The 72,089-nt window shown below is 34.8% G+C and overlaps 3 protein-coding genes and 1 long non-coding RNA gene across 5 annotated transcripts; 1 reads left to right on the forward strand and 3 right to left on the reverse strand.

The window, feature by feature from the left end:
* Nucleotides 1-691: 691 nt before the first annotated feature.
* LOC128042586 (uncharacterized) lies at nt 692-1,437 on the reverse strand. The gene is made up of 2 exons (XR_008198035.1): nt 1,376-1,437; nt 692-907 (listed from the first exon to the last, which is right to left on the reverse strand). It is a non-coding gene; the product is annotated as an uncharacterized LOC128042586 (long non-coding RNA).
* A 17,843-nt stretch (nt 1,438-19,280) lies between these two features.
* LOC105802648 (eukaryotic translation initiation factor 1A) lies at nt 19,281-20,582 on the reverse strand. Of its 2 annotated transcripts, none has more exons than XM_012634429.2 (2): nt 20,418-20,582; nt 19,281-19,963 (listed from the first exon to the last, which is right to left on the reverse strand). In XM_012634429.2, the coding sequence occupies exon 2, from the start codon at nt 19,944-19,946 to the stop codon at nt 19,518-19,520; it is 429 nt and encodes a 142-aa protein (XP_012489883.1). In that variant the 5' UTR covers nt 19,947-19,963; nt 20,418-20,582; the 3' UTR covers nt 19,281-19,517. The 2 variants fall into 2 exon arrangements, with proteins under 2 accessions (XP_012489883.1, XP_012489873.1); XM_012634419.2 differs by having other exon boundaries at nt 19,281-19,958; nt 20,418-20,567.
* An 11,291-nt stretch (nt 20,583-31,873) lies between these two features.
* Nucleotides 31,874-36,105, forward strand: LOC105802644 (protein-tyrosine-phosphatase IBR5). The gene is made up of 5 exons (XM_012634410.2): nt 31,874-32,365; nt 33,968-34,067; nt 34,518-34,575; nt 34,976-35,082; nt 35,648-36,105. The coding sequence occupies exons 1-5, from the start codon at nt 32,129-32,131 to the stop codon at nt 35,938-35,940; spliced, it is 795 nt and encodes a 264-aa protein (XP_012489864.1). The 5' UTR covers nt 31,874-32,128; the 3' UTR covers nt 35,941-36,105.
* Nucleotides 36,106-36,271: 166 nt separating this feature from the next.
* On the reverse strand, nt 36,272-41,044 carry LOC105802637 (uncharacterized). Its single transcript, XM_012634399.2, has 11 exons — nt 40,890-41,044; nt 40,307-40,555; nt 39,701-39,913; nt 39,184-39,264; nt 39,006-39,092; nt 38,810-38,905; nt 38,615-38,668; nt 37,494-38,485; nt 37,246-37,294; nt 37,089-37,128; nt 36,272-36,696 (listed from the first exon to the last, which is right to left on the reverse strand). Exons 2-11 carry the CDS (start codon nt 40,529-40,531, stop codon nt 36,545-36,547), a joined length of 1,989 nt encoding a protein of 662 aa, XP_012489853.2. The 5' UTR covers nt 40,532-40,555; nt 40,890-41,044; the 3' UTR covers nt 36,272-36,544.
* Between the last annotated feature and the right edge of the window lie 31,045 nt (nt 41,045-72,089).

Genomic DNA, 72,089 nt, shown 5'->3' on the forward strand with positions numbered 1-72,089 from the left:
TACACTTACACCAAAGCATATCATGTCTCGGCACATAACAATCAAGTGATCATAGACACACCTTACTCGTTTGCATCCTTATCAATAATGCATCATAATTTGAGCACATTATTTATGAGTCTCATATACATACCTGTGCCTAGTCATAATACTCACATATCCTACTCTTACTTATCTTGAGCATACTCCTTGAATTTCCCGTTGAACTACTTGTAATATTAGGGGTGTTCGGGATATCTTGTACACCTGGTAGGACGCCAATGCCATATCGTAGATATGGTCTTACATGGGATCACATATCGGTGTCGATGCCATGTCCCAGACATGGTCTTACACTGACTCTCATATCGACTCGATGCCATGTCCCAGACATGGTCTTACACTGACCTCATATTGAGCCGATGCCATGTCCCAGACATGGTCTTACACTGACTCTCATCTCGAGCCGATGCCATGTCCCAGACATGGTCTTACACTGACTCTCATCTCGAGCCGATGCCATGTCCCAGACATGGTCTTACACTGACTCTCCTCTGTCCGTGCCGATGCCATGTCCCAGACATGGTCTTACACTGGCACACTCACTGCCATGGTCCAACCATGGTCTTTTCTGTCAATTCATTACGAGTTGTAGTACGAATGTACTTGACCCTGCATTTCTCACGATTGATCCTTCAATCTAATCTCGTACTTGCATAAAGGCATGATTAGATAACAAATTTATATATAAAATAATACATCATCTCAATTCAAATTTAATTCACATGTCAAACATAATTCACAATTTATAAAAATATAACTATTATTTATACATAACTTACTTTGATGCAACAATATAAAATTTTAGCAATTTAGTCTTTAATCTTTTCTTTTCTCCGATCAAGGTCAATTCCACTTCTTTCTTGATCTATAATAACACAATTGACTTATTTAGTACTCACATTTATCAAAACAGTCCTTGACTCAAACTTTGGCAAAATTACAATTTTGCCCCTAAATTTTGTATATTTCCATTTACGTCCCTAGGCTCGAAAATTTAATTTCACACCTTATTCTTATGTTTTACAACATGCTGAACACTTTTCCCTTCTATGGCAACATCAAATTCTCACTCTAACATACACTTATGAACAATAAATATTTTTACCGATTATGTCAATTTACCCGGTTTTACTTAAAATCACTTAGTAAAAGTTGTTTATCATAAATTCTAGCTTCATATTCTACCATAAAACAGCAAAATAAACACATTTTACCTCTGGGTATTTTTCCAAATATGCACCCTACCGTGAATTAATGGTAGAATAAGCTAAACCGAGCTACGATGATTTCAAAAATGCGAAGAACATTAAAAACGGGGCTAAAATGCACTTACTATGAGCTTGGAAGCTTGAACAAACCCCAGCTATGGCTCCCTGACACATTCGGCAGCCCCCCATGGAGAAGATGATGAAATTTGGCTTATTTTGTCTTTTTAATATGTTTTAATTACTAAATTACCAAAATACCCTTAACTTAAAAATATCTTATTTCACCTATTTCACGTCCATTTTTGTCCATAACATAACCAATGGTCTAATTACCATTTAAGGACCTCCAATTTAAAATTTCATAACAATTAGACACTCCTAACATATAGAACTCAACTTTTGCACTTTTTACAATTTAGTCCTTTTGTTTAAATTGAGTGCCCAAACGTCGAAATTTTTGAACGAAATTTTCAAAAAATTATTATGTGAAATTTTAGACCATAAAAATATAATAAAAATAAAAAATTTTCCTCGTCGAATTTGTGGTCTCGAAACCACTATTTCGACTAGGCCTAAAATCGGGTTGTTACAAGTCGTGCCCATGTGAGAAGCAAACTATCCTAGGGTTTATAGGGGGACATGGCCATGTGGTTCACATGCCCGTGTGGCCCTATCCTAGGCATAGTTTCACCCCGATTCGCTTGTAAAAGAACACACACCTTTTTCCGTAAGACCGAGCAACATCCTTCTCATTCAAATCTAATATGGGGTACCTAAAACAGGTCCTTCAATCACAATTACATAAGGATTAATGGTTGATTTCAAGATAAAAAATATGGTCAAAAGTTTTGATGAAAAATCGAGAAAGATCGTTTAACCGATCGCAAGATTACCATTAGATAGTAATTCTTTAAAGATTCGAGATCTAAACATTGGGATTAAGGCGTACTTATGGATTCTTAATAGGTTTTTGAAGGTTATCGATGATAAATTCAACGCTCAGATAAAGAACGGGTTGAATCGTGAATCGATTCTGATTTGGGATTTCAGAAGATCAATTTCCATGAAAGAATGTAAAATTTTCGTAAAAAGAAAAATAGGGAATAAAAGAAGATGAAGGATTTAAAGAGAAGAAAAAAAAGAGTTCAATTTAGGGGTAAAAAGGAATTGAAAGCAATGTATAATTAGGAAAAGTTATTAAATACTTAGGGTTTCAAAATTAGAGTGATTGATTGGGCAAATAGCCTTTCTTGTCGTCCAAAAAATGAAACGGGAAGAAAGTGATGTGATTTAAACTTACGGATAGGGGGAAATGCAAAGCTTTATCACTTAGGCTACTACCCATTCTTAGTTTATTTCTACCACATTTAATATATACATATATATATATATATACTAGATTGAGTTTGTTCCTTAATTGCTGAAAAATTAAAACAAAAAAAATAGGAAAAGTGAGGCTTGAACCTTGGTTCTTTTAGCAATATACTAATCTCTTAACCATTAAGACTAAGGCTAATTTCTTAATGATTTTATTAATTCTAAGCTTACGAAATTTAGGGTGTTACTGACCTTTTGCAAAAATATTGAAAAAAAATTAAAACAAAAATTTTAGAGTATTTATTTTCTTTAATTTTTTGTTTTAAATCATTATATTATGAAGTGTTTGGAAAGCTACTTAATAATTGGATTTGAGTGTAATTACTTGTAATTATAGAAAAGTGACATGTCTAATAATCATTGTAATTGGTGGGTCCCACTAAATTGGTTGTAATTGGAGCACCCAATTACACTTTCCAAATCTTAAAGGGATGAGAATTTGAGTAATTAAGTGGGTAATTAAACCCAAATCCAATTACCTTATGGTTTTCCAACCACTCATACATGATTTAACATTACAAAATATTTTTATATAAGTTTAAGTTATAAAATTATATTATAAGCAAAAACATGTATGAGTGTTTGGAATGATTATGTCAAAAAATTCTAAAGTGAGATTATAAATCCTAAAAGATATTATTTCAATTCTAAAGTTATGGTAAAAAAATATATTATAGAAATAATTTATGTGTTATAAAAATATAAAAAGTGTTTTAATATGTTTATTGGTAAATTACACCAACAGTCACTCTGATTTCAATTCAGTTACTCAACTTTCGAAAAATAACAAATCAGTCCTTTTAACCATTTTTCGTTATAGACGTAATGAAAAAGTGACATGGCATCCTACTGTGTAAACGACCTCAATTTAAAACCCTAGCTGGGCTAAGCATTAAAAGAAAAAGAAGAAGCAGAGGAGAAGATGAAGATGAAGGTGAAGATGAAGAAGAAAAGAAATGAGGAAAATAAGAGAAAAAATTCTAGAGTGGTTCAACAGCAGCATGAGGTTGTGGAAAAACCATGCTCCTAGGATATCAAAAAATGAGTTCCCACTAAGTTCAATGACTTATAACCGAGTTAACTTATCAAAAGTTGATTTCGAGACATACCCAGATAAAGAATTTGCTTTTAAAACAAGTGCCAATAAGTTAAATGACAATTTCGGTAGAAACCCAGTAAGTTTGTTGTAACTCAAGTCGAGTCTCTTTAAACTCGTAAGTGAGGTAAGCTATTTCAGTAATTTCTTGAATAGATAATTATGAGAAAGGTCTAATATTTCAAAAGAGTTGTAACAGCCCGTTTTCAGTAGTGTCAGAGACAGTGCACTCGGGACCACATTATGACGAGTGAATTATTATTTTAATATTTATTTAATGTCTATGAGATTATATTAAGGTCATTTTAAAATTTTGTTAAGAAATTTTAATGTTAGAATGGTTAATTAAGTAAAAATGACTAAATCATCAAAGCTATAAAAGTTGAATTTTATTAGTTAAAAGGGTTAAATGGCTTTGGAAAGGAAAGTTAATGGACTTGAATGATAAATATACAAATTAAAGAGTTAGTGGATATTTATCGATAGGTTTTAATGAATGTTTTGGTTAATAATGAGGTTAAAATGGTAATTTAGAAACTAAACTTACAACAAAGGAAATTAAAGCATGTATCATCTTTTATTTTTCATCTTTAACCGATTTTAAGGGGAGAAGAGGTCCATTGTTGAGTGTTTGATTCAGCCAAGCTATTTCTTTGCATGGTATATATTTTTCAACTCGCTTCAATGATTTTTATGTTTTTGAGTTCATTTTAGTTTAATCTAGTTAGCTCGAGGGTTATTATACAAAACTATTAATGTGACACCCCAAACCCAACCGGGACGGAATGGTCCAAATTCGAAGCATTACATTAGCCACCTAAGTGACTCTCCGGCTAACAATCACCCAAGACACACCCTGACCTTATAACACCTCAATCTTATCTAATTATTAGTTATTTATTAATGCGGAAGCAAATTATGAGCCAATTTTAAACTTTTCCTAGGTAATTTAACCTCAGGGCATTTTCGTCATTTTATCACCTATGGTAAAACTAACACAATTTTATGTCTAATTGTTTTCCGACCTTCTTTTAGTCAAATTATGCAAGCCTAAAAATTTCAGCTTAATTTGAGTTCATTTACTATGTCTAATTCAAGTTTTACTATTAGGGACTAAATTGCAACAAATGAAAACTATTAGAACCTCTTCTGAATTATACGTTAAGTGCATTTCTATCGAATTTTACCCATTTCGAGACTAATCCTAAAATTTTACGAAGTTTCCTTATCATATAAGACTCTAATTAGACAAATAAATTTTTAGGACTAAATTGTAACTTAAACAAATTAGAATACCAATTTAAAAAGAAAAAAATTCAAACCCCAAAACCCACACGGTCATGTCCCCCAGACCGTGTGTCATTAAACAATCGTGTTCGCGTCGTGAAAAACTTTTAGGCGGATCGCACACGCCCGTGTGGAAATCCCACACGCCCAAATGTGATACCTCTAGTCTCCACATGTCTGTGTCACTTTCCCACAAGCCTGTGTGCAACCCCTCACATGCCCATGTGGACAGGCAACGCCCGTGTGAAAACCACTGCACCTATTTTTGTGAAAAACTCATTTTAAAACCTGATTTTGCACATTTTAATGGCCAATTAAACCCAATTTAACTAGGATTAATTAACATACATATACATACACCTTCAATTGAATTTATTGACATCAATTAAGCCTCAATTATATAGAATTAGACAATCAATTTCATGCATAACAAACACCGAATAAATTAAACAAGTGGCATACTTTAGTCGCTAGTAAACCACTCCATGGAAGCTTCATTTAAACAATCGCTAGTATAAATTTCGTGGCTCACACACCGTGTTATCAATCATCGTGTTATCAAGCAACAATACACCATAAATCATTCAATAATTAAACTCAAACATGCATCAAAATTATTATAAAACCATCCAAAGTAAAATGTCCAATGTCCAAATTCCAATTACAACCAAAATTAAACTAATTCTCGGGAGTTCCATAATGCCCGATTACAGTCTCTAAAACGTGTAATAAAGTCTCTACCAAGCCTAAATCTCTTGGAACTCTCTTGCTCGGCTCCTTAGATCCTCAAGCTCGATGAGTATCTGCATGAATTGTACGGGTGTGATCTTTAAAAAACTTAGTGAATGTTACTAAAAACGACTAGTAAATCAACATCCAAATCATGCTTAAATCACATCCAATCAATCACCAATTATCAGCCAAAATAATGAAACATGTCAATTTAATTTCCATATGCTTTATCAATATCAAGAATCAATTATTCATGGCTTACAAACATCGAATGATATAACAATAATCACACATAAATATATTGGCATACACTTTTCATGGCTTAATCGGGTGATCATACATCGGATAAACGGATCTCCGAACTCATACAAATATCAAATACAACCCACTGATTTGAGTGGGGAAAAGAACATGCTCCCTTATAATGCCTCAAATAACCCAATAAGTGGAGACTCATGCTTAACACTCCCTTATCTACTCTAAACAAATCAGTCCACCTAGAGCCATATGCTCAAAATGTCACAAACAAATGTGAGTACTCACAAATCCTATGGCATACCAACTATATCCAATGGATCCACCATGCATGTTTCCAATATATTTAGTTGAACATAGCATATAAATCAGTCATTATTGTGCTCAATTTAATGTGACAAAATGCTTATGTGTAACATGTAATATAGCCATTTAACATCCAATTAAATCAAGCATTTTATTTGTCATTTTCCAATGTTAAATTACCAATTGTAACACCAATATATCATGATCAAAATCTCCAGTAAACATGCTTTAATCATCAATATAATTAGCCTAATTAAATTGTACAAAACCACCTAAATGCTTACTTACCATTATTCAATAAAAATTCAACTCTTGTATATATAATATCAATCTTGCAAAAATCAGCCATTCAACCATAATTAATCAATTGAAATCATCAGTTAAGCTACTAATTAAGCATAAATGAGGGTCAATTTACCAAATCAGCGTTAGAAACACTCACCATACAATTTATTCTACCATAAATAAGTGATCAACCAAGCAAATCCAAGCTTCAATTCCGATTATCTCAGTCTTCTTCAAGATTCGGAGCTTCAACAAAGATAAAGTAGACATTACCACCTTTCCAATGTTATAATAAACACGAATTTTAATTAACTATACTAATCGAAATCCTCTTACAAAGATACCTTATTGGATTTGTAACATCAAGTTGAAAACTCGATTCCTCACAAAATCAATCTCTCCAGCCCTTCTAAACACTCTCAATCATCAATATTAGACCAAATACACTTATACTAAGCATCAAATTTATCTTTAAATCAATTTCACAAAATTTCAGAAAATCTGTTCATGAAGATAAAATTCAGATTTCTTTAAATTACATCACAAATCATGTTTAAACTTGATAAATAAGACCAAAAACCTATTAATAGATCCATTTTGAGTTGGAACATCCATTTATTTGTGGATTTTCTCTCAAAATTCAAGATCCACCATTAAAGAACCATATGTTCTTGGAAGAAGATGACATTGATAAAAATCCTTTCATTGACTCTCAAATCATGTAAAAATGTTTCTAATCATCATAAAAACAAGTTTAGGATTGAAGATTACTTTTGATTCGCTCTAAATTCGTTGATTGAAATCTTGATTCAAGACATTTCATAATATTTTTGGCCACTTTTGAGAATAATTTCAGGTGAATTGATAAAGTATTTTGATAAGGAAATTGGTTGGATCTATTCTCTGATGATATTTAAAATCATGCAAAGAAAGCGAATATTAAAGCTCCCTAATCTAATATAAAATGTGTGAAAAGTGGGCTAGATACATTAGTTTTAAAACTGAAACCACCCATAAGAAATTTAAAAATTGGGAAATTTGCGTAATGGTCACTCCCACATTTCCCTTAATTTATCATTTAATCCTTTCCCTCCAAAATTCTAAATTTTAAGGTTTATTTTGCATATAACTACTCTAAATTTTCGGTTGTTTTACAAGTAAATCCTATTTAATTAATATTTAAATTTTACTTAAATTACCCCAATAAAAATTATTTTAAAATTCTTTTTCATCCCAAGTTGATTATTTTCACTAATAATTATTTAAAATCTTTAAAATTAATTTTTTGAAAATATATTTTAAATTTTTGGATAGTGTTTAATCGATTTTAGATCAAATTAACCTCCTAAATTAAATTACAAATTACTAGAAGCCCTATAAATTCCTAGTTTCACACTCGAAACCAAAAAAATATACTTGAAACTACTAAACTCGATTTAGGGATATTACAGTTAAAGGTTGAGGGACTTGTCATGGATGTTTTTGAATATATTTTGAGGTTATTTGATAGATTATTCATCTTGACTGTGAAATAAACAAGTTTTATTTAGTGATTTTTGGTGAAATTGCAATTAGGGATTAAATTGTTAAAAGTGTAAATCTATGGGTTTTGTTATTAATTTTTGTAATAATGGGTTGTTTTAAGGTCCATTGTAACATTGGTTAAGTTGGCTTTAGGTTAAAATGAGTTATATTTAAGTTATGAGTTTAAGGACTAAATTGTGAAAAGTTAAAGTATTAGAGGTAATTTTATAATTTTACATAAATATGAACTAGGGATTAAATTGAATACTAGAATTACTTAATTGAATGAAATTCTTTATTTAGACCAAGATAAAGCACAATAGGACAAATCGAGGAAAAGCTAAAGCTTCGGATTAGTTCAACTCTTCTTCTACGACCTTAGTTATCGAGGTAAGTTCATATGAACTATGATCGTATTAATGTTAGTTAAATTTATTATTTCCTATGTTGTGTAATATATATGAACTTGAAATTTTAAATGTATCAATGTACGAATAATTGACGGATAACGAATCCCGTTTGAACCTTAAGAATTTTTAGGATACGATAACATGTCATTAGGGATTTCATGTTTCGGGTGTTGGTCTTGAATGTCCTACCGATGGCTGAGGTCCTGCATTTATTGCAGATTCTTCACAGCTCGTACGATCAGGATCATGTAGCTTACATTCTGACCTACAGCTCGTGTGAGCAGACCCATTCCACAGCTCGTGTGAGCATTGATGTAAAGGAAAGGTTACAGTTATATGGAAAGGCACTCTATCTGTGAGCATTCCTGAGTATCCGATGTAATTCTAGATGGTTCAACAGGTAAGAAAAGGAAATAAAAAGGTACGTATGCAAATGAGATGAATCATGATCTTATGAAAACATTGATGAGTTAAATGGTGTGTTTATGTATGGAAATCTACTTATCTTATGGTTGAATTCATTTGTGTCATGGACAAGTTCACTAACTTGTGAGTTGATGATGTTGTATAGGTTTATACTAAGCTTATGGCATTGGTAATGATTTTTTGCTTAAACTATGAATTATGCTAATGAAATGGTAAGTTATGTTTAAGTTTGTACGAGCTTACAAAGCACTATTTGCTTACGTAGTTACTTTCCTTTGTTTTATAGACTATCGAAAACTCGATCGATTGGAAACTCATCAGAGACCTATCACACTATCCAGCAACCATTTCGGTAGTTTTTGAATATTTTGGCCAATGTTAATAATTGCATGTATAGGTCTTTTGTATTGGTAGTTCATGGATGTGAAATAAATGTTTTGGTATGCAAATGCTTTGGAGTTTAAGTTTGGTTTGATGAATTTTAATACCCTACCAAGTTATGTCATTTTGGTCTCTTTTAAGTGCTTGTATATATGGCTCTTTCGGTATGTATGTAATGGTTGGAAATGGTCTTTTGTGGTATCATGTAGTGGTTAAATGAACTAGGTTTGCATGCTTGGAATATGGTAATATTGGCTTGTTTTGGTAAATGATGTTTTGGTATAATTGTGCTGCCTTTGAATGGCATATTGGTTTGATGATTTGGGATGATTGAAATCGTATGTTAGGTGTGTGTGAATGATGTTATAAACTCCTTGAATGTATGCCCAAAATGGTATGGATGGCTAGGTATGATTTGACCTTGAAATGGCATGAATTTAGGGTCAAATTATGGATCAGATGCCCTGGGACACGGGCTATCACACAGCCGTGTGACACACACGACTTGGCGACACGATCATGTGTCATTTGAAATTTCTTTGTGTTTCAAGTCAGTAAGTTACATGGCCTGACACACGACCGTGTTTGACAACTTAGAGAGTTACATGGCTTGTGACACGGCGGTGTGACCTTACTTAGCGAGATACACAGGTGAGAACATGGGCTGGGACACGGCTGTGTGTCCCTTTGTTCTAATTTTACACAGCCTGGGTTATGTCACACGACCATGTGACCCCATTTTTCAATTTTTGCATCTTTTTCTTAAAACTTTTGAATTCTTCCAAATTAGTCTTGAATTGCTCCTAAACTATTTTTAGGGCCTCGAAGGTTCAATTGAGGGACCAAATATTTTCTAATTGATTAGTAATACTCTTTAACCCTAATTTGATGACAGAGACGAGTTAAGAGTGTTACATTTAGTGGTATCAGAGCTACGATTTAGTCAGTTCTCAGGCTAAACGTATCATGTATGGAGTCTAGAAATACATGCCATTATATAACTTGTGATAGTGTGATAGCTCCTGCCTTAAACTAAACTATGTTTCTGTATAAATAAAAGATGTCAACCAATCGAGCTGATTCTGATGAGGTAGAAAGTAATGCGCAAGCCTCCATACATGAAGCAGCTAGCAATGGGCCAGTAGCTGAAGGCCTGGGAACTGAGGCGAAAGAAGCCTTCTTCCAAATGATGTTAGAATGGTTCTCTGAGTTCGTTAGTACGAACTTGATGGCTCAACGACCTTCACCCCTTCCCCCACCCCAATCTGTCCCTATTATTCCCCAAGGTTTGGAGCAAGTACGGGTAAGTAAGCCTCCAGTTGATAATATTCATAAGTATGGGGCTGAGGAATGTCACAGTATAGCTGAAGACGACCCTGAAAAAGCTGAGTTATGTTAGAAAGCACTGTGAGGGTTTTTAATGAATTGTATTATACACCTGTTGAATGTTTAAAGTGTGCAGTATCTTTATTGAAAGACTCAGAGCATCAATGGTGGAATACTTTGATTGCTATGGTACCAAAGGACCGTGTGAATTGAGATTTCTTTCAAACAGAATTCAGGAAGAAATATGTTAGTCAACGTATCTTGACAAGAAACGAAAAGAATTTCTTGAATTGAAATAGGGTCGTATAACAGTACCCAAGTATGAAAGAGAATTTGTGCTACTCAGTAAATATGCTCGGGAATGTATACCATCCAAGGTTGTTATGTGTACCCAGTTTGAAGACGGTCTAAACGAAGATATCAAATTGTTAGTTGGGATTCTAGAGTTGAAAGAATTTGTGGTTTTGGTGGATTGAGCACATAAATCTGAAGAACCCAGTAAAGCTAAAATAAAGGTGGATTTTGAGGCTCGTGACATTGGTAAACAACCTATGGGAAAAATATTTTTATCTCCATCGAAGAAATCAAAGGAATTTTACAGTCTTACATCAGCTTCAGTGGGATTCTTGGGAAGAGATAAAGGGAAGCAACATTTGAGTTCGAGACCTCAAGTTACATCTATAGCTAGTGTGGGTAGTGTACGAAATAATAAACCTGAATGTCAACAATGCAATAGACGACATTTCAGGGAGTGCAGATTAAGAGATGGATCATGCTTTAAATGTGGTTCTTACTATCATTTCCTCAAAGACTACCTAAAAGATCTGATAAGGAGAAAGCTCAGAACACTCATCCAAGTAACACAGCTATGAGGGGAAGACTATCTAGAAATAGTGGAAATGCAAGTAATAGTCGAAGTGGAACGAAATATTCTACTGTTATATCTGAGGTACGAGCACCAGCTAGGGCTTATGCGATTCAATCTCGTGAGGAAGCTTTGGCACCTAATATGATTACTGATACATTTTCTATCTTTGATACTAGTGTTAATGCTTTGACTAACTCAGGGTCAACGTACTCATATGTATGCACAACTTTAGTGTCAAATAAGAAAATATCTAATGAGTCTACTGAATTTGTGATCAAAGTAACGAATCATTTAGGTCAGTATGTGTTAATTAATAAAGTCTATAAAAATTATCCTTTGATGATTCGAGATTAAAACTTTTCAGCTGATTTGATGCTATTACCATTTGCTGAATTTGATGTGACTCTGGGTATGGACTGGTTAACTCTGCATGATGCTGTTGTGAATTGTAGATGAAAGTAAATTGCGTTGAAATGTCAGAATGGTGAAATAATCCATCAAATAGATTTGATGGTACATATAATGTTATTTCAACTATGTCAGCAAATAAATATGTCAAAAAGGTTTGTGAGCCATACATAGCTTATATATTTGATTCTAAGGCTTCAAAATTGAAATTAGAGTCAGTTTCGACTATTTGTGAGTTTTCGACTGTATTTCTAGAAGAGTTACCAGGGTTACTGCCAGTCAGAGAGGTTGAATTTTCTATTGAGTTAGTACCAAGAACTTCTCCAATATCGATAGCTTCGTATAGAATGGCACCTACAGCATTAAAAAATTTGAAAGTACAGTTGCAAGAGTTGACAGACAGAGCCTTTGTTCGGCTTATTTTTCTCCCTAGGGAGCTCCTGTAGTGTTTGTCAAGAAAAATGGCGGGTCAATGCGGTTGTGTATCGACTATCGACAGCTTAACAAAGTCACGATCAAGAACAAGTATCCTTTTCCACGTATCGATGATTTGTTTGATCAGCTGAAAGGTGCAATAGTATTTTCAAAGATTGATCTCCGTTCTGGATATTAACAATTACGGGTTAAAGATTCGAACGTGCTGAAAACTACTTTTAGATACAGGTACGAACATTATGAATTTCTTGTTATGCCTTTTGGTTTGACCAATGCACCTGCTATGTTTATGGATTTGATGAACAAAATACTTCGACCTTATCTAGACAAATTTGTAGTTATGTTCGTCAATGATATTCTGATCTATTCTCGAGATGAAATTGAGCATGTACAACATTTGAGAATAATTTTATAGATTTTGCGCGATAAACAATTGTTTGCTAAATTTAGCAAGTGTGAGTTCTGGCTCTGAGAAGTTGGATTTTTGGGACACGTGGTATCGGTAGATGTTATTAGAGTTGATCCGAGTAAAATATCAGCTGTAGTGGACTGGAAGCCTCCGAGAAATGTTTCAGAAATCAGAAGTTTTCTAGGTCTAGCCAGGTATTATCGAAGATTTGTTAAAGGATTTTCGATGGTTGCTACGCCGTTGACGAAACTGCTTCAAAAAGATGTCAAGTTCGAATGGTCTAAAAAGTGTCAGCAAAGCTTTGATCAGTTGAAAGCATTGTTGACCGAAGCCCCTGTGTTGGTTTAGCCAGAGTCCGGTAAAGAATTTGTGATTTATAGCGCTGCTTCCTTAAATGGTTTGGGCTATGTTTTGATGCAAGAAGGAAAATTGGTAGCTTATGCTTCTCAACAGTTGAAACCGCACGAGAAAAATTACCCAATTCATGATTTAGAGCTTGCATCTATTGTATTTCCTTTAAAGATCTGGCGACACTAGTTGTATGGAGAAAAATGTCATATCTTTACGGATCACAAAAGCCTGAAGTATTTGATGTTGCAGAAAAAATTGAATTTAAGACGACACTGTTGGTTAGAGTTGTTAAAAAATTATGATTTGATCATCGACTATCATCCAAGAAAAGTTAATGTCGTTGTTGATGCTCTAAGTAGAAAGTCCTTATTTACTTTACGGCTTTGAACACTCAGTTGACGTTGATTGATGATGGTTCTATTATAGTCGAATTAAAATATTGACCGACGTTTCTACAACAAATTTGTGAAGCTTAAAAAAGTGACTCTAAGTTGATTGCTAAACGGGAACAGATTGAGTCAACACCTGATTCAAAATTTCATGTTAGTTCTGACGGTAGTTTGTATTTCAGAAACAGGATATGTATTCCGAGGAATTTTGATGTTATTCAAAAGATTTTACAAAAAGCTCACAATAGTAATTTATTGATTCATCCTGGTAGCAACAAAATGTACGATGATTTGGAACAAATGTATTGGTGGCCAGGTATGAAATGAGAGATTTCAAAGTTTGTATCGAAATGTTTGATCTATTTGCAAGTCAAAGATAGCACCAGGTACCTTCTGGACCTTTACAGCCTATAATGATTCTAGAGTGCAAATGGGAACTAGTTATGATGAATTTTGTATCGGGATTACCTTTGTCTCCGCGAAAGAAAGATGTTGTCTGGGTTATTTTGGATCGTTTAACTAAATCCGCACATTTCATTTCAGTACGTATGGATTACTCACTTAAGAAGTTGGCAGAATTGTACGTTTCTGAGATTGTTAGACTGCATGGTGTGCTGATGTCTATTATCTTTGATAGGAATCCATGATTTATTTCTTGATTTTGAAGTAAGTTACACGAAGCTGTAGGCACTCGATTGCATTTCAATACAACATTTCATCCACAGACCGATGGTCAATCTAAGCGAGTAATTCAGGTACTCGAAGATATGCTCTGTTGTTGTATTTAAGAGTTCGAAGGTAGCTGGAAGAAATTTCTTCCGTTGGTTGAATTTGTTTATAATAATAGTTATCAAATAAGCATTAAAATAACACTGTACGAAGCTTTTTATGGTCAAAAATGTTGAACTCTATTATACTGATCTAACATTAGAATTTATTTTTATATAAGTTTAAGTTATAAAAATTATATTATAAGCACAAATATGTATGAGTGGTATAGACGTAACGTAAAAGTGACATGGCATCCTACTGTGTAAACGGCCTCAATTTAAAACCCTAGTTGGGCTGGGAAATAAAAGAAAAAGAAGAAGCAGAGAAGAAGAAGAAGAAGAAGAAGAAAAAGAAGAAGAAGAAAATAATGATAATGATGATGAGGAGGAGGAGGAGGAAGAGGGGGAGGAGGAGGAGAAGAGAAAAAATTCTAAAATGGTTCAGCAGCAGCATGAGGTTGTAGAAGAACCATGCTCCTAGGGTATCGAAAAATGAGTTGCCACGAAGTTCAACGACTTCTAACCAAGTTAACTTGTCGAAAGTTGATTTCGGGACATACCCAAATAAAGAATTTGCTTTTAAAACAAGTGTCAATAAGTTAAATGACAGTTTTGGTAGAAACCCAGTGAGTTTGTTGTAACTCGGGGTCGAGTCTCTTTAAACTTGTAAGCGAGTTAAACAATTTCAGTAATTTCTCGAACAAATAATTATGAGAAAGGTTTAAGGTTTCAAGAGAGTTGTAACAGCCCGTTTTCAGTAGTGCCGAAAATAGTAGTTTTGGGACCACAATTCTAACGAGTGAATCTTATTTTAATATTTATTTAATGTCTATAAAATTATATTAAGGTCGTATTAAAATTTCGATAAGAAATTTTGATTTTTGAATGGTTAATTAAGTAAAAGGACTAAATCGTAAAATGTATAAAACTTGAATTCTATTAGTTAAAAGGGTTACATGGCTTTGGAAAGGAAAGTTAATGGACTTGAATGATAAATATACCAATTAAAGAATTAGTGGATGTTTATGGATAGGTTTTAATGAAATTTTTGGTTAATAATGAGGTTAAAATGGTGATTTAGAAATTAAACTTACAACAAAGGAAATTAAAGCATGTATTATATTTTATTTTTCATCTTTAACCGATTTTAAGGGGGGAAGAACTCCATTGTTTAGTGTTTGATTCGGCCAAGCTATTTCTTTGCATGGTATGTGTTTTTCAACTCGTTTTTAATGATTTTTATGTTTCTAAGTTCGTTTTAGCTTAATCTAGCTAGCCCGAGGGTTATTTTGCAAACCTTGAAATTGTAAATGTATCGATGTACGAATAATTGACAGATAACAAATCCGATTTGAACCTTAAGAATTCTTAGGATACGAATGATATGTCATTAGGGATTTCATGTTTCGAGTGTTGGTCTTGAATGTCCAACCGATGGTTAAGGTCCTACATTTGTTGCGGATTCTCCACAACTCGTGTGAGCAGCATCGTGTAGCTTACATTCTAACCCATAACTCGTATGAGCAGGCCTATTCTATAGCTCGTGTGAGCATTGATGTAAAGGAGAGGTTACGATTATATGGAAAGACACACTATGTGTGAGCATTCCCGAATATCCGATGTAATTCTAGATGGTTCAACGGGTAAGAAAAGGAAATAAAAAGGTACGTATGCAAATGAGATGAATCATGATCTTATGAAAACATTGATGAGTTAAATGATGTGTTTATGTATGGAAATCTACTTATCTTATGGTTGAATTCATTTGTGTCATGGACAAGTTCACTAACTTGTGAGTTGATGTTGTATAGGTTTATACTAAGCTTATGGCATTGGTAATGATTTTTTGCTTAAACTATGAATTGTGCTAATGAAATGGTAAGTTATGTTTAATTTTGTACAAGCTTACTAAGCACTGGTTGATTACATAGTTACTTTTCTTTGTTTTATAGACTATCGGAAGCTCGATTGGTTAGAAACTCGTCAGAGACCTATTACACTATCCAACAACCATTTCGGTAGTTTTTGAATATTTTGGCCAATGTTAATAATGGCATGTATAGGTCTTTTGTAATGGTAGTTCATGGATGTGAAATAGATGTTTTGGTATGCAAATGCTTTGGAGTTTAGGTTTGGTTTGATGAACTTTAATGCCCTACCAAGTTTTGTCATTTTGGTCTATTTTAAGTGCTTGTATATATGGCTCTTTTGGTATGTATGTGATGGTTTGGAAATGGTCTTTTGTCGTATCATGTAGTGGTTAAATGAACTAGGTTTGCATGCTTGGAATATGGTAATATTGGCTTGTTTTGGTAAATGATGTTTTGGTATAATTGCGGTGCCTTTGAATGGCATATTGGTTTGATGATTTGGGATGATTGAAATGGTACGTTAAATGTGTGTGAATGATGTTATAAACCCCTTGAATGTATGCCTAAATGGTATGGATGGCTAGGTATGATTTGGCCTTGAAATGGCATGAATTTAGGGTCAAATTATGGATCACACGGCCTGGGACACGGGCTGTCACACGACCATGTGACACACATGGTCTGGAGACACGATCGTATGTCATTTGAAATTTCTTAGTGTTTCAAGTCAGTGAGTTACACGACCTAGCACATGGTCGTGTGACCCTATTCAGTGAGATACATGGGTGAGAACACGACCTGGGACACGATCATGTATCCCTTTGTTCGAATGTTACACGGCCTGGGTTATGTCACATGGCCTGGCCACACAGCCGTGTGACCCCTGTTTTTCAATTTTTGCATATTTTTCTTAAAAATTCTGAATTCTTTCAAATTAGTCCTGAGTAGCTCCTAAACTATTTTTAGGGCCTCGAAGGCTCAATTTGGGGACCAAATGCGTATGTTTGATATGTTTTGAATGAGATTAATTTATTTTATGTTATAACGATAAATGTTTTTCGATTGATCGGTAATGCTCCATAATACTAATCTGACGACAGAGACGAGTTAGGGGTGTTACAAGATTTGAGAGCCGTGACTGAATTAGGAATTGAGAAAAGAAAAGAAAAAGGTTGTGGATCGCGGCGATGGCGAAGAGGCAAGCTTGACAAAGAACAACTCCGGAGATGAGAACGGTCGAGAGATTTTCTTCGCCATATCCAACCAAATGCACCATCTCATCTCTTCTTAGGTCATCTTTATTTCTTCTTCTTCTTCTTCTTCTTCTTCTTCTTCTTCTTCTTCTTCTTCGTACCAGATACTTTGGGCTTAGAATCTACTATGGTTTAGGGATAAAACGGTGTTATTGTTATTATTGTTGTTTCCATTTTCTTTTTCTGTATGGGGTTTTTGTTTTCTTTATTACCTTTTGTCTTAAAACTTTTTTATCAGCTTACTGCCATGGTGATGTTTTGTAGGTATCTAATTGTGAGTCTTTTGTTAGGTACATATGGTTTGTATTGAAAAATAACTCACTTGTCAGCTAATGCATCTTGTTGGTTATACCCATGTGAGGTTTAGACCCACAATAGTTAATGGATGATGATGATGTTTAAAGTTGACAATCATCTCTCTTTCGTGGAAAATGGAAACTGCATCTTTTCTTTTTTTAAAGTTGAACATATCCGTGTTAGTGAAGAAGAAGCAGATCACCACATTTGAAAATAGAGATTGTTAGGATGGAGAAGAAGAAACATAAACATATTGGGCAATTTACGCAAAAAGTAAAAATATTGAGTCATTTATTAAAAAACGGAAAAGGAAGGACAAAAAAATAGTCACTCAACTTTGTCTCGTCCAGTGTAGCAAGTTAACTAGCCACATCAACTAGTTAACTAGCCACGTCAGCAATCCCACTAAGCCTATGACAGAAAATGCTAATCGGTGATTGATTTGTCACTTTTCGATAACGTTAGTAATTGATTTTTTTGTTTTCAAAAGTTAAGTGGCTGAATTAAAATCAAAGTGATTGTTTTGTCCGCTGCATCAAAGTTGAATGACTGTTGGTGTAATTTACCCTATATTTATAAAAATTTGTGGCAAAAAAATATAAACATAACTTATTTACGCATCCATGTTATATATTATAAAATACCTAACATAAGAAATTACATATAATTAAACTCTATCAACCAAAAACGTCAAGGAAATTACAATTCTTTGTAATTACAAGATAATGTAATTATTACCCTAGTAATTACACTTTCATCTAATTACCATGTGATGCCCAATCGGACCCTTAATGATTTAATAACAAAAATCATAGTTTATAACATAATTAGAATATTTTAAAGTTAGAAACTAATTTAGAAAAAGGGTGCAATTAACTCCAAAATAAAATATTTGTATTTTTATGAAAATAATAATTTAAATAAATCTAAATAAACCAATATAATGAGAATAGCAAAATTTGAAGTTCATATTACTAACTAAACTATATTTGAATAACTATGATATTGATACCATGAATGAGTCCAATCCAATCCAAACCCAACCAAACTTATCAAAAATTTTTAAGGAACATATCAACATTTTTAATTATAAGTGGTACAATTTATTCGTAACGTACCAACAGATCTTTAGCATATTGGCAAGTTTCTTAGCATTGTTTGTGTCACATTTAAGATTTTGAATTCAATCCCTCACATCCTCATCACCCTTAACCCCAATCACTATGAAAAAAGCAGTGCATAATTTTTTTTTTTAAATCAAAGTTATCTACTTTAGATTTAAAACTATATGATTCTTTAATATTTCCTAATCTATCATTAATTCCCAAATCCCTATCTAATTAAATCCGCTGATAAAGACATTACATGTCTAAATCCACGACTTCTAATATCAATACCAGTTAAACTAATACTCTAATTGATAAAAACTATTTAAATTGATGCTGAGGAGAATATAGAACTTATGGTATGCATATCTATGCATCCTAACCTACTTCACCCAAGCCTGTATTTAAACCAGGATTTGTATGGAAGCACTAACATCTTTTATCAAACACACATTTAAAACATTTACATTTGTATCAAACAGCTCATGATAAGCTTAAACTTTCATCATTTCTGTCAAAAGTAAATTTGAGATATGGAACAAGGTTTCAGTAAAAGTAACAACATATATCTAATAGTTGACACATTCAGCACATATAAATACCTTACGGGAGAAATCACACATATTGTAGCCTTCTAAACAGCATCCACCATATCTCTCTTCCAACATTTAAGCAAATCATTCAAACAAAACCAACTCCATAACCCTATATTTTATCGATATCTTCGTCTTCGAACTCAATGTAATCATCTGCACCTCCTTCATCTTCCTCATCGACAATACCTTCATTAAGACGAGTGTTCTCTGGAAGCTCACCGTATGCCTTTAAGAGCCTTGCTTCATCGGGCATGTACTTAAGGATCACATCAGCCTTGTCATCCTGATAGTCGCGAAGCCCGACAAGAATTATATCACCAGCTGCAATCCAAACCTTCTTGTGCATCTTTCCTCGGATATGGCAAAGGCGCTTAGTACCATCTATGCACATGGCTTCACACCGGCCATTGCCTAGCATACGAAGCACTTGGGCATACTCTTGCCCGTCTTCCTTGAACACAAGTTCACGCTTCTCATCGTCAGCTTCATTCTTTCCTCTCTTCCTGTTCTTTCCTCCCTTTCCCTTGTTCTTCGGCATGGTTTCTTCTAGCTATACTGTGCCAAAAGCCCAAAAAGAAAAAAAACAAGTCATTTTACAAGCGCCAAAAAGCACAACACCATCACAATGGAAGATATTGACATCAACATATCATGCTCGAAACAAACGAGATATTTTAATAATTCTGACATCATGATAAAAATTAAACGAGGTTGGTCACTAAAAATTGGGGGAAATTGTATATTCTATTTAATAGGAGATAAACAAAAAAAGGGAATTAGGGAAAATTAATCCAGTAAATATAAAACTTATGAAAAGTTAGGAGTTGGAATCAGACTTGATAAACTCACATATAATCAAGAAATTAAACAGAAACTCAATCATCATGACACAACCGTTAAATGATAAACTTTCAGAAAGCAACAAAAAGGAAAATTCAAGATCAAATTACTGCAATTGATTAATGAAATTTTGAAGCAAAAAAAAAAAAAAGAGAAAATACATGAATACCTTTCTGGCAGCAGCGTAAAAGACTAAAGAGAAGAAGAAGAAGAAGATAAATAGAAATTGTGAGAAAGGAATTTGATTCGTTGTCTACAAATTCCAAAAAGTCCAAACCCTAGCTTAAGAATTCCGCTAACATATGGCTATCACGTTCAAGACTCAAAACTTGGGCTTGGGTAATTGATTTGAGCCGGCCCGAGTTTTGTGCGTCTCTCTCTGTATCCCTCTAAATCTATATCATGGGTTTTCTTCTTGCCCATCCATGAATATTATCAATGTTTTTAAAATTAGATTGTGTTAGAAAAAAGTGGATTTGGAAGATAGAGGGGAAAATAAATTTAGACGAAAAATAAAACTTTAATTTTTTTTTTCAAAATAAGATTTTGATTGTGATATCTAAAATAATAAATACTTAATCAAAATTGTACATTTTCAATTCGTCTAGGATGAATGCTTCGACTAAGTAGTCTTCTCCGCTATCCTCAAGTTCGAGTGTGGGCTTGCTTCGAATCAAAAAAATTTTCACAAAAATGATCAGTAGGGTAATTTCGCTATTTCTCTAAACTTTCGGGTCAAATTGTAAATCAGAGAAATATCTTTAAAAATTTTCTAAAATAATAACCCAATGTTCTCTTTTACAGGGAGAGTTTAAAGAGTTTAACTATGATTAAACTTAATCACTTTAATATTAAATCTTATTAAAATAATAGAATGTATTAAAAATTTAATATTAAGATAACTACTTTATATTAAATTAATAAAATACTATTAAGATAAGTATTAAATTAAATTTAATATTAAACTATCAAAATAATATTATTTTTGGAACAGCTAATCTTAAATCAAATTCTCTAGTAGAGTTCCAATAGTAGTGGAACTCTTCCACTACTCCACCACCGAAAACCAACCGTTGTGTCCAATGATACAGGTGCAACACCCTTACGACACCCGAGCCGATTCAGTTGTTGCCGGTTTGGTACAGGTCAATGACAACCCGACCGGTCCGATCTAGCATTTTGTTGGACCGTCGGTCCTGTTTCACATGTCGGACCCAGTTCAACCATTTTTTGGGTCTTAGTCTCGATTTTGGGCTCCCAGATCCAATTTACGATCTCATGCCCAATTTACGATCTCAGGTCCAATTTTCAAGTTCAATTATTCATTGGGCCAATTATCTGACTTGAAAATTAATTTCCAAAAATATCATATTAATTTTAATTAATTTGATTAATTTAACTTTACTTGATCAAAATTAATTTATCCAAAAATCACTTAGATTTTCCAAATTAATTTTTCAAGAAAATTTTTCGATCAAATTCTCTAATTGAACAATTCTGAAGACCACCTAATTTAATTTTACATTGAATAAATCAACTCAATTAAATTATTTCCAAAGTAGTAGAATTTTCTTCTAATTCTAATATAGTCTGATCGAGCTTTTGTTGAGCTAGTGAAGGGACCAACCGGACATATACAATTAGGCTCTAATAATTGCAATTATGTTCCGAAGCATCGTCCAATAATTTGTAATTATTTAATCATGGAGTCAGTCCACAAAAAGTACCATGATTGAAAACTTCTTATTGTATACTCTTTACAAAAATAATTCATCCAATTGTTTTATCCAATGACCTCTTCATGATTGCGTTACCCTCATATGATATCTTTGATTCATTTGAGTTAAACCCGTTCACTCAATACAATCTTATTTTATCTCATTGTCACCATTGTGTCTTTTTAATGATTAATATGATCACCGTCAATAAATGACTATGATAAATTGCTCGCGTTCCATATTTATCATTCCACATAATGTCAATGAGAGAATATCATTAACTCTTTAATTGAGCTATGAATTCCACTATTTCTAGTAAAGCCAATGCACACACAAGCCATGTACCCAACATACCGGCTATGGGTTCGATCATCTTTAGAGCATAAGTCTCCACTTATATCAAATCACATGAGCTGCATACACATGGTCAGTGACTAACTCGGGATTTAGGTAAATCACACCATGAACATCACAAGTGAATTAATTCACAAACGGATTCCGAATTAATTCATCTTGGGTCCAGTCCAATATTTCTACTCGTGGAGTCAACTGCTCCGATTGCCAAGACTAGTCATCTCCCCAAATGGAATTGTAGACAACATAATGATCCTTCTCAATACTTGAATCAAATGCTCACTTTGATTCTTTTATGAGATTACGGACTCATTCAGATTATCTGCTGAAGTAAGTTGTCTTTCTCGTAATGTAAACATCCTTACAATGTCACTTATCTTCAGTTTGAACTTAGACAATCGATAAGCTAATATTTGCTTGTCATAATTTCGCTATGCATGAAAATATAAAAAGACATAAATACAAAAGACATAATAGTGAAATGTGAAATTAACTTTATTTATTTATTCATCATTCAAATAAATAAATAAAAACAGTTACATGTTTACTATAATACGAGCACATTTTCCAACAGATCGGTGGTTGAATCGATCAAATCATCGATTTATTGGTCCAATTGGTTCAGCTAATTCAAGCAGTCCAATTAAAAATTATTAAAAATTACTAAAAGTTTCAAAAAAAATTCGATTCAATCGTCAATTTAACCAATTTGTATCAATTATCAATTTAATCGATTCAAAGCCGTCTCCAAACTGATACCCTAACCATTTTCCAATCCAACCAAACAACATTCAATACACCATAGAATGAAAAAAAGTTAAAAGGCCTTTAACTGTGTTTGCAATTCTTTTTCTTCTCACGCACTATTGATAACAACAAATCATTATCACCACACATCACAATAAGTAACACTTTTGCAATTCCAAACCAGATAATTTCTTGGGAAGGTAAATACTCAACTAATGAACAATAACTTGGATTCAAATTTTAGATTTTGACACTTTAAAATTTTAGATTTGAATTTTATCTTATTAAGTGATGTGTAAACTTTATCTATATTTATTTCTAACTTTAAATTTGTATTATCTAGAATTATTTTGATGTAGATTATGCCTCTTATAAAAAGATATAAAATATGACATGAGAAAAAGAATACAAAAACTGGGTTTTTTTAATCAAAATAATATAAAAAATTAATAATGAAAATAGTATGGGTTGTAGGTTATTTACGAAAATAAGATATTTTTTACAGTGTTTCTAGGTGTTACTAATGTATCAAGTGGCACCACCCTAAACTCCACACACTCATCTGTTAATCATTATCAGGAGAATGTTTTTTTAAGTGGTGCTGCAAATATGTCGGACGATGCCAAAAAATATACGAGCATTTTCTCTAAATATCAAATAGATATCATATAGGAAAAAAAAACATCATTTTTTAAAGTTGCAACACTAGTTTAAACTTTTTTTAAAAAAAATTGTTGTTATATAAAAAAAAAAGCCAATCACTATAGAAACTAAAATTGGGCTTTCACTAATTCAACATGGTTACTCGCAGTGTGCGCAAAGCCTCTTTTACCAAGCAACAAATAAGGTAACTCAAGGTACATGTAACAACACTATACCTGAAGGTGAAATGTGTCTTTGGGAAGAGCAATGACTTTCTTGTGCCAATCAACTTAACTAGTGGGATGCGTCCGCGCAAATTTTTTTAAAAAAATTCAAATTTGATGTTGCCTGACACCTTAGTAGCACCACTTTAAAAACATGATTTTTTTTTCTTCTCATATGGTATTTATTTGGTATTTAGGAAAAATATTCATATATTTTTTTTATTTCGTCTAACATATTGGTGACACAATTTAAAAGAATATTTTTCTTTCAACAATGTTTAACAGATAAGTGTGTGGAATTTAAAGTAGTGCAACTTGATAAGTTGGCGATACCTAATAACACTGTAAAAATGACCCATATTTATAATTAATCTACAACTTTTATTATTTTCGTAATTATTTTAATTAAAACTCACTAGAACTATATTAATATATAAACATTTTAACATTTATGTAATATAAAATTTTAAGTTATATAAATATATAATATAATTTAAACACCATTATTATTAAATAAATATGCAACTACTATAAAAATCAAAAATAAATTGGAAGGCTAAATAAGATATGTCGATTTTTTTATTTGAATTTTTTAGGTTTTTTTAATTTAAAGAAATAGATCGTTTTTGGAGAGAACTTTCCACCAACATTCATTTTTTTAAACGTTGGCAATGGTAAAATTTTTGAAGGGCCCAACGGTAATTTTTTTCCTATAATACTAGGTCATTTTTTATTCTTTTCACTCAAATTCAACTCTCTCAATTCTTTCTAAACTCTTAACTCTCTTTATTCTCTCAATTTTCTCAAGTTTTGTTCTAATTTTTCCGATACGTTTGTTTAAAAATATTATAGTTTTTATTTAATTATTTTGTATATTATTTTTTATTAAATTATCACAAATGGTAACCTCTTTGATTCGTTTCGATGACAAGCACATTTTCATCACTCAAGCGATAATGGTAAGACAAAAATTTAAATTTTATTATTTTTAATTGAAAAAAATTAAAGTATTTTATTTTTTAAAATATTTTAAATTAAATTTTTTTGTAGATATAAATAGGTGGATGATCATGTTTTGGAAGGGTTCATACATAACCTGTCAAAGAGCCTAGATACTGAAATTCGTGTTACTTGCAAGACGAGGGATTCTTTCATGTGTCCCGTATGCTCGGGGGCTACAAACTCAATCCTACACTCATCAGCGCATTGGTGGAAAGATGGAGGCCCGAGACACACACTCTCTATATTCCATGCGGTGAGTGTACAATCACACTTGAGGACATAACTTTACAACTCGGTTTACTGGTGAATGAGTCAATCGTCACGAGGTCAGTGGTCGTTCCCGGTAAAGAGAACCTTTTCGAGGCATTTTTGAGGAATGTGCTGAATAAGTTTTATGGTGGTTGGATAAATATGAAGCTCAAAAGCTACATACGTTTGGAAGAAATAATAGAAAGAAATTGTATTTAATTCAATTCTAAGTGTTTTTTTCATGCACCGAATACAAGGTATTTATATATTTTTCACATGCTAAATTTAGCATGATTCATCCTAAGAATATATCAACTAAAAATTAGATTTTTTCTATTTATAGAATTTGAGAACTTCAAAATATGATTTAATTAGCCACTAATTTTGCAATGTTTTTAATTTCGCCAATTTTTTGCTTCTCATTCTAATTTAACTCATTTTGCTTGATTTTGAATTTTATCACTCCAATTTCATCCCTTATAAGATTTAAGCAAGAAATCATAAGTTTAGTAGTATTATATTAAAAAATTAACTAAAAATAGATTCATTAAAAGCATAAAATTAACTTGTTATCAGTTTCAGTTCCAACATTAGCCGCAACGGGGGCTGAAAATAGACCAACTCCGTCAGCCTCGACAAACTCGACATATAACTCCATTACAACATTTTCGCTTGAACAGTACGATGATATGACCGCCTCCAGCTCGAGCTCGCCTTTCACATCAAATAGCTCCAACTTAAAGGGGTCAACTAATGTCAGATATCTACATTGCAAGCTCAAAATTCTTCCCCGACTCGAACCCCCGACTTTTCTCCTTATTCTAGTCCATAGCTCACGCAATTGAATGGTACGTTTGAATGTCAATTCCATGGTTTGTGCTCCTTCAAATACGACCCCGAATTCTGTATTATAGATTTGATCGCTATAGTAAATGACAGATTTCACCCGTTGTCTCATTTCAATTTAAAATGAATTGGATATTTAGAACCAAAAAAATCTTCAGACGGTTATCCAAAAAAATACAGACGGCTCGTAACTCAACTATTTGATGTTTGATATAAATTTGTTGCGTGCCTAAGTTCTAAATATTTAGGTGATTTAATAAGAAAATAGAACAAGGAGAGAGGTAATTAGTGGCTCAAAATACATTTATGATGAAGCGCTTTCGTCGAATAATAGTAATGAAACGCTATTTGGTGCTAAAAAACGTGTTTCGCAAATCACTAATTGAAATTAGACGTGTGCTTCAGAGGGCATTCAGTGCATCAAAACATGTTTTAGATTTTATTTGGGATTCCCGGGGTTAGGTACTTTTTTTCCAGACTTCATGAAAATGTTAGAGAAAACTCGTCTAGCTGGGCGAGCTTCCTTGCTAACATGGTAGGAAAGTACGCCCAGCTATATGCTCTTTCCTCTAAAACAATGGAAAACGTGTCCAGCTTGGTGCGCTTTTTTGCCCTGTCAGCAGGGAAGCTTACCCAGCTGGACGAATTTTCTTTAACATTTTCATAAAGTCTGGAAAAAAGAGTATTACTGACCCCGGTAAATTTTTGGCAGATTTGAAGCACATTTTGAAGATATTCGATGAAAACGCTAGTCTTGCAACGTGTTTTCGACCATGAGATTTTTTCCTTTCAATCTCACCCTTCCCCCACGCTTATAAAAGAAGGCTCCCCCTCCGTACTACATTATCCCAAAAACATCATCTCTCTTGGCTTCCATCCCTCCACTTTACAATATTTCTCTCTTTTTGTTTTCTTCCCCGCTTCAGTGTTAAAAATTTTCGTCGTTAGTATAATTTTTGGTTCAAGGTAGTCTTGAGTCATCGGTGATGCAATATTATTCTGAGACACACACATTTCATATATCCTGTCGAGATGAGACTATTACCTTAGAAACCTATCTTATGGAAGTCAGGTTTCGGGGTTACTTTGCATTGTACGGTCACATGTGGAAGTCTATGTAGAGGTCTCAATCGACGGTCATTATGCGGCCATAGATTGGGGTATAATGGGGGAGCCAGTTATCGGTCGTTATGCGGTCATGAGCTTAAAATTTTTGGATACCCAGAAATGTTGTCTTTTAAATATCATACATAAGTTTGAGGTCATAATCATAGGGAAAAATTGTAGGGCTTTCTGCTATAATTGGCGTAATTTTTTTCTCCATTTCCACGCAACCGATATCTTTAACATTCCTTCTTATTCGAAGGTCGGCACTACCGTAGATGTAGGAAGACTCTTAGACGGGGAACAATTGTTTTGGTGGAGTAAAGGTGATGCTCCTTTTCGGGTGACAACGATTGTCGTTATTAAACAACATATTAATAACTACAACCGCTGTCGCGTCCACCCGAGTTTGACCACTACTTTCGTTGAAACATCCACTCTCCTCCTGAGAGCCCTATTGTGTCCACCTCTGTGTCAGCCTTCGGATAAGAATGAAAGGTTAAAGATACCGGCTACTTGGAAATTGAGAAAACAATTACATTGATTACACCAAAAAGCCCTTCGTTTTTTCCCTATGATTATGGCCTCCATCTTATGTATGACATATATAAAGCATCATTTGCGGGTATCTAAAAAGCTTTAACTTGTGACCACAAAACGATTGTCAACTGTCCCCCAATTATACTCGAACTCATGACCGCATCATGGCCGCAGACTAGGAACTCCACTCAGACTTCGACTCATGATTGTATCAAACACTGTCACCCCGAAACCTGATTTCCATAGGATGAGTTTCTAAGGTAATGGTCCTATCCCGACATAACATATGAAATGTATGTGTTATGAGTTGTGTTAACGCATCATCGACCCCTCAAATCTACCAATAAACTTTCATGGTTTCACCCTTAAAACCCTAAGTCTTAAAAAAACCCTAACCTTTACAAAAATAAAAAATCTAACCCTAACCTTAAAAAATCCAAGAAAAAATGTGTGTAACACCCCCAACCCGTATCCCTCGTCGGAATTGGGTTACGGAGCATTACTGGAATTTACAGATCAAACAGACAAAAATTTCAAACATTTCATATCATCAAAACAAGTCATCAAAGCATCATTTTAATCCAAATTATAAACATATCAAATCCAATTCAATTTTGCCTAGTTCATGAGCACTTAAGCATAGAATTAAATTCACATGCACCTATCTAGATATAGTTCAATTTATCATGCCATAATATGGCTTCAAAAACAAACACATATTTATATGTATAAAACCAACCAAAATTAAACTTATAACCTCATTTACAATCAAACCACAAAATAACTATTATTTAGACACCCTAGGTACATGCCAACATAAAGGATAAATATCACCACATTTGAGTTCGGGATCATTGTTGGATGCTGAATCGGCGATCAAAAGTTAAGTACCTAACTTGTGCAAGGGAAACAAAACCGTATGCTGAGTATAAATTCAATGGTATTTCTATAATCCGAATATTTAAAGATAAGAAATTACAAATATACAATTGAATTATAAACACATATTAATATTTAATTATTACAACAACCATATCATATTTCATTTGTTTCACAAATATCTTAATTCTCATACTTGTTATATAAATAACTTTTCACAATTTATTTCACATTTCATTATACAATTGCAATATCCATTCCATAGTCATTTCATGAGTATATAACTCATATATTCTATATATTTGCAACATATTTCACATTCTATTTTCAATCCACTATTTCACTTCCATTTCTCATACTGTACCATTTCAATATCAATAATAAAACTTTATTATTCATTTACCCCTATTAACACGATTAGGACTCGAACGGATACACGGATCTAACCAAAACATAGCAGTTTGGCACCCAGTGCCTCATTGGATAATTCGAAGTAATAAATTGACACCCAGTGCCTCATCGACTCGAAGTCGAAGAAATCCCTAAACTCTTCCAATCCTATGGCATGCCATCTATATTCGACTCAACCTAATACATTTAATAAGGTTTCAATTTCACAATTCAATAACAATCAATATCAAATATCAATTTTCCATAAAATCACATATATAATGAATTCAATTCAATTAAATATCAAAATTTCATATACTCACCTCAACTACTTACCATAAATAATAAATATAAATACACAATTAATAACTAGTTTCAGATTATAGAAATACAAATCAGAAATTCTGAGCTATTCCCCGTCGACTTTATCTTTCTCCTTTTTAGTCGAGGGTTCCGGTACGACGTTAGCTATGGAATTAAAACAATTAAAATTTATCAATACAATACAATTTAAATTTCATATTGAATATTTCAACTTTTTAGTCAACATTTCTCTAAATTCTAATTTAGTCCCTAAACCGAGACTAATTTTACTTATTCACAATCAATTTTATATTTTTATTCAATTTCCACTTTAAACTAGATTTAACTCTCTAATTTCACTTAAATCCCTAAATTTTAAAATTTTCACAATTTAGTCCCTATTACTCAAAATTTACAATTTGTTCTACAAGTTAATCCTTTTCATTTCTAGCTTAAAATCTATCAATTTAGTCTCTAATACTAAAATTATTCAACATTAAAAACATTTAAAAACTCAATAATTTCTAAAATTTTGACATGGGTCGGGTAGTATTTAACACTGGGGTTCAAAAAACATAAAAATTATAAGAAAAATAGATTAAATTGACTAACCAATTGAATTTGGAACTTTTAAAACCCTAAGGCCCTTCGTTGTTTCTTTCTCCTTTTTCTTTTCTTTTCTTTTTTCCCGTTTTGCTTCTCTGTTTCGTTTCTACCTTTCTATTTCTTTTTCTTTCTTTCTTTTAATATTATTATTATTATTATTATTATTATTATTATTATACTTAATAATATTATATATGTTAAATTCACATATATTTAACTTATGCCACCTCACCTAAAGAACAATGGCATAATTGCTTATTTAGTCTCTTTTAATTTTTCTTTAATTTATAATTCAATTTTCACCCTATATGCAATTTAGTCCTTATACATAATTACTCTTAATTTATGTAAATTTACCCAACCAAAACCTGATTAACTACACAACTAGCTTCGTAAATATTTTTAATAAATATTTACGAGTCTAATTTACGGGAACGGAGTTCCGAAAATGCACTTGTTATAATTTGATTCTTTTTAATTAATTAACCATCGAAACGTTAAAATTTCTTAACGAAGCTTTAATACCACCTTAATGACACTCCGTAAAAATTTAGAAAAATATTTACGGCTCAGTTTATAAAAACAAGATCCCGATACCTTATTTTTTAAAACCACTTGAAAATAAATCACTTATATAACATAAATTATCAAATCAAAAATCTTTTTAAAAATCACATTTAACTCACTCGTCAAATTTAGTAGCCCCAAAACTATTGTTTTCGATACCACTAAAAAACGAACTGTTACAATGTTAAAGTAGTCCAACTTCAAAAACAACCTATTTTCTTAAAATTTAAAAAAAGAAATTTAAAAGACCGAATAGAAAAAGAAAGTCGGCAGGAAAATTGACTAAAAAAAATTAAACTATTTTAGTAAATATAAAATTTAAAAAGTTTGTATAATAATATAATAATAAACACTAGGAAATGATATTTAATTGAAAAATACAAAATTTATAATTGACATGAGACATCACTGTCCCAATAAATTAAACAGGACCTCGTGTTTAAAGCACCGCCAATCCTTTTAGCTCTTACATCTTCATTTTTCTGAATGTCTTTTTGGTATTTCATGTAGGTTTTCAATAATCTCTTTTTTTCAGTTTTTTAGGATGCAATGTATTTTATTATTATATTCAATATTTTAATATTTTAATTTTGCGAATTAAACGAATTAAAGTTTCCTTTATCATTGAGGCTTCAAAATTATTTTTAAATTCAAACTATATTTTTAATTTATGATTTCAAGCCAAAAAAACTTTTTCAAATTAAATTATGTTTTTAAATTGCGACTTAAACTCAAATAAAATATTTTGACTTCTGGCATTTTTGTATAAATGCTTTTAATTGAAATTACTTTAATTATTTTATTAAAAATCTAACATTTTTATCTTATAATATTATGTCTAAATAGATATTTTATTATCTCAAAAATATTTTTGACAACAATACTTAAAATTATCAATTTTTTTTCATAACTTGCCCTAAGATTTTAAAATAATTGAAGTTGTTTATAAGTGAAATAATATGTTTGAAATTTATTACAAATTTTAAAGGAAAAAAATAAATTAATTTCTAGCTTAATATATTATTTGGTATTTGAGTTTAACAAAAATTTTAATCTGATACATATGTTTTTTGTCTGATATATTTATTTGACAAATTTATAAGGGATTAGGAATTATTTTTAAAAATCATAATTAATCAATAATATTAACAACTAAATTTTATTAAATTAACCTTAGAATTTTAAAAACTCACAACCATTAAATTATATTTAATAAATTAAATAAATTTATAAATAAAATTAAATTTATTCTATTGATAAAATCATAAAAATTTAAAATTTAATAATTTTAAGATTTAAACCAATTTTAAAACTTAAAAAGTTAAAATTTTGATTTGATGACGTTATAAAAGAGAGAAAAGAACATAAAAAGAAGAAAGCACATGGAGTGTCTGATGAGTACATCGACGCACGTGCCGATAAGGCAAGGGACAAGCCTCACTTTCTGTATGGTTCTTGAATTTCATTTCCCAGAGTCGAGGGAGACAAAACGCTATATTAATACTCTCTTTCCTTTTTGTACGAAAACCCATTCAAAGTACACATATCCCCTCTCCTATAACTCTGGATTCATCACTCTCCCTCTTTTTTTATCATTCTAACAATCCCTTCTTCCTTCCAACTTAAAAAGAAACACTCTGGGTTTTGATCCTTGTTGGTTTTGTTGATCTGGGTATAATCGAAAATTTGTTGGGGGGTGGTGAGTGGGGATGAGGAAGAGGGAAAGGGAGAATCCGTGTGGGATATGCGGCCACTATCACAAGTACGAAGAAGAGGAAGTTTGTGGGATATGTGGCCATAGAATTCCCCTCTCTTCTGACAAATCATCGCTTCAAGTCAGCGCTTTTCCCTCCCTCATCTTGCCTGGCTTTCTTTATTTGGGTAGCTATGATAACGCCTCTCGCTCTGAGCTTCTAAAGTCTCAGGGAATTACTCATGTCCTTAATGTAGGCCCCTTCTTCTCCTTTCATTAATGTTTATGTTTGCTTGTAGTATTACTATCAGCTTATGGTTTTTATATTTAAATTATGGATTTTGTGATCCAATGTAGTTTGGAAAAGTTGACTTATGATTGTTCTCTAATTCATATAAAAAGGGTAAATTAGGAATAGATTTTAGTGCTGTATGTTTAAGGTTTTTCTGCTGCTGTTTTTGTATAATGTTAATGGGATTTCTGCATTCCAAGTATTTGGCATCGGGAGTAGGAAATTAGTGACTGACTTAGTTCCTTTTGCCTTTGCTTGTTTCCAAGTATAGAAAGGGTGGCTTTGCTTAGCATGAAGAATGGAAGGGAGTGAGAATGGAGAATTTTGTTAAATAAATGATAAACATTCATAACCACTTTCCTAGTTTATAGCTTAACCAAAGCTTAATGGAGGAGGATCTTGTAACTACATTGATCTAAAAAATTCCTATGTCAGTTGTACTACCTATTATGGAAGTCTTATGATTATCTGCATGCTTAGTGGTGTGAATGAAAGATTAGTTACAGCTTTGGGAATAGTGTGAAGTTAATAGGTGTACTATCCAGTTTTAATGAATTTTCCTTGAGACTCTACTTTAGGCTTTTACCTTTCGGGTAAACTTACTGTTGAGTTAAACCGGATATCTAGGATAAATAATGGGTAATATTCATTGGTGCTTTCTACTTGCGGATGAGTCTGAGACCACTATTATTGATCTTAAGCTGGAAACATGGGGAAGAAGTTTAATATAAAATGTGTGATATTAACGAGGCAACACCAGAGCAGGATTTGAGGGTGCAATTTATCAAACTTAGAACTAGAAATAATGGTAAGATTTGATAGTCAAATGGTCCTAAGAGCAGTTCTGTTGATCTTTTAGTCCTTAGCCTTTGAAAGGAGAACCTGAGGGTTCGTCACAAAATGAAGTTTTAAGATTTTCGTAGTGTTTAATGGAGAATTATACAACATTAAACCTTGCATGGTACTGGATCACATGCATCATTATTGAGAAAGATGTACTGAGCTACTTTTTCACTATAGTAAAGGGATGTCCTTTCGATAGTAAATTACAATTCTATACACAGCCATCATACATATAGAATCAGAAGGTGGCTAAACATAGCAGCCAATGAATAGCTTCTTTTTTAGATTTACACAATATCCAAACCCATGTATTCTGTTTGCCATTTGCAAGGGCAAAAAGTGGAATTTTATAGGAATGAGGTCAAAGCTGTAAGAACACTTCTGTTTCAAAGAATGGTATTAGGGATGAGGAGAAAATGGAATTGGGGACTGTCTCCACAGGATATGCTTTTGATATTGGAAATCATAACCGTTGAACTAAGTTGATAGTAATACTCTAACCACCTTCCAATTCCATCAGTGAGGGAATTGGAAGGATCGTTTTGGCAGGTGGTAAGGTCAATGGTGTCAAGATCCATTCTTTTTCAGTTTTCATTGTACAGTTTGTTCTCTTTGTTTGATGTTGCATCTGCTTAAATACAAATTAATGGCTATCATGCATCTAATTTGTAGCTTACACTTATGGCATATTCTTATATTATTTACAACATCTCTTTGCAGACTGTACCTGCTTGCCAAAATCTCTACAAGAATTCCTTTACCTATCACTGCCTGCAAGATGGCAAAATTTTACTGTTTGATGATGCAATACAATTTTTAGGTGCGGAATGTTTGTGTTGTATTATCAAGTTTCAGTTTACAGTCAAAAGGTTAATTTTGGTATCACCTCTTTTGTGCATGACTTTGGTATTCCCTCTTTGATGCATCAAACATTTTTTCCTTTGCAAATTTCAAGAGGTTGATCTGAGCAGAACTAAATATATATGCTTCCTAGGAGCTCTGCATGTTCACAAATTTGAAACCTTGCTGAAATATTTTCTTTACATCTCAATCACTTTTTCCAATTTCATAATCTTGTGTGATTTGCTCTGCTCATGATGCCCTTTCATTAACCTAGTTAAAAATGGAAGTTGGAGAGTTTTGCTTGCAGATACACGAAGTAAATAATGTTTGGTAGTTGCATTGTAGTAGCTCAGACACTTCGAGTTGACGTGTTGCATAGTTTTATATTCTCATCGGTATATTATGACATGTGGTTTCATTTCTGCAGAGCAATGTGAGAGGGATAAGGCTCGAGTCCTTGTTCACTGCATGTCAGGAAAAAATAGGTTGATTTTTATTTTACTGCTCCATTGTTTTGTTATCCAAGTAATGCACACTAAAACAAACATGAGCATGTTGAAGCAGTGTTTTCGTCTTTCTCTTTTATCTTATATTATACAAGAAAGAAAATTCAAATTTGAATGCTGAAAATAGGATTTTGCATATAAACTACGGTGGAAGAACCTAGTTGGACCTCACCTCTGAATCTTTCTCTATAAGATGCCTTACACCCAGGTGTGTTTTTGCAAATAGGAGATTACCTGCTTTGTATGTGTGTAATACCTCCTTTTTCTTTTAATTGGAGAAGGAGGATCGACTAGCATTGAGGCAAAAATGCTCAGGTGTGTTTACGCTTATTTAAATGGAACAAATTGCTAGTGAGGATGATTATATTCTTTCTAACAGGTCACCAGCTATTGTAGTAGCTTTCTTGATGAAATCTAAAGGATGGAGGCTTCTACAAAGCTACCAGTGGGTGAAAGAACGGAGACCATCTGTTGATATAGGTCAAGGTATTTACTAGCTTTGACTTAGGTTACCTAATATTTATGGAAGCCATTTTATGTTGTTACCTTAGCTGATTGAATTCATTCGCTTAATTTAAAACTTACGAATGCCACTTGGTATTATTTGGAAGAGGAAAAGGTCTAATGCTGCTGCCATCACTATGTTCTTGGTTTCCAGTCCGAATTTGTTAGATCGTGTGCAAAGGGTCGATGCTTATGTTTCCTAGTGTTTGTGTTTAACTTCCATTTGGGAGAGGATGTGGAGGTAGAAATGCTTTATTCACGAGTAATCATGTATAATGTATTTGTGTAAAAAGTAGCAAATGTTGCAAATTTCAGTATTATTGAAATTTAGTTTAGATATTATACACTTTTGAGGCCGCTGTCCGGGGATATAGGAAATTCGCACTTCAAAACTTGCGTAAATGATTGCATGACTCAAGCTAAACTTTAGGTCCAGTAGACATGATAGTTTGTGATGTTTATTCAGATGTGATTTTTCCGTTGTTAATTTTTGATATATTATTTTGTACTATCTTCTGATTGTCATTTGCTGTTTGGTGACTGGTAGCCGTCTACCAGCAATTGCAGGAATATGAGCAAAAGCTCTATGGATCATCAAATAGTAGTAATCTTGCTCTGCTTTCCTTCCAACCTGGTGGAGCTCCACTCAACTTCGGCTTCTCAGAGGTAAAGGATCCAGTTCCGGTTCCTATTCCTGCTTTCAGCAATCTCGGCGGTGCATCTATATTTGCCCATCTGCCACCACAGGAGTTCACGTTTGGAGCCGGTCAGACCCAAAAAAATCTCTCTGAAAACCTAGCCAACCCTAGTGGCAGTGATATTCCAATGGATAACACTTAAAATGGCTTTAAATTACTAGTAAATCTTTAAGTTTTCTGGCTTGTTAGATTTGGCGAGTTGGTACCTTCTTTCTCTGGGTGCCATTGAATGTTAATGAAGCCCACACTTATGGCTCGTCCCAAATTTCATATACAAAGATAACGTCCATCCATGCATCCATACTAATTCTTTTTCTTCTTCATTTCCAGATTAGAAGTACATTCTTTTATGAAGCAGCATAAACAGTTTCCTGTAATATGTTATTATAGTAGGTAATATGCTGCTCTTCCCATTTTAACAGGAGTACCGTAAGTAAAAACATATTACTCAAGTAACATTAAACAACGAGGCATTGATAAATATATGTCTCTGCTCATATCATCCTATAAAAATAGAGTACAAAAGAAAAGATATTTACATCATTGACTTGCAACATTTCCAACCCAAGTTAGCTCTTTACAAATAATTTCTGGAATTATTACCATACAAGTACGCAGAATCCCGTATCTATATCTGTGTCTGTTCATTCACACAATTTCACAATTGACCTCTTATGCAAATTCTTCACCATTTTGAATGTCTTTTAACCGTATATATTAACACACATCAAAGGTTTATAATAAAACTAGTAGGCAATACATGTTTCAAGGGAGGACTTGGCTAGCCATAAAAGACCAGGGTCGTTCCGCTTTAACACTAGGTAAGTTTCTGCTTTCCCAATTTCATCCAATATAACATCTTCACTGAAACCAATCAAAAGAAGAATTTCCATGGCAGCTGCAACAACAAAAACCTCTGTCAATAGAGATGGCCTTAAATTCTTTGCATCCAACTCCATTCTAATGCACTCTTTAACTATGCTACCCAGACTTGAAGGTGAATATCAAATACAAGTATATATCCAACACTGAGTATCCTTTCTTTTTTAAAGTTTCCCCTTGTATTTGGAGAAACATGCCTCCATACCATGTCAAATGTGTCAAACATGGATACTTCAATAAAAATAGCAGAGGATAATATAGTTTTTTGAGAAAGTTTGCTCTTATCCTTACTAGAGAAATGTACATTTTCCTCCTAATCTATTAAAATTCTACTGGAAAAAGCCTCTTTAGCATATCAAAAATAAATAAAGAGGTGGAAGGAAGGAGAAAGAATAAAAAGAAACAAACCTTTGTAATTTGCAATATTTCTTTGGATTATAGGATTGGCCTGCAACGTACACCATTATTAGTAAGCACACAAAGATTGGATGAAAAAAGGGATTCCACTACATAAAAGAGTTAATACAACAGATTAACTCATGGACAAGAGTAACAAATATTCTACCTTCCGAAGTCTTCTAAATTTCATTTCATCTGGGTGTTCAATCACATTTCTGCAAAATAATTCCAGCTTTTATTGGTAATTTTAGTTCACAAAACAAAGACAACAAAATATGATAGGCAGAATAAGCATGAACTACAACTTCTATAGGAGTTTGCAAGAGGCAGGCCCAGTTACATGGTATCAATGCTTAATTGTGTTTTTAAGGAAATGGAAATAGAATTTAAGGATGGTCAAGTAAGAAAACATACCTAATAATCTTAAAAAGAGTTTGCAGAACAACAGTTGCCTCAGTGGGATTAACTTCAGCCCGCAACATCTCAATGGCCTTTTGCAGACGGCTACAAATACCAGACACAGAGTCTTGAATTCTCTGTAATTCTTGATCATCCAGATCTGGCTCATCAATTTTCATATTGGATATTCCCAATTGTGGTAATAGCTTATCATCTGGATCCGGCTCTGCTTGTACTATTTCATTTGCTTTAGCATCAGGATCAGGTTCTTTATAACCTTGGTTGAAATGTGCTTGATCTTCCAAGGTTTCAGTTGTTATGTGATGACGAGGATCATAATTTGCTCTGTTCACACATCCCGAAATGCTAGATTGTGCTTCTACATCATCAGGATCTGGCTCATCTATGGTCTCACTTGTCTGAATCTTGGTGTCCAGAACTGGCATCACCACAGGTTCAACCACATTTCCAGAACTTGAAGAAGCACCGGAATCATCAGGATCAGGCTCTTCATTTGAACTCATGGCTGTTGATTTCCCAAGAGCCATCTGAGATTGAGAACTGTTTTCAGTGGATTCAGAATGATGTTTCAGTTGCAGAGTTTCAGCATGAAGCAAATCATCCGGATCAGGCTCAAACTTGTTTTGATTGTCAGCAAGGCCATCAGGATCTAATTCATAAGCATGTTTCCCCTGAGCCCTAATTTGACTTTGAATATCTAGATTTTCATCTCCATCATGCATAACCAACTCAGAATCATCAGGTTCTGGCTCATCATGTGTTTCAGATGCATCCACATTGGCAGGAGTGTTTATCAGACGACGAAAAGCAGCAGCTACGGAAGAGGCACGGGCATTTTCCAGCGAAGTTGACATATTTCCACCAACCTTCTGAGAATTTCTGCCATCTTCAACATAATATTCTTCATAGTTCTCCGAGTGTCTGATTCCACTTAAAGCGTGGCCCCTAGATTTGGTCCAGTCTAGGCTAGCAGCTTCTTCATTCAACTGCAAGCAGAGAGAGGGAGAGAGAGAGAGTAATATCAGATCAAGATAATGTTTCTTTGTCTAGACAATAATTTGATCATGAAGCATTGTTTCCTACTATAAAAGTGTGCATAGAAAAGGTAATTTTACCTGTTTATCAAGGGCATGAAAATTTGAATCATGTTCAGAAAATACCATATGAGCCTGAAACATAAAGAAGCGCAATTCTCAATCAGTCGTTTGTTGATTTTTCTCTACCACCTCCCTCCATTTTTGGGATTACAATAACTAATCATTGGTAACATTTCTACTACTCATAATTAAAATTTGTTCAAGAATGCTTACAAGTTCATGTAGAAGAGTTTTTTTTATGCTCTCATATTTCCTGAATCCTTTGAGGTCATCGGTTCGAAGACGGAGAGATATTTCTTCTCCATGATTCTGAAAGAACAAATAAGGATCAACAATAAAAAATAATGGGAAGTACAAAAGTTGAGAGATTCAAGATATGCTATTTTTTTAAGCTAAAATAGGCCATTACCTTATTAAAGCCTAGAATGCATTTGGGACTCACACCAACATAACCAACTGGAGCCATCTCAGTCATTACTCCTACACGCCATCGATGCTTTGTAAAAGAACAAGCAGAAAATAGTTTAGCAGGGCTAACAAGAGTCAGTTAACCAAATTAGTATGGGTAAATATGGATCTGATGGTACCTTGCTCATGATAGCAATGATTCCAGGGTCTGCAGCAAGCATGTGCATCCTTTTTAATGCCTCAGAAGCTGGTGGGTGTAACTGGTAACAGACAGTAATCAGGATATCAGAAAAGAGAAATGGTTGCCTGTCATTTCCTTAGATTCACATAATGACAAATAGTACATGAAGATAACATAATTTAAGATGACTGATGCACTTATGCATCTCTTAATTTGCAAAATCAGGAATTTAGAGCCAAAAATCATTTCTTCATCAAACAGAGGCTACCTTTTTCATAGAACTGCTATTTGTAACACCAACCATGAAGATATAACAATAGTTTTTGTGTTACCAACAACCCTCCTATCCCAATAACCCTCAATACTAATAAATGTGCATTTTTTTTCGTGTAAAATTTTAATTATCAATATAATCCAAGTGAATCTTGAGAAACAAAAATTGCATCAATGGCCTTTCTTTTTCCATTATTCTTTATTTAGATTCATATTGTCAATGATAATGAAGTCAGAGGTACCTCTACTCCTGGAATATGAAGAGTGCGAAAATCACAAAAGATATAAGGTCCTTGAGGAAGTCTTATTGGAACATTGGAGGGTCCATCTGACATTCGCTGCCTCAGTCTCCTTTCCTCTTCACTGAATCCAATTATTCTCATGTCTACCTTCGAGTTTTGTATAACTCGGTCAACTTCATCCTCTGGTACCCCCATCATCCTGACAGATTTTCCCTGAAATTAGATGAAACAAAGTACCATAAGTTGGCATAGAATGTTAAACAAGTGTGAAAAATCCAGTTAAACATGCCCATATATCACTTCCTTTTAATTACTTCAACCTCTTTAGCAATAATCCTCCAAACCATTCTTGAGAAAAAATTCAACCAAAGACAATTACGCCCGTGGCTAAGAAATATGAACAAAACAACACAAACAAGTTGCTTTCTAACTGAAAAGACATGCTCAGGCTTTTGAAACTCAAAAACCAATTTTCAACTGAACATAAATTGTGACTCATAGGGATTAGACTATTAGCATATTCACCAATTGCCTCTCCTTGGAGTGAAAGGAAGCTTATTGTACTTAGCATTAAACAATAAACCTTGTAATGGATATAAAAACTACCATGAAAACTGAAGCCTCTTGCAAACTTAAGCATGAATGCTCATCTGAGAAAGGGTGAAGCATTCGCGAGCCTTTGCCCGACAATTGGGGAACAATGAGGCGCATAGTATCGGGCTTAACATCAGTCAACTTCTGCAGCTCATCGCCTAGCTCCTTGAGATTTGCACCAGAATCCATTTCCACCATATACTTGTTTCCTCTCCATATAACAGTCACATTCACCATATTTTCTCCCTCTTCTGTGTTGCACTATAACATTAAATAAAAAAGAGAACAAGAAAAACTTTTAATCACTTTCTAAAGCAAAAGATTTTCATGATCACACTCACAATCACAAACACAATCTTTTCCTTTTTTAAAATTCCCAAACGAATATCTGACTTCAAAATTGAAGTTTGTTGAATAAAGGTTGTCAATTTAACAACTAAATTTCAGCACCCAGATCGCTATTTACATTGAAAAAAAAAACTCAATTTATAGCAGAATTGAACAAATTTTTACACGCAAATTAAGGTTTAAAATGAAGAAATAAGGATGAGAAAAAAGACCCAGATTGAGAAAATTGATGGAATTTTGTTTTTACCTGAGGAATTGATGGGTATTTTCTCTTACAGGGGAGGGAATATTCTTCCTGGGAGCGATAAACATAAAGGGGCAAAAATAAATAAACATACAGCAAAGTAGTCGAGGTTTTAATTTACTTATATACATAGGAGGAACGGGTAGCGTAGGATAAGAGGCGGTACATGCATTTTAACACGTGTTAAGCTAATATGCGCGGCTGTGTTGGGTCTTCCTTACGCATTTGCTGGCGTTTCGCAATTGGGAAGTATCTGGAACACTGAGATCGTATCTTTTGTAAACGGATGAAAACGAGTCTGACCAAATTATAATAATAATAACCATGAAATGGACAACTTTTAAATTTTGCTATAATTTCGTCTGTTTTTTTTATAACATATCACCATCCCTAATCTGTCGAAATATCATAATGCGGAATTTTAATTCGATTAATATAAGTATTATTGTCAATACAAATACATGAGTTTTAGTATGTTGAAACATATTATCTTACTATTTATGAGTTAGAAAAGGTTTATGGATAATTCTAAGCATTATCTAAAAAGAAAACAAATATGATTGGATAAAATTATTCAAAAAAGTTATACTTATAATAACATTTGATACATTTAGGTTAGAAAAACATTTAAACTATTTATAACAATATTTTAACTATGAATAATATTTTTTTAAATTTCAAATAAAAGATAAGTACTTGACTTCCACTTTATAAAATGAAGTCTAAGAGTTAATTTTTTCTAACCTCTTATGGATAGATTACAAAGCATGTTTTAAGGTTAGAAAGCTAATCTTTTATCAGTAAGAGGTAAGCTCACTCTGATCAAATCCATATATATTAAGTAATATACCTTTATATTATCTCTTATGTTTTAAAGCTCCAGTCAAAGTATCTGATTAGAATGATAAAATTATATAAAGCTTTCACTGGAACGATAAGTTTGACAAAAGAAAGATTCATATGAAAAGCTGGGATTGGCTATGCAAGCTAAAATTTGAAGGGGGATTAAGCATTTGAAAAACTACATTAATGAATCAAACTCTTCTAACTAAATCGGCCTGGAGAATTTATAATGGAGACAACTGGCTAGTTCATAATACTATGCTTAAGAAGTATTGTTTAACGATTGGGTTTGATAATTCTACAAGTAAAAGTTTTGACTCTTGGGTTTGAAAAGACATTATTCATGGTAGACATTTGTGTAAACAAGGGATGGACTGAAAAATAAGAAGTGGACATCAGTTGATCATTTCAAGTGGACATATACATGAAAAAGATGATATTATAGTCATTGGTTTGAACAATTACGTTAATTTGACTAAGTTGATGGCAAACAAGAGTGAGGAATGGGATGAGAATAGATTAGCGAGGTTATATGGTCAAGTGATTGTAAATACATGTAGATCAAGATCATTATCTATTTTTAGTGGAATGGATAAAAGGGTGTGGGCTCTTAACAATAATAAAGAGTACTCAGTCAAATCAGGATATGAATGTTTAGCTCATAACATTATGGTAGGGCATAAGGATAATATTACAAGGGAGTGTACAACTACTGATTGGAGGAAATTGTGGGAAAAATGTGTAAAAGGTGGTTAAGTGTAAAGGTTGGAACATAGCTATCCGCTAACTAGGAATCAAAAAAGTATTCGCTAAGGTCTAAGAAAGAACCCAAACCCTTGAGAAGAATGATTCTACGACCCTATAAAAAGGTAATAATGAGTGAGACCTACTAAGTTCCTTTGAAGTTATATGCATCTTTTGGTATGCAGGTCTGAGGATTAAACCAATGCGTTGGAAGGGACCAAGCCAGGGTTGCACCATGGTGGTAGACTGAGGGCAATATTATGCATACAGAGGGACATTCATGGAATATGTTTTCAAATGAAAAATAGTAATATACACTACGAATATATCTATAAAACACTTTGTTGTAAGGTTTTATTTTACCTTTGAAAGTTTGTGACAAACGATAAATGTATTATTCAAACCTATTATCTTAGAAAGAATTTTATAAAGATTAGAGGAACATTTAGTATGGCTTTGGTAGATTGTAAAAATTTTCTAAGTATGTAAGTATTGTGACATCTTATATTTGAATATATTAAATTAGGTCTGGTATAGGGTGTTAAAAGTTAATTGGTATCAAATCTTTTGGTTTAGCCGATCTTTTGAAAGTTAAGTGAGAGTCAGCCATATATGCATAATACACCAGACCTGGCTGAGTCGCTTAGGTATGTTAAAGAATTTTACGTGGTGATTACTTTAGTATACTGTTAATAATAGGGTAAGAGAGACAGTTGAGAAGGGAAAATAATAATTTCATTGACAAGAAGATCTTACAAACTGAATAAAGAGATTTAAATAAAAGAAAAGTAGAAAAATCCTTAGTTTCCTCTTTTAGTTGACCGGTTAGTTGGTTTGGTTAAAGCTTCTTCTGTATGGAGGTGTTCTCAAGAAACTTCTTTCAGATCCATTGAACCTTCTAAGTTCCCCTCATCCTCCTCTATTTCGAGCATAGTGGGAATGAAGAAGTTGGTTGATTGCTTCCATTCCCTCTGGAATTTTTCCCAATTTTCTCCCTTAAGATTTTAAACATTGAAGTTCAGGGATTTGGTAGAAACCTTCTAAAGATAGTTAAAGTCCATCTTGATCATATTTAAAGGGCTCGCAATAACTTGGGCATGGAGGACTAGATTGGACCTCAGTTTGGGCAAAGCCTCTGTCAGATTTTTCCTTGTGTCGTCTTGGTGCTTTCTTAGAGCTTCTTCATTGGATTGGCGTAGACATTCCAACTCTGATAAGTGGATTTATTGTTAGGATTTGAATTTTTTCCTTCCAAGAGGACTCTCTTGCCTTTAACCAACTATTCTCTTCCTCCACCTGTGCGCACCTTACTTCTACATCATTATACTTGGCCTTCCAAGCTAGGACATAAGAGTTGAGATCCTCGGTCTGGCTTACAACTTCTTGATAAGTCTAGTGTAAGTGAGCCAAAGGCTGTTCGCCAGAGTGTACAACTTATTCCAAGCCTAACATTTTAATGCCTCAATCCGATCCTCATAGGAACGATAATCACTCATTACTTTATTACTTGATCCAGCGTGTATACTTTTCACAATTACATATCATATTCACACGCGACAGACCCAACTCATAAGCATTTATTCAACCGCTAAGGCTTAGGAGGGCATCGCCAATATCGAGAGTGAATATAATTGAGAATTTGAAGAAAGGAATGAGAGAAAATCCTCTTCCACCTGTTAAGGCCCTAACCTCAACAAATTCCGCCAAGGAAAAAGTTCATCTACTTTACCAGTGGAAGCATTGTTGGGTAAGGAACTAGAAGGAGCCTCTGGCTGGTTTGGGTATATTGTCTTTGGTGGAATTTCAGCCGTAGGAGGATTAACGACTGAACTTAAGAGTCTGCAGAATTGGTAGACTCTACTGGCTGGGTAGGTATAGGAGGGAGGGCAAGGACTGGAGAAGTGTTGACTCTCGGAAGAGCAGGCCCTTTTCTGATTTTACGTCGAGTCAGTTGCAGGCAATCACTATCTTCAATACATTGGGTGTTTCTTTCCACCCTTGGCCTTTTCTAAGTTTTCTTAGCAGTCGTTGTTCTTGTTGGGACAATGGTAGCACCTTCGTTCTTAAGAACCTTATCTAATAAGGTTAAGACATCCATGTTGGCTACTGGAACAAGCGTAGAGGTATGAAAACTTATAGTAGACCCTGTAGCATCAACAGGAGAATTAGCCTATATGATGTTCCAATGTTGTGGGCGCAGTCCAAAATGACAGTAGAAAAAGAAGGGAGGCTCCTTTATCCTCCCCACTAAGATCTATGCCAAATCATCGTCAGTGTGGTAAGGCCTAGTCCTATCAATAAGAAGGACTGTGAGAGCTGCCCAAAGTAGAAGACCATTCGCTTGACTACTGTTTGGGCTCAACCCTTGTAGACAGTACTGGAAGATGTTTTAGACATTAACAATCTCCCTTAGTTCTAGGACATGCCCTTCCTTAATCACTTAAATTGTTTCCAAGCAACCTTGGAATCAACATGCTGGCTTTATTGGCAAATATCCTTCGATGGTAGGGACCAAAAAGTGGGAAAGCTAAAACCAATTTCAAGCTTACATTTGATCCCCACAAACTTATTCTTTTTGAGGTAATGTTTTGAGGCCCAATTTTGGATGATGGGCTCGAAGCCTTAGTGTGTACTGAAATGGACCATTCCAACTGAAGGACACTGTCTTTTTATTTTTAATTGGTAAATCTTTTGGAAAACACCAAGAACGTGTGGCTCATTATGCAAATAACAGTAAATGAAATAGGCTACCAAAATCCATCAGAAAAGGATGGAGAGTTGCCCTAGTGCAGTGTTGTACTCGTTAAGTACCGAACAAAAGAAAACATGTGGAAAAAGGGGGAAGAGTAAATCCCAGGGTGTTGTCACTTGCGTGGCATGATTCTCTGACTAAACAAAAATCAAAGGCGAAGTTGGGACGAAGGATGGCTCAGGCCCTAAGTGATAAGACAGTTCCTTCTCAGTTGTGTTACATTCTTACATGGGAGCCAGTGCATGACTGATACCATCGGGACCCTTGGGTCAGATCATGATAGTGTTTCGGAGACAGTTACTTCTGCTATTTTACGCAGATCACGACGGCCTCTTCCACGAGTAGTTGTTCTAACCATTTTTGAAAATTTGAAAGAAAGATGAAAAAAAGGAAATTACCTCTGAAGAAAATGTAAACTGAAGACGAAAAGAAGTAAGAAGTTTTAACAGAAAATAAATCTAAGATTTTGATGAAGAAAGAACCAAACGTCTATGAGAAGTTTTAAAATTTAGGAAAACTATTTAAATCATTTAATCGTAGCTCAACACGTCAAGGCTGAGGTTACAGGACATTTGAAAACACGGGAGTATCTACCAATATTTGCCCAAGAGCTTAGAATCCACGAATCAGGACTGACTGTTTACATTTGTTCCAATTCGGATCCATAGAATGTACGCCACAGATGAGAAGTCTGTTATGATTATGTTTGGGCATTCCGCCAAGTAGTGTAATACGCCTGGTCCAATGAGATTGGCCATGCATCGATAGTAATGAGGATTTCCAAGTTGGTAAAAATTTTAAGGATGAAATTTCTTAAAAGATGGGAGAGTTGCCATACCTTAAAAATAAGGGATCTGAAAAGATTGGTAAGGTGGGTATGTAAACTATTAGGCTCGCTATGGTAACATAATTTGCCATCCTATTGGCTTGATGGTGAGTTAGAGTATTGGCACAAACTAGCGTTAAAGTATCTGTCTATTGGCGGTATCTAAAGAATTGATCGCAAAAATTACACCCAAGACAGTACGCGCCTATGATGGGGTATGCCCTAGAGTTTTGTTTGAACAATAAGAGCCTGTCAAACGTATAAGGAAGTTGTAGGAGACTTAATTGTCTATAAGATCACACCAAATGTGAGTTACCTCTAAGATATGGTACGCCCAATTTGTATAAGTACTGTCCAATTGGATTTTGTATTGGGTTTAGTTAGAAGTTTTTGGGATTCTGCAACAATAGAAGAGTATATGTATGGGAAGGGAAATCAAGGGGACCGAGAGTATATATGGGAAAGGGACATTTCAGATGGTTTATCTATCTGCTTGATGTTCAGGTTCTTCTTTCTAACCTCAACATTCTCTTTTTCTTCTTCTTCGTTAAGATTTGACTAGGATCTCGTTTAATGAGTAGATGGTTCTACCTAATGGTAAGTCTTACAAATTTGCATGTTACGACTGTAGAAGGGAAAAGTGTTATAGGAAGGCCCTGCATGGGGGTTGCTTGTAGTTAAACATTATTAAAGTGTCTGTAATTTGGATTGTAATGGAAATCTTATGATCATTTAAGCAGTTGGTGTTGTTGGATCAGGAAAGACTATCGAAGTAGAAGCTCTAGACCGAAGTAAAGGTGAGTCTCTGGTGAGTCTCTAGAAACAACTTCTGTATATCATTCTAATTTGAATAAATGGTTGATGCCTCTGTAGATAGGTATATCTCTTTGAGGAAAATATCTGTATAGAATTAAAAGATGAGTATTGAAAGTTGTTTGAATACAATGTAGCATGATAAGTGTCTTTGTTTTTGTTAGAGAGTATAATTAGTGTTACCTGTGTGTGTACGATCAAAGTCTAAGTAAAAAAAAAATCTTTGATGTGGTACGAGTCCAGTACAGGTGAGTCTGTGATATGAATAAATGTGAAGAAGAATTATGTTGTGTAGCCTCCAGTATGGTAGATATATTGCTAACTGAACAGACAAATCATTGTGAAATAGGGATTTTTTTGTGTAACCTTCAGTGAGAGAGCTATGGTGCTAATCGGACTGGCAGATCACTAGATAAATATGTGGAAAGTCGATAGCCATGGCATCATATGTTATAAGCCAAGAGGGCATGAAGGTATAAGACTATGTGGAAGAATCCGTCAAGAATAACATCCGCTGAGTATCATTTTTAGGAGTGCAGTCAACTACCTTCTGCAAATAAAATGTGTAATGGGATTTGAATTATGGGGTGAAGTATATGATCTGCCAATTGGACGAAATGTGTAAAAGGTAGTTAAGTGTAGAGGTTGGCACATAGCTATCTGCCAAACAAGAATCAGAAAAGTATTCACCAAGGTCTAAGAAAGAACCTAAACCCTTGAGTCAAATGTTGTGGAGGAATTGATGCATTTATGCCCGATTGGCACTTATGTACGTATTCTTGCATGTTGGTGGATTGATCAGTGTATCCATCCTCGAGTCTGAGTTGATTAATATGGGCCAAAATAATAAAATGAATGTGAATTATAAATGATAATGGATTATGTTTAAAGTATTGATATTGAGATTGATTTATGTTATATGAAATGAGACGATAATACCCTGAGGGCGCGTCGACATTTTTTATATTCAATAATGTAATACAAATACCTTGAGTGATGTGAGAATCAAGGCCCAATTTCAAGAACATGAACATGATGGGTTAGCTTTCTCAAGGCCTAATTGCTCACTCTTAGGCCAAACAGATTAGAGCCCAATTGAATGTATTGGTCCAAGAGTTTGTGACAAGAGGCCTTCAAAGAAGTGTTTTTGAGTGGTTAAACATTTAAGACTCCATTTTGAGGCAAACTTGACCATGGATGCAAATCCAAAAGTTGAACTTGATTGGAAGATATTTCTAAGCTTGAAAGAGTTAAAGTATTAAAGTGAGCAAGTCAAATGCATACTCCTTTTAATATTAGCCCATTTGAAGCTCATTTGGATCACTTGAAGATTTAGTTGCTTTGTTTTTTTGGCGTAATCTGTCAATGGTCCAATCAAGAAGTTTATTTTTAAGCCCAAGTTAATTTATTTTCTTATAAATTAAGTCCATGCATAACTCCCATAAAGTTGACCAGATTCATTTAATCTTTTCTTCCCTCTTTAAATTTCTTAGGACGAAAGAGTTACATTTCATAGTTGCCCACATTTTTAGGCTACATTCCATGGATTTGGTTTTTTCTTATCCATCAACATATTTTTAGGCTAGTTTTTAGGGATCTGTTTCTTTTTTTTTTCAACTCCATTCTTGTATAAAAAGAGGTAGTCACCCACCATAGAGGGACCCAACTTTAATTTGAATAAAAGTACTCTTTGAGTTCTTCTCATCTTGCAAGAAATATTTTCTTGTTCTTTTAGAAGAGTTTTCAACTTAATATTCTTTAGGATTATTGGTGTGAGTTTTTTACCCTTTGGCTTGTCAAGTTATCTAACTTGGAGGGTCGATTAAAGCCATTTGTGGAGTTTATTGAAGCTTATTATTCAATGGGTTCCATTGGATATCTTTCTTTCTCATTTTGTCATCATCTTTTTTATCACCCTTCAATTTCCCATTTCTCTTTATTTATTCTTAATCTTTTATTTGTGAATTTTTCCTAATTTATTTATCCTTTAATTTCAGATTCAAGAATTTAGATGCAACATCATCTCTTTGGAGAATAAGATTCAACTTTTCTCCTTCCAAAATCCATCAAATTGAGCTAAAATTTATCTCCTCTTGTTTCAATCCCTTTCTTTTCAAATATGTTTTATTTTCATTCTTTCTAATTGTTTGTTTGTGTAATTTTCAGATTCAAATTCTAAACATTTTCAGCAACTTGAAATCAATCCATCCGTTGCCTTTTATCATTTGGTATCAGATTTTGGGACGTTCTTGATATCATTGTTATGCTAAAATTGCATTCTTACTAGTCATTTCCTGGGTGCCTCTCAAATAAGTTGTTTTATATTGAAATTTGGACCATTTTGTTCCAAAGGTGGGTAAACTTGTTTTTTTTTTACCCCCAAAACTTTTTTTTGGTCATTTTCAATTGTATTTCATTAAAGAAAAAATATTTGCAGACAAAAAAAAAATAAAAAAAGATAAAAAAAATAATCCTACACATTTTGTGCCCAAAAGTTTTCGATTCGGTTGTCATCATTTGAGGAGGCCTCTCATAATTTGTTTGTAATTTTTGCACATTGGAACACTTCAAACGAAAATTTTAAGTTGTTTCGCAATTTTAAGGTTTCAAGGTTAAATTTGATTTCTTTTGACTCTTAGTATTAAGTTTTCATTTGATTTAGCTTTCTTTGCTTCTATTACATTACCTAACATTTTCTTATTTCTTGTGTTAGTAGGTACGACATTAGTTGTACTTTTCTTCCTCCATGTAACTTCAAATCTTTAGTGTCAAGCTTTTTCTTGGTCTCCTAGTTCCTTAAGATTTCATTGTTAGTGAATTAACACCAATTTATCATTATGGAAGTTTATTGTTGAATTCACTTTAAAATTTACAAGATTTGATTTCTTAATTTTTTTTCTTTGCTTCCAAGAGTGTTATTTTTTGTGAGTGTTACCAGTGAGGTTTTTTTATTTTAATATTTTCTTTGTTGAGTGTTTATGGCTTTCAGATTCTTAAATGGAGAGATCTAAATGTGCCATTTGTGACAATCCTGCATTCAAAAAGTGTCTTCGATGTAAATCAGTTTCTTATTGCTCATCCAATTGTCAAACGGTACATTGGAAAGCTGGGCATATGATCAAGTACTAGTTAAAGAATAGATGTGTACAAGAAAAGGAGAGTAAGAATGTTGTCATACCTATTTTTAAATGTTTTTGGTGTGTTAATAAAGGTCGTAGAAGTTTCAAATGTTTGATTCGATACCTACCTAAAGAAGAAAGCAAGTGTGACTTTGTTCATATTGTTGGATCTTATTCTAGTGATAAAGTTATTTGTGATGGTGAGATTTGTGAATGGAAAGAAATTGATAGTGAGAATTGTTTAAAAGAGTCCACTTATTTAAAAAAGTGTTGTCATACATATGAGTTAAAACCATCAATTTTTTACATTTTCAAATAAATCAGATAATTTGCAGTGGAGTTTTTTAAAAGTCTAGAGAGTCCAAATTATACAAAACTCTCAAAATATAAAATTTAAGTAAGCCAAATTAAAGAAAAAGTAGTTTTGTGAAAACGTGGACACAACTAAGCTCCTGTCGCACTGACCTGCCTAAGTTTGGGGGCTACCTGAAATTATCAGATAAACAGAAAGTGAGTTTTGATAACTCAAAGTGTAATGCATACATAAACATAAATTCAGTTTCAATCTCATGGCAAAACTGATACAAACGTAAATCTTTTGTAGAAACAGAATTATAACAGAATCATATAGGTACAGATATGCAAAATCCTACCCCCATCCTTTACACACTAACTTCGACCATCCCAACACACCATGTACAACCCATTTTGACCCGGGCCCAATAGGCCCAAAACCCACATAACAAGCCCAAATTACAAACCCTAGCCCAAAACCCATTTTCAGAAAAAAGAAAAAAACAGAAAACCCTAGTTCCCCATGTGCCAGTACACTTGACAAAGATCACCAACCTTACCACCGTTCGCCTTATCTCATCTCCTCTGACGTCTCTGACCTGCAAACACGCAACCAAGGACAGAAGCAGACCACAAATGGGGAAGGGGTTCATTTTCTATTTTTTCTTTTCGGCTATAAAGCCTATCGTTGTAAAAACAAAAGGGGGGAATTTTTTTGTAAAAAAAAAATAAGCATTAGAGAGAAATAAAAAGAAAAAGATTTCTTAAAAGGTTTTTTTTTTCTCTTCACATTTCTTCTTTCCTTTTTGATTTTGATTTTTGTTTTTCTTTATTGTTCATACTAAAAAATAAGAAGAAAAGAAAAGGAAAAGCCTTACCTGCGTCGCGCTGGAGAAGGGGGAAAGTCAACGACTTCCTCCTTTTCCCTTCGGTTTTGGCCCCTTTTTACGAACCCAACCTCGAATCCGGGTTCCAAGGAATAATCGGCTTCAAATGGGGCTAGAAAGACCCGATTTTGCACCTTCGACTACCGCCGCCGGTGGGGCTACGGCGGAGGTGCGCCGGAACCTCAGGCTGGAGTAAAGGGGGGAAGGTTTTGTGAAATGAGGGGAATGATTCAGTTTTTTTTTAAAAAATGAGGGGCTGAATGTTCTTTTAAAATTTTTTTAAATTAAATACCCTAACTAAAACGGCGCCGTTTTGCATCCAAGGGTCAGGTGCCAAAACGACGCCGTTTTGGCCCTAACCCGAACTGTGACCCGACCTTGGGGGAGGATCCGTGTGTTTTCTCAGAAGGGGATATTTGCGCGCGCAGTCCCTCTGACTTTGCAGCGCGTTGCAATTCGGCCCTTTTTCGTTATTTTCTTTTATTTTAATTTAGCCACATAGTTTTATTTTTGTTTCATTTTAGTCCGTTCTAGCGCTGCGTTTTGGAGTTTGGTTTATTTATCGTTTTGGTCCCTCCTCTTTCGGCGCGTGTAGCAATTTAATCTTTTTCGTTTTTTATTTCTAATTTGCCCAGTATTTTAGTATTTATTTCAATTTAGTCTATTTTTTTAGCAATTTTATTATTTAGTTAATTATTTTAATGTTATTATTATTATTATTATTATTGTTATTAGTTTTATTTTCCTTTATTTAGTCGTTACAATTATGTTAATATATTAGCTTTTTTTTCATTATTTTAGCTTTATTTTCATAATATATATGTATATTTTATATATATGCATACACATATATGTTTTATATTTTATAATATTTACCTATACCTACATACATGTCGGTATATATTTCATTTTCATAAATATATATATTCTTACATATTCTTTATATTTTCAAAAATATATTGTTTATATTGTTTATACTTTGTTATTTATATACTTACATATATATACCTTTTTGTATGTGATGATTGTTATATACGTATATATATATGTACATACATACTTTCATAAATTTTTCATGTACAATAGTTTTAAATATGTGTACATGCATATGTTTTTCATATTTACATAATTTTATACATATATATATATATACTTTATCATTATTTTACATCCATCTTTACTCGGATTTGTCAAAAAAGGGAAAAAATTTAAAATAAAAGCAATACTCGGTATTTGGGATCTTCGAGAGAATTGAGTCCTAACGTATTGGGTTCTAATTTTCTTCGTTGAAACTAAATAATCGAGAATGCCCCTTTAAACAAAAAAATTAAATAAAAAGCTCATTATCGAGAATTCAATACATTGTGTCCTAACGTATTGGATATGACACGTTATTTTCTCGAGACGCAGATTTTCCTTATAAATGCAATATTCAATGTTTAATCTTTTGAGAAATTGTGCCCTAATGTATTGGGCTGCAATTTTTCACTTGACTTAAACAATTGAATACCCTTTTAAATTTTATGGTGCAAGTTTTTAGACAAACTCATTTCTGAAGAGGTAAAATATCGTGCCTTAACTCATTGGGTGTGACATTTTCTCTTTCTAAAACGAGAGGGTCTTAAGAAGTAACCCGATTTATATAAGCTTTTTTAAAGAATAAGGATCGTATTTTAAAAGTCTTCAAAGTTTTCAATTTTTGACATTAAGACATTAACTAATCAACTAGGTACCAATTTTGGGCGTTACGAGGGTGCTAATCCTTCCTCGTACGTAACCGACTCCCGAACCCATTTTTTTTGAATTTCGTGGACCAAAATCGTTGTTTTAATAAAATCAAATCGTTTATTAAAAACAACCACTTTTATGAGGTGACCCGATCACACCTCATTAAAAAAGATTGGTGGCGACTCCCGTTTTCATTTTCATTTTTTTAAAACCCAAGTTGACCCCGTTTTGTCAAAAAAATGGTGTCAACAGCTTGGCGACTCCACTGGGGAGCTCTAGAGAGTCAAGCCGCAAAATTAATTATTTTTGGTCTTATTGTCGAAAATTGAAAATTTGATTTGAAAAAATTATGATCCTCTCATTGCATTGTTTGTGATTGATTACTATGGATTGAGTTCTATATTTTGTCATCATATTGCATAAAGACTGTTTAGTCTTACCCTTTTTAAGTGGGAGTGAGAAGCTACTCCTTCGTGAGGTTTTCACCTCCGTGCAGGATAGTGGATCACTTTCGGAGTACATCCGTACCTATGTCTTCGTGAGATTTTCATCTCCGTGCAGCCATAGGGAAATGTATTCCCCTGAACCGAACTCGGTCTGTATGAGCCTATAATGGGTGAAGATCGAGGAATCTGCTAGTTCGGGTACCTTATCTTTAGAGCCAAACCTCATATAGTGGACTTAGGAACTTGACCTATGTAGAGCCACTCTAAATCCCTAGTATTTACCTGATTAGGTACTTTTTGTTTTTCGTGCTTGCTTATGTTTTGTTCTAACCCCTCTTGTTTTGTTTTGATTGTGATTGCATTGCATTTGCATATTAGGAAAGAGATATTGATTCAAGTCCGATTACTAAATTAGAAAGCTTGTCATGGAATACGAATTCCTTGATAAAGTGGAAAACAATACGACTTCCCGAATATATTCTGAGAAACACAAGAGCGATGGAAGAGTTCGTGATCTTTACTTCGTGGCCTGAGGATTCAAGGCGATTGTCTAAGAGCCTTCAACGGCCCAACTCCCTTAAAGAAGTTGACGAGCCTTATGAAGATAGACAGATGATGGATCACGACCAAGATCAAGAAAAGGAGCTAGCAATGGCATCTATTGGCGAGATTACCTCAAACGTGCGGATGAAGAAAAAGATCGATGTTGTTTCTTGGAATATAAGGGTGAGGTCATACATGTATCCGTTTTATGTAAAAGAATTTACTTTCTAGAAAAGTTTCCTAAATGTAATTGAATCAGAATCAACGTCTCTGTAGGCATGCATTTCATGCATTCACATTACATGCATTAAAATCCATTAAAAGAGTCTAATTGAATAAATTTATTTCAGCTAACCTGGAAATCCAACCAACCCAACACCCTTATGGTATCCAAACAAAGGTTAGAAAAATAGAACAAAGGTTGGAAAAATTAGAGCGAATGCAAATGAAGATGCAGGAGCAATTGACTGAATTTCAACAGGAGATGAGAGATCAGATGCTAGAATTACGGAGAACCACGATGAGCCAGTTCAACCGATTGCTAGCTGGAGAGTTAGAAAAAAAGAAAGACCCGGTGGTCCACTTTGGGGTTGATAATGAGGATCTTGCCCATTCCCTAGATTATACTCCGACAAGTGTCCAAGTCCAGCCAGATGGGCATCCACAAGGGGTACTATTTACTATTAGATCACAACAGTATCAGACTGGTACAACAACACCAGTGGGTTGCTTAACAGACCCAAGGTCTAATGTGAGGAACAATTTTCTTGTTGCTCTCGATAATCAGGCTGAAACAAAGTAGGTGAGGGTAGAGTACATAGGTACTACAAAGGCCCCGAGGAAGAAAGGGAATAAATGGGATAATGTAGGTAGGTATAACAAGGGCCACTCAAAACCAATCACTGCGGGCCGACCAAAGACGGAAACCACCAGCCATCAGAGCCCTTCAAAGTAAGAATCTGCAGTGAAACTAGGTACTAAGAAGCTCTAGTTCATACCAATTCCGATGTCATATAGTGAGTTATACCGAATCTTATTTGATGCACGTGTGGTGTCCCCTTCTACTTAAAGCCCATACAGCCCCTGTACCCCAAATGGTATGACGTGAACACACAATGCGACTACCATGCGGGAATTACAGGGCATTCAATAGAGAATTGCATCGCCTTTAAGAAACTGGATGAAAAACTCATTAATATGGGTGTTGTCAGATTTGGTGACTCATCTAATGCAGAAAATCCACTACCCAATCATACTGATAATGGGGTAGACGTGAGAGCAGGTAGAGGATTAGTTGTTTCTGATTCAGGTGGAAGGGATGGTGATTTCCATCACGAGAGGGGGTCCGAAACCCAAGAGAGTGTGGAATTCAAGACTTTGGTTTAGGACATGAGGGACGACAAGGGGATGAAGCTTTGTGAGGAAATTAAAGAGGAGGAAAACATGCGCACAATGTTGGCAAAAGTTCACACCAATGACATATATGAAGACACAAATGAAAAGGGACCTTGTTAAATATCTGCCCTTATAAATTTGGAGTGTTCTAAGCAATTAGACTGCAAAAGAAATCCCTATAGTTTTTAGAGCTTATTTAGAGTAATGTTCAGAACATTTTGTTGTTTTTAGCCTAGAAATGATAGAAATTCCTTGTGAAATAGGCTCATGTCTGAACGTTGTTGTTTTAATGAAATATATCTTTGCAATCATTACTGAGCCAATATTTTCATTCTTTACAAACAATTCCTGATTCTTTCATTCTTTTGGATTTTCTTGTTATTCATTCATTCATAATCATATGGTACAAATAATTATTCATGAATTTATGCATTCTTTTGTATATTCTTCGGTACTTATTATGGGTCCCCAGATATCAATTATGTGAATGACTCTGCTACGGACCCAGATTTTCCTTTTGAGCGGGGCATGTGCTAAAAGGAGTCTCATAACTTTGAAAATGACAAAGATTGTAGCTTATCTCCTGACTTGTTGAGGATGGTTGAACAAGAGGATAGACAGATCCTACCTCACAAGGAATCATCAGAAATTGTGAGCTTGGTGAATATTAGAATTGATCTGATTGCAAAGACGAAGCAACACTTGGTTGTGTGACCTCTAGAGTACAAAGATGTCTTTGTATAGGTCATACCAGGATATGCCCAGGTTAACCGCTGATAGTGAAATCTGCACAACAGCACGATGTCAGAAATTTGCAGAATGAACGATGCAATTCTTTGCCGGGGTAATGCCTCTCTCGTTGAGTCAGCATAGATTTGCCCATTTAAGTCGAGTTTTCATCCCTTCAAGATGTTATGGGATTTTATCCCGATCTAAAGTTTTCAGTCGTAGTTTCGCCCTAAGAGGCTCTATGAAAGAAATCCGATATTAAATGAGATTCTTCGAAAGAGGTAACAAGGACTTGCCTAATCCCTAGAGTTCAGATCCAATTCAAAAAAAATCAAAATAAAAAACAAAATGAAGAAAAAAGAAAAATCAAAATCAAGGTCAAAATAAAAATAAGAGAAAAGAAAGAAGAATGAAAAAAAGAGAAAAATCTAGATGAAAAAATCAAAATAAAAAAATGAAAAATGAAAAAAAATCAAAATCAAAAACGAAAAGAAGAAAAAAAAAAATCAAAATCAATGTCAAAATGAAAATAAGAGAAAAAGAAATAAGAATGAAAAAAGAGAAAAATCTAGATGAAAAAAATCAAAATAAAAAAATGAAAAAAGGACAAAAAAATGAGAGGCTGAGACGAAAACCTGTAAAGAGCGCTTTGTGACCAAAAGAGGGTTTGAGTTAAAACCCGAAAAGGGCGACTCAAATTTTAAGCAAATGGGGCATGGCCGTCATCATCATCGAAGGTTTCTAATGGGCATTGCTAGAGGCTTCTTCATGCGTCAATGTCATCATATGCCGGTATGGAATTATGGAGAAGACGATATCATGAATGTTAGTATGATAGCTGAGGTCTGTGATCAATTCAAAATCAGATACCATAATTCATCACTGCAATGAGTTGCAAAAATGACTGAGACTTACAATGACTGGCATGAGAAATCACCATTTTCCCTCCTTGCTTGCCAAGCATCTATCAAGATTTCTACCGGAGCAATGTTGTTCTCTTTGGTTTACGGGATTGAGGTAGTTTTACCTATTGAAATCCCCTCTCTCCGGGTATTAGAGTTGGAAGGATCCAATCGCGACGTGATCAGTTGGACCTAGGAAAAGGGTTAAAAGCTATTTATCAGGGTCGGATGTACCAGAAACAAATGATACGAGCCCATAATAAATAGGGTCGTCTTAGAGAATTCCATGAGAGGGCTGGATGTTGAAAAAGATCCTTCGAAAGGATCTAGAGGGAAATGAATGCCAAACCGAGAATGTCCCTATGTTGTAAAGAAGACATTCTTTAGAAGAGCACTGATCCTGAATGAGATTGCTAGTCCTATAAACTCAGGTCTAGTCAAGAAGTACTTCAATCTAAGAAGAAGAAAGAACCAAGGTGAAAACCTGCAAAGGGGCTTTGAGCAAAAAAAAAAAAAAGAATGAAAATGAAAATGAGAAATGAAAAATGAAAAAGTAAAAATGGAGAGGCTAAGGGGAAAACCCGCAAAGGGCACCTTAGGCCAAAGGGGATTTGAGTTGAAAAACTGAAAAGGGCGGCTCAAATATTGACCAGAATAGGGCATGAGGTAATCAAAGCCACTCGAATCTTGATTAGATTGGACATGTGGTGATCTTGCTATACTTGAATCAATAGGAAAGAGTAGGCGACATCTTGGGGCATCGACAAAGCATTGTAGATCTCCTAAGCACATGTCAAACTCAAAGTGGCCTTTAGAAAGTTTGTACAGAGAAGTTCAAGTTGCGATATCTGGGGCACCCAATTCTCATATTATTTATATTGAATTTGTTGTTTTTGGAATACTTTTTTCTTTTCCAAGATATACATTCTCAATTAATTTCTTTGTCACCCTTCTTTACTATTTTCGATAATTTGTTCTTTCGAGCTATGCTCAGAACCAACTTTATTCTTATCCATTGTTATGACCTTTTTTACAAACATGTTGCATTGGAATAATGATAAAACTTTCACAAAGGAAGTTTTGCATATTACTCTGAAAAGTTTCTAAATAATATAGGAGCCTGAAACAGGACTATTGTTTAGAACGCACCAGGTTTAAAGGTTGGAAATTTGAGAAGGAAGAGTCTAAATTTGGACTTTCTCTTTGGATTTTGTTGTCAAATGCATTGGTTGAACAAAATGATAAGATGACGGGTTAATGACAAAGCTTAAATGAACAAGCAAGTAATAATCATCAGGCAATAGGAAGAGGTTACCTCGGAGAAGAGAGCCTTTATCTGAGCATAAGTCTTTGGTATGACACCCTGAGAATGGTGTAAGAAACCAGAACGATTCAGATCCTGTATCCTTGAATTGGGATAAGAGAGGATTGAGGAAAAGCCGCATATTTTTACCCTTGGATTGCAGTGGGAGAATGATGGCACAAATTGTACGCCCTAATGGATTAAACTTTGAAGGGGGCAACCTGGCTAAATGTTTCTTCAGAAAAGCCAGTCAAGTGAGAAGGCGTTGTAGCACGTCAGTCACAAAGCCTTAATAAACTTCGAGTAATGACAACCTAAGCGGGATCATTCTTGGAAAAATAAAATTCTGCATTCACATATGTCTAGTTAGGAGCATTTGATTCATTCTGATCATGACATCCTAATCACTAGGCATAATTAAGTTCATAAACGAATTATACTGGTCATGTTCCCCACAGAACAAATCGGTGAAATCACAAGTCCTATGTCCTTGACCAGCAGTGGAATAGGTTAGAAATTACAGATCTTGTCTCCCTAAGCAGTAGCAGAGCAGATCGGAGACAGCGAATCTTATCTTTAAGTGTAAGGAATCAGATTTAAGTCACAAGTCCTATGTCCCTGACCAGCAGTGGAATAGGTTGAAAATTACAGATCTCGCCTCCCTAAGCAGTAGCAGAGCAGATCGAAGACGACAAATCTTATCTTCAAGTGTAAGGAAGCAGATTTAAGCCACGAATCCTTGTGTAAGGAAGCAGATTTAAGCCACGAATCCTTTCTCCCTGAGGTTGCAGTGGAGCAGACTAAATAAGTAGGTCTTATCCCCCTAAAGTTGCAATGGGACAGATCGAAGATGGTGAATCTTATCTTCAAGTGTAAGGAAGCAGATTTAAGCCACGAGTTCTATCTCACTGAGGATGCAGTAGAGTAGACTGAAGATAGCAAGTCTTATTCCCTTGAAGTTGTAGTGGAATAGATGGAAGCTATAAATCACAAACTTTGTCTCTCTGAAGTTACAGTAGAGCAGGTTGAAGTCATGAATCTTATCCCCCTGAAGTTGCAGTAGGGCCAGTTGAAGATATGGGTTCGATTCCCCTGAAGTTGCAGTGGGACCAGTTGAAGATATGAGTCCGATTTCCCTGAGGTTGCAGTGGAGCGGGTCAAAATGATGTATCTTATCTCTCTGAAGTTGCAGTAGAACGGATCACATCAAACTTTATTGGAGCTACAAGTTCTATCTCACTGAGGTTACAGTGAAGCAGACTGAAGCTATTAATCCTATCTCCCTGAAGTTGCAGTGGAGCAAATTGAAGACCGGCTACAAATCTTATCGCCCTGAAGTTGCAGTAGGGCGGATTAAAGCCACTAACCTTATCCCCCTGAAGTTGTAGTGGAACAGGTTCAATATACAAGTCTTACTTCCCTGAAATTGCAGTGAGGCAGACTGAAGCTACGAATCCTATACCTCTGAAATTGCAGTAGGTCAGATTAAATTTACCACGACAAGTATTATATCCCTGAAGTTGCAGAGGAGTAGACTAAAAACACAAACTTCATCCCCCTGAAGTTGCTGCGAAGAAGATCGAAGCTACAAGTCGAATCTCTCAGAAGATGCAGTAGGGTGGATCAAAGCAACAAGACCCAGTGGAGGGGAAAGAGGCTACCTGAAGAAGAAAGGCACCAAGAAGTCAAGATTTGGCAAGACCGGGCAAAATGGGCCTTTTTTAGTCTTTGCTCTATTCTCGTTACACGACAACGAGTAAAGAGGGGCAGCTGTACGGCCCATTTTGACCCGGGTCCAATAGGCCCAAAACCCACATAACAAGCCCAAATTAAAAACCCTAGCCCAAAACCCATTTTCAGAAAAAAGAAAAAAAATAGAAAACCCTAGTTCCCCCCATGTGCGCCGTACACTTCTACATCACCAACCCTACCACCGCCGTTCGCCTTGTCTCATCGCCTCTGACGTCTCTGACCTGCAAACACGCAACCAAGGACAGAAGCAGACCACAAACGGGGAAGGGGTTCATTTTCTGTTTTTTCTTTTCGGCTATAAAGCCTATCGTTGTAAAAACAAAAGGGGGGAATTTTTTTGTAAAAAAAAAAGCATTAGAGAGAAATAAAAAGAAAAAGATTTCTTAAAAGGTTTTTTTTTCTCTTCGCATTTCTTCTTTCTTTTTTGATTTTGATTTTTGTTTTTCTTTATTGTTCATACTAAAAAATAAGAAGAAAAGAAAAGGAAAAGCCTTACCTGCGTCGCGCCGGAGAAGGGGGGAAGCGAACGGCTTCCTCCTTTTCCCTTCGGTTTTGGCCCCTTTTTACGAACCCAACCTCGAATCCAGGTTCGAAGGAATGATCGGCTTCAAATGGGGCTAGAAAGACCCAATTTTGCACCTCTGACTACCACCGCCGGCGGGGCTATGGCGGAGGTGCGCCGGAACCTCGGGCCGGAGTAAAGGGGGGAAGGTTTTGTGAAAGGAGGGGAATGATTCGGTTTTTTTTAAAATGAGGGGCTGAATGTTCTTTTAATTTTTTTTAAAAATACCCTAAGTAAAACGGCGCCGTTTTGCATCCAAGGGTCAGGTGCCAAAACGACGCCGTTTTGGCCCTGACTCGAATGGTGACTCGACCCTAGGGGGAGGATCCGCGTGTTTTCTCAAAAGGGGATATTTGCGCGCGCAGTCCCTCTGACTTTGTAGCGCATTGCAATTCGGCCCTTTTTCGTTATTTTCTTTTATTTTAATTTAGCCACATAGTTTTATTTTTGTTTCATTTTAGTCCGGTCCAGCGCTGCGTTTTGGAGTTTGGTTTATTTATCGTTTTGGTCCCTCCTCTTTCGGCGCGTGTATCAATTTAATCCTTTTCGTTTTTTTATTTCTAATCCGCCCAGTATTTTAGTATTTATTTCGATTTAGTCTTTTTTTAGCAATTTTATTATTTAGTTAATTATTTTAATGTTATTATTATTATTATTGTTATTAGTTTTATTTTCCTTTATTTAGTCGTTACAATTATGTGAATATATTAGCTTTTTTTCATTATTTTAGCTTTATTTTCATAATATATATGTATATTTTATATATATGCATACACATATATGTTTTATATTTTATAATATTTACCTATACCTACATACATGTATGTATATATTTCATTTTCATAAATATATATATTCTTACATATTCTTTATATTTTCAAAAATATATTGTTTATATTGTTTATACTTTGTTATTTGTATATACTTACATATATATACCTTTTTGTATTTGATGATTCTTATATACGTATATATATATATGTACATACATACTTACATATATTTTTCATGTACAATAGTTTTAAATATGTGTACATGCATATGTTTTTCATATTTACATAATTTTATACATATATATATATATAACTTTTATATTTTTATAATTTTGTTAATTTTGTTCATACATTTATTTACATGTATGTTATTGTTATTTTTCTGCTTTAGTTCTTATCTGTTTATTATTTGTTATTGTGCTTGCATGATTGTTTTTATATTAGTCTTATTATTTACGTATATTTTATTTTGCTCGCGTTATTTTATTCACTTTATCATTATTTTACATCCATCTTTACTCGGATTTGTCAAAAAACGGAAAAATTTCAAAATAAAAGCAATACTCGGTATTTGGGATCTTCGAGAGAATTGAGCCCTAACGTATTGAGTTCTAATTTTCTTCGTTGAAACTAAATAATCGAGAATGCCCCTTTAAACAAAAAAATTAAATAAAAAGCTCATTTTCAAGAATTGAATACGTTGTGTCCTAACGTATTGGATATGACACGTTATTTTCTCGAGACGCAGATTTTTCTAATAAATGCAATATTCAATGTTTAATCTTTTGAGAAATTGTGCCCTAATGTATTGGGCTGCAATTTTTTCACTTGACTTAAACAATTGAATACCCTTTTAAATTTTATGGTGCAAGTTTTTAGACAAACTCATTTCTGAAGAGGTAAAATATTGTGCCTTAACTCATTGGGTGTGACATTTTCTCTTTCTAAAACGAGAGGGTCTTAAGAAGTAACCCGATTTGTATAAACTTTAAAGAATAAGGATCGTATTTTAAAAGTCTTCAAATTTTTCAATTTTTGACATTAAGACATTAACTAATCAACTAGGTACCAATTTTGGGCGTTACGAGGGTGCTAATCCTTCCTCGTACATAACCGACTCCCGAACCCATTTTTTTTGAATTTCGTGGACGAAAATCGTTGTTTTAATAAAATCAAATCGTTTATTAAAAACAACCACTTTTATGAGGTGACCCGATCACACCTCATTAAAAAAGATTGGTGGTGACTCCCGTTTACGTTTTCATTTTTTAAAACCCAAGTTGACCCCGTTTTGTCAAAAAAATGGTGTCAACACACCACATAGGGTATAAAACACCCACCAAACCCTACACACCACATAGTGTTCATAAGACAGATATAGCTTTACACAGAATACTTCCTCCTCATAATACATAACCCGCCCCATAACCAGATACAGACAGAACATCAGATAAAACATAATAAAAGATACCAAAACGTATATCATATGCATGCTCGTATAACAAATACTAAACATGCTCATACATAATAGAACATATCATATATATCATATTACACAATACTCATGTAGATGTTATTTACGTTAATTTCAATCTCACAGAGTGACAGATTTCATGTTTTAAATCTTATACCTCACATACCGACCCTACGGAAGGCCCACAGTTGATTGAGATGACATGTACGATCCTAGGAAAAAATTTTGAAATTCGGGTCCACAAGCCCGTGTGGCCCACACGGCTTGGCACACGGCTAACACACTCTCGTGTGGCCCATACAGCCCAAAATGGCCACAGCCCATCACGCGATCATGTGTTGCACATGGCCTATCATGCGGCCGTGTGTCACACACGGCCTACCACACGGCTGTGTGGCGTCAACAGGCCTCAATTTCAACTTTCGCTGATCGCCTTTTTTTGAGTTTTTCGTTACACACCTAGCTCAATTTTGATGCAAATGTTCCTGCGAGATAACTAGAACCTAAAAATCAACAATAGAACATCTAGAATCAATATTAATTCCACAATTTTAATCGAGTAACCTCTCGACTATAATACAGCCAAAATCAATTTCAACTAAAAATTTCACCTATAATCATTTCAAAACTTACTCATGTCCATGGCAACCCATAAGCTTTAATTCGCAATAGGAGAATCTCAGATTTCTTGAATATCACCTAGCAATGATAATACACGGAGTCAAATTACACTTTAAACCTAATAAAAAAAATTAATAGAACTCCTACCAAAACAATAGAAATCATTACTTACGGACACTTAGAGAATATTAGTTGCCCAAAAGAGAGTAGAACCAAAACCGAAGTGCTGATTCATGTGGGGCAATTTGGGTAGAAAATTAAGTGAAAAAGAAAAAAACCAAAAAAAAATGGAGCAAGAAGAAAGTGGGAAGTAGGAGAGGACTATGCAATTTGGGAAGGGAATTTTCGGAAAAGGGAAATAAAAAATAAAATAAAATAAAATAAAATAAAATAAAAATTAATTAATCCCATATCCCCTCAACCCCTATAATTTAGCCACTAATTCAAATTTAAACTAACTCCACTACCTACTAACACCCAAATCCCATCCATATCCACAACCTTCCAAGAGTTACATTTTAACTCAACTTTATCTAAAAAGCACAAAAATACCCAAAATGCCCTCTCAGTGACTCAAACCAGCAACTCTAACCCCAACCTCCACACTAAAGTAGTCACCCGCTAGGACAGATCACCTTACTTGAAACCATTTAACAAAATAAAATAAAAATGTAACACCTCAAATTTTGGGGTTAAAAGTTTTGAGATTTATCAGCAGTGTCTGTGGCTAGATCAGACAATTGGGTTGGTTTCCACGTTTTAGTGTCAGAATGGGCCTACTAGTCTAGTGGTTGGTAATGTGCTAGTGTGCCTTTGGGTCCTGGGTTTTGAGTCCTCAAGAGTGTTTTGATGGACCATTTTTTGTTTTGTTTTAAAGGTTTAGGTAATTATTTTTTATTTTTTACTGAGTGTTTATTGTTATGATTATTTTTATTTTGATTATTTTTATTTTCTTTGGACGTTCTCCTCTTTTTTTTGTTCTTCTTTTCTTTTATGAAAAGCGTGGTGTTGTATTTGATCACGAATCAGGTGTAGGTTTCGTATCTTTTCTAATTTATTTATGAAATCTCGTTTCGACTCTGTAAAAGTCAACATTTTGTGTCTGTGTTCACAAATCGGTTATTTATGATGTTGTACCGCTATTTTTATGCTTAGAACTTGTTGATTTGGTATAACTTTGAGTTTTCGTGGGCAGGGAAGTGCTTCGAGGGTGAAATGACATTTTTCTGGGATGTTTTAGGGTGGTTTCGTGACTACACTAGTGGCCACACGTGTGCATTTAGGAATTAGGGTTCCGGGCAAATTTTGGTGCCACACGGTTTGGTCACACGACCACATGGCCGATTTGCGGATTTTTTTGATTTCCACACAGCCGTGTCCTCTGGGCACACGGGTGTGTATGTTTAGGAATTAGGGATTTAGTGATTTGGTGCCATATGGCCTGGCCACACGATCGTGTGGCTAATTTGGGGATTTAGAGACCCCACAGAGGAGTGTGTTTTGGACACATGACCGTGTCTGGTGGGTACACGGACGTGTGAGACCCTTACACGGTTGTGTCTGCCCTGTACTCTATTTTAGTACAAATAGACAGAGTGTTACACGGCCTGTACACACAGCCATGTCCCTGGCCCACACGGGCATATGCCTCATCCACATGGATGTGTTGACCCCCCACATGGGTATGTTGACCCCCACTTGGTCTAGGCATTTCCACATGGCCAGAGCACACGGCTGTGTAGTCCTAAGGCCTCAACATTAGTTCTGTGTATATTTTGATCTAAAAATATGTCTGTGTGTTCCGACCCTTGGCTATGCTTTAGTGAGGGTAGTTAAGACTCTGATCTGGGCTTCAGGTTATGTGTTATTTGTGACTGATGTGTGAGATGTTTGATTCTGAACCCGCTTTGCTGGGTGTGTGTGCATATATGTTTCTGTCTAATTTTCTGTCGATGTGTTCATTATTTCTGTGAGATTGTATGCATACATACACTTCAATAAAGTAAATTTTGGGGTTGGTTGTAAAGAGAAAGAAGACTGATTCTGATTTTATCTAGCAGTTTACTTCAATTTTTTCGTACAGTGGTTTACCACACTGTACCGTAAATACGTCAGCTTTGCTGTGTACCATTATCTAATTTGGCAGTTTACTGCATCTACGCCAGCCCTAATGCATATTAATATTTGAGTGGCTTAGTCCACATACATGGTGTGTAGGGTTGGATGGGCCTTTCGAGGTCCTATGTGGTGTGTTTGGTTGGATGAGCTTAAACAACTCTTTTGGGGTGTGATCGGGGGATGGAGAGGTGTTTTGGCTGGATGAGTGGGTTTTTTATTACTTGACTGCATTCATTCGTATCTGTTTGAGTGTACTGGGTGTAAGATTATCTGACTGAATAACACTTGTGACTGAGTGTCTATGTATGACTTGGTGTTTTTGAGTTGTTACATTCTGTTGGGATGCTAGTTCCAAGATTACTTTTTGACTCTGTGTATATCCGTAAATATGTTTCGCTACTGATTAGAGTTCCGTAATTCTATTATTGGTCACGTGTTGAATTCACACTGAGCTCGTGAAGCTCACCCCCTTAGTGTTTCCTATGTAGATAAGCTCGATTTTGGTAGCTGGACTCGGTATATGGAGGTCTCGAACTGTCACGGTTAAAAACAAGTTAACTGTTTTTCTTTTCAGTTCCCATTTTGATATACTGCTATGAACTATAAGGTTTTACAAAAACTATGATACCAGTTCTATTTTGGATTTTTCTCGTAAATCTTACTTTGTTCATAAGTTAAACTTAACTTTAATTTTTTTGATTGAAATCTAAATGATTAAAAGTTTTGGTTCGTAAAGAGAAAAATGTGTTTGTAATGGATTTAAGATAATTTGTTTTGTAAAATTTTCTTACGATCACTTCGGTGATCAATGTAACCTCTGGGATTCAGTCTAAACTTCTAAGTCGGGTTTTAGAGCGTTACAAAAAAACATAAGCAAAAATTAAGGTGTTACAACTCTCTCCCCCCAAAAGAAATTTCGGCCTTGAAATTTACCTGACTCAAACATATGCGGAAACTATTGTCGAATTGAGTCTTCAGGTTCCCTAGTGGCTTCCTCTGTGCCATGTACCGCCACAAGACCTTTACTAACGGAATAGATTTCCTCATTAAGACTTTAATGTCTCGATCCAAAATCTGGACCGGCTTCTCCTCAACAAAAACAACATGAGATGGGTCCAACCGATACCACCTCAACATAGAGACGTGAAACACATCATGGATACGGTCTAATTCCAAGGGTAGCTCTAGCTGAGAAGCAACCAGTCCCGTATGCTTCAAAATTCGATACGACCCAATAAACCTAGTGTTCAACTTGCCCTTACGTCCAAACTGCAGAACCTTCTTCCTTGGAAATACCTTGAGAAACACATAATCCTCCACAGAATACTCGATGTCCCTCCTTTTAATATTTGCATAAGACGTCTATCTGTTAGAAGCCGCCTTAATACAACCTCGAATCAGTCTGACTTTGTCTTCAGTCTCAGAAACCAACTCTTGGCCCAAAACCCGTCGCTCACCCAACTCAATCCAATACAATGGAGTACAACACTTACGACTATATAGAGCCTCGTAAGGTGCCATCTGAATACTGGACTAGAAGCTGTTATTGTAGGCAAACTCGGCTAATGGCAAAAAATCCTCCTAACTACCTCGAAAATCAATCACACAACTCCAAAGCATATCCTCCAATATTTGAATCACCTTATCAGATTTACCACCTGTCTGAGGATGAAACGTAGTACTGAAATCCAATCTTGAACTCAGAGCCTCATAAAGTTTCCTCCAAAACTGAGAAGTAAAACGAGGATCTCTATATGAAATAATCGAATTTGGTACCCCATGAAGTCTTACAATATCATAAATATATAGTTTGGCCAACTTTTGAAGAGAATAATCTACTCAAACAGGTATGAATTGGGCAGACTTGGTCAACCGATCCACGATGACCCATACAAAATCCTTCTTAGTAGGTGTTATAGGCAACCCACTAACGAAGTTTATAGTCACACATTCTCATTTCCACATGGGAATCATAATGGGTTGAAGCAAACCCGAAGGTAACTGATGCTCAGTCTTAACCTGTTGGCACGTCAAACAACGAGAAACAAAGTCTGTCACTTCCTTTTTCAAACCAGGCCCCCAGTATAGTTTACAAAGATCTCGACACATCTTATTTCCACCAAGATGCATAGCATAAGGGCTACTATGCACTTCCTGCAGAATAGACTGTCTTAAATTAGAATCCTTTGGTACATAAAATCGTCCTCAGAAACACAAGACCCTGTTAATATTCAGCCCAAAGTCAGACATACTACTATCCTCTACCTAATGGAAATGCAGAACCAGAGAATCATCCCCCAACTGTTTATCCCGAATCTGATCAATCCAAGTCGACTTAACTTGCAACTCAGGTAACAGACTCCCATCATCAAACAGACTTAGATGAGTAAACATTACCTTCAAATCAGACATTGCTCTACGACTTAGAGCGTCAGCCACCATATTGGCCTTATCGGGATGATACTCTATAGTGCAATTGTAATCTTTGAGCAGTTCAATCCATCTACAGTGCCTAAAGTTTAACTCCTTTCGAGTAAGGAGGTACTTAAGGCTCTTGTGATCGGTGTAGATGATACACCTTTCACCATACAGATAGTGCCTCCAAATCTTTAAAGCAAAAACCACAGTAGCTAACTCAAGATCATGCTTTCAGATAATTCACTTCGTGAGATTTAAGCTATCGGAACGCATAAGCCACAACCTCACCCTCTTGCATCAAAACACATCCGAAACAGACATGCGACGCATCACTATAAACCACGAACTCTTTACTAGATTGAGGCTGTATTAGAATAGGAGCTTGAGTGTAAACAAATTTAAGCTTCTAAAAGTTGGATTGCTGCTCATCATTTCAGACAAAATGAACGTTCCTACACAATAGCTTAGTCATAGAAGCTGCAATTAACGATAACCCCTCGATAAACCTCTGATAATAGCCCACAAGACCCAAAAAATTGTGGATCACAGAAACATTCTTAGTTTGTTTCCAATCAAGTAGAGCCTCAATCTTTTTAGGATAAAATCGAATCCCCTCTACCGGAACTACATGTCCCAAAAAAGTTGCTTCCTTTAACCAGAATTCAAACTTGCTTAACTTAGTGTAAAGCTATTTCTCTCGCAGACTCTGAATAACTATTCTAAGATGCTCATTATGACCATCTTCGGTCTTAGAGTATACCCAAATGTCGTCAATGAAGACTACGATGAACGGATCCAAATATGGCTGGAAAACTTGATTCATCAGGTCTATGAATGCAGTCAGAGCTTTCATCAAACCAAAGGGCGTGACTAGGAACTCGTTGTGCTCATAACGAGTCCTAAAAGCAGTCTTCTGAACATCAACTTCCTTAACCTTAAGCTGATGATACCCAGAACGGAGATCTATTTTAGAAAACACAAAAGCCCCATGAAATTGATCAAATAGGTCACCGATCCTTGGAAGTGGGTACTTGTTCTTCACAAGTAACTTGTTCAACTGACGGTAATCGATACACATTCTCATGGTACCATCCTTTTTTTTACGAACAAAATTGGTGCCCCCCATGGAGACACACTAGGACGGATGAATCCACGGTCCAAGAGTTTCTGAAACTGAGCCTTTAGCTCCATAAGCTCCTTCAATGCCATACGATAGGAGCGATTAGCATCGGAGCTGTACTTAGTAGAAGCTCAATACCGAACTTAACTTCCTAATTCAGAGGTAAACCCGATAGTTCATCGGGAAAATCATCTAAAAATTCCTTAATTGTTCGAATGTTCCCAACAGAAGAGTCCACAAAAACTGAATCACTTACAAAAGCCAGATACGCTTCACACCTTTTCTGAACTAGTTTTTTAGCCACAAGAGCAGACATCACATTGGATAAGTAATCCCGACGCTCACCAATTTTAACCACCTCCGCATCGTTTTCAGATCTCAGAACTACACTCTTAATAGCACGATTCAAACTGACTCGATGCTTCACAAGCTAGTCTATTCCCACAATCAAATCAAATTCTCCTAACGGTAGCTCCATCAAATTAGCTGGAAACACAACCCCTTGTACCTCTAACGGCACATTCCTATACAGCCTATTCACCTGAACAAATTGACCCAATGGACTCAATATAGAAATCTCACTAGAAGTGCTCTCAACAGGAATCCCTAAGTTTACAGTAATAGAACTAGCTACTACATAGGAATGTGTTAACCCTATGTCTATCAGTGCAAAATAAGGGGCATCAAATATAAAGAACATACCCGTAATCACATCAGCGACATCTCTGTCCTCACGATGTCAAGTAGCATAAACCAATACAAGCTACATTGCCTCAATCTGATTAGTACCTCTGCCCGGTGCTCTCTATCCTCTACATATACCATTACGACCTTTGGCTGGACTACGACCCCTAGACGGCTGCTGATCTACCCACTGAGGCTGAACAAAACCCGAAGTTGGACCTTGCATCTGATCAGAATGTTGTGGGCAATCTCTAATATGGTGCTCCCTTGACCGATATTGCAGACACGATCCCAACCTCCAGTACTCACCCGGTTGGCGTCTACCATAATCACTACACGGCTGAGCCATAATAGGAGCAACTAGAACTCCAACTCTGAAAGGTCCATCAGATCTGGCCTGCTTCTTAGGCCTCTGAACAGAACTAGAGGGCTCTGAATCCCTCTTATTCTTACCTTTCTCACGATCTCTATTTTGGCGCTCAACGCGCTTAACTTCTTCGGTAATCTTTACCTTGTCCACCAAAACGGTGAAATCTCGCTCCCTCAATGGAGCTATTAGGACTCTCAGATTATCTCTTAGACTATCATCAAAATAGACACATTTCTCATACTCAGACGCCTCCATCCCACGGGCGTAATGACTCAATCTCAGAAATTCAGCCTCATACTTGGCCACTGTCCTATCCTCCTGAGTGAGGTTCATGAACTCGCGTCTGCGAGTATCCACATAACTTGCCTTTACATGTTTTCTCTAGACGGCGGTCTTAAAATATTCCCATTTAACATGATCCGACTGAGTACCCTCCTCAAGTTTTAACCACCACTGATATGCCTTATCGCGAAGTAGATATACTGCGCCCTTCAATTTCTACTCAAGGGTGCAGTCAATATCATTCATTATCCTCTCGGTGGCCTTCAACCAATATTCGGCCACAATTGAGGCGACTCTAGTAACACCCCTAAACAGCTCAGTACCATTAGACTAGAGCCATTCAGTTACCAACCCACGACTTCCAGAACCCAAATGTGGCCCAGCGACTCTCTCCAACACTCTCAGCATGGCTTGGGACAATGCGTCGTCCCCAACCGAGCGACTATGAGACCCAGTCTCAGCAGTAGGTATAGTCGGTGTCTTACTTGTATCTAAATTAGGCAAACTGCCCATTGAGGATGACTCAACTCGAGTCCCTCTACGGTGCCCGTCACGCCCATGAGTACCACTAACAGTCATCATATTCAAATTTTTATCTACATGAAAAAGTTTTATGAATTAGTTTCATTATTTATTAGTAACATTTTATGCTCCAATTAATTATCAGAAGTAGTTTTAGAAAGTTCAGAAATTTCAGTTTCTAACTAACTATATGTAGTTTTAGACATTTTAGAGTTTTCTAACTACAGTATTTCTAAGTTAGAAGTACTTATAAGATCGGCACCGGAGACTTATTGTGGCACATACTTACTCTCAGATTAAAAATAAACTTTACTCGAAAAAATAGTTTTTACAAACAAAATTTTGAACCCAAAATTTCACTGCCCGAGTTTTGCAACTTGGCTTTGATACCACTAAATGTAACACCCCAAACTCAGCCTAGACGTTATGGTCAAATCTGAGAATATTACAAAGAAAACTTATAAATCTGACCTTTTCATTTTGAAACCTTCGTGTAACTTATTGCTAAAAGAATGAGCTTATTTAAAAATGTGTTGTTATATTTATGAGTTAAAACCGTCAATTGTATACATTTTCAAATAAATCAAATAATTTGCAGTGGAGTTTCTTAAAATGTTATATTTTGGTAAATCGATTTTGTTTTCTTGAAAACCGTTATTTTCAAAAAAAATTGTCGTTTTCATAAAAGTCGTTTTATCAATCGTTATGCTAGTATACCAAAGTAAAAATTTGAAACCAAAAATAGTCCCAAAAGTCTTGAGAGTCCAAATTATACAAAACTCTCAAAACATAAAATTTAAGTAAGCCAAATTAAAGGAAAAGTAGTTTTACGACAACGAAGACACAACCAAGCCCCCGTCGCATTGACCCGCCTAAGCCTGAGGGCTACCTGAAATTATCAAACAGACAAAGAGTGAGTTTTGATAACTCAGTGCGTAACGAAAAACTCGAAAAGCGGCGATCGACGAAAGCCAAAATTGGGGCCTGTCAATGCCATACGACTGTGTGGTAGGCCGTGTGTTTGTGAAAGGCCGTGTGCGATGTCGTGTAGGCCACACGGGCAATGCTTTTTTAGGAATTTGGTCCCACATGTGTATGTGGGTCGAAAATTCAAAATTTTTCCCTAGCGTTGTACATGCCATCTCAATCGACTGTGGGCCTTCCATAGGGTCGATATCTATGG

The sequence above is a fragment of the Gossypium raimondii genome, chromosome 7 (assembly GCF_025698545.1).
Source record: "Gossypium raimondii isolate GPD5lz chromosome 7, ASM2569854v1, whole genome shotgun sequence".
Classification (NCBI taxonomy): domain Eukaryota; kingdom Viridiplantae; phylum Streptophyta; class Magnoliopsida; order Malvales; family Malvaceae; genus Gossypium; species Gossypium raimondii.

What these genes read in the sequence shown, in the direction of transcription:
- LOC105802644 (XM_012634410.2), top strand. Translation starts at nt 32,129, where the DNA reads ATGAGGAAGAGGGAAAGGGAGAATCCGTGTGGGATATGCGGCCACTAT. An exon ending in GAATTACTCATGTCCTTAAT is followed by an intron (nt 32,366 to 33,967) that starts GTAGGCCCCTTC and finishes ATCTCTTTGCAG; the next exon opens with ACTGTACCTGCTTGCCAAAA. An exon ending in ATCTGTTGATATAGGTCAAG is followed by an intron (nt 35,083 to 35,647) that starts GTATTTACTAGC and finishes GGTGACTGGTAG; the next exon opens with CCGTCTACCAGCAATTGCAG.
- LOC105802648 (XM_012634429.2), bottom strand. Translation starts at nt 19,946, where the DNA reads ATGCCGAAGAACAAGGGAAAGGGAGGAAAGAACAGGAAGAGAGGAAAG.
- LOC105802637 (XM_012634399.2), bottom strand. Translation starts at nt 40,531, where the DNA reads ATGGTGAATGTGACTGTTATATGGAGAGGAAACAAGTATATGGTGGAA. An exon ending in TCATTGCTATCATGAGCAAG is followed by an intron (nt 39,093 to 39,183) that starts GTACCATCAGAT and finishes TCTTTTACAAAG; the next exon opens with CATCGATGGCGTGTAGGAGT. An exon ending in ACTCTTTTTAAGATTATTAG is followed by an intron (nt 37,295 to 37,493) that starts GTATGTTTTCTT and finishes ATTATTTTGCAG; the next exon opens with AAATGTGATTGAACACCCAG.